Here is a 70,038-nt window from a genome sequence, read left to right on the forward strand (position 1 = left end):
TCGTTTTGTTCCTATTTTGTAGAATCTCGAGTCTCATGTGTTTGGTTATGTTGCTTTTGTATATGTTCATCGGCAACACTAACCTGAGTTGGATTCTTGCGTAGTTAGATGCGTCTTTGTTGAGGATAATGTTATTCTCCTAGTCGTAAGTACTTTGTCTCTAAGGATGTCACTTTTCATGAAAATGTGTTTTACTTCACTTGTCCTTAACCTCATGGGGAGAATATAAATGAAAATGACTTTGAGTTTTAGTTCTTGATCATGCGTCACAACTTCAATGAAACACTAGTCTCAGTACCTAATCCTCATAATCCCTAGTTTGCTCATAGTCTTATTCCCGAATCTACTCTCAGTCCTAGTCTTTATTCTACTCCTAGTCTTAATCATGAGTCTGTCTCTATTTTGGTTCATCTATTGTCTTCTGTTTCGCAAGAACCAACACCTTCAACACCAATTATAATGTATTAGATAAGAAATAAACCTGACTTGCTCCATAAACAACTCCAATTGCTTGAACATGAGGTATGTACTGAAAATTATTCATCTATTGGTGGTTCTTAAATTTCTGATACTTATGATATTGTTCTAGTTGATCTACCCATTACTTTGAGAAAGAATACAATATCTCGTCCCTCTATATATAGACATCCTATTTCTCAATATGTCTCCATTAAGCATCTTTCAACACAGTATCGTAGCTTAATTGCAGTTATTGATTATGTGAGAATTCCATCATGTGTTAAAGAAGCGTTGAAGGATAGAAATTGGGTTGGAGTTATGAATGAGGAAATGATTGCACTTAAGAAAAATGGTACTTGAGAGATTATTGAGAGGCAAGGAGGCAAGAAACTAGTTGGATGCAAATGGATATATACTGTAAAGCACAAATCATATGGAACTCTTGATTGTTACAAGACAAGACTTATGGTGAAAAGTTATACTCAGATATATGGCATTGATTATGAGGAGACATTTGCACCTGTGGCAAAGATGAATATTGTGACAATGGTGTGTTTAGGCTACAAGCAAAGCCAAATAGAACACACTTTGTTTTTCAAACATTCACAAGGGGGGAACTGATTGTACTTCTTGTGTATGTTGATGATATTATTGTTACAGAAGATGATTTAACCGAGATACAGCTGCTCAAAAAGAAATCATCAACAAAGTTTGAGATGAGAGACCTTCGACAACTCAATTATTTCTTGGAAATCGAGGTGACCTACTCATAACAAGGTATTATTACCTCTCAAAGATATTATGTACTTAATATTTTGCAGAAAACAGACAAAATAGGATGCAAACCTGCAAGTGTTTCCACTGGGTAGAATCAAAGGATAAGTTTTGAGGAGGAAAACTCCAGAGTTGACTAGGGTTTGTATTAGATATTAGTTGAAAAGTTGATTTATTTGGCACACACACTAGGCCAGATTTGGCATATACAGCGAGTGTAGTTAGCCAATTCATGCATGATCTGGGAGTGAGACACATGCAAGTTGTATGTCGTGGGAGAGGACTCTTGTTTAAAAGAAGTGGAAGTCTAACTATGGAGACTTACACTGATGATGATTATGCAGGTTTATTGAGTAATAGAAGATCTACTTCAGGCTATTGTACTTTCTTTTGTGGAAACCTTGTTGCTTAGTTAACTTACTTGCAAGCTGTGAATGATAGATATCCATTCACCAACTTGAAAGGGGGTGTTGTAAATAATAGTGTAAATTATAATATGTTTAGTTACTTTCATATGTGACCTGTTAAGCTTAAATTATTATCTATTTAAACTTAGCTCTCGTATCATTTTGAATGATTGTTATTGAAATACATTTATAAGTTAGGAAGGTACCCCGAAGAGGAATTGAAATTGGCATTGGCAGATACGGGATACCGCTATTGGAGTGGGAACTAGAACAAGTTCTAATGCTAGAAAATTTGTTAGGCACCTCATGTTCGTACTTCGTAGGTTGGTGCAACAAATTCATGGTGATGACTTCCTAATAATGTTGGATACTTGGACGATATCTAGTGGCGGAGTGACATGGGTGGCCTATAGAGGTCATTGTCCCCCCGCATTTTTAATATTTTTTTTATATAGTACATAGCTAAACTACTACTACCTCCGTCCCTAATTATAAAACAAAAAAATAAAGAGCAAATTAAAACCTAAAATAAAAATAGGGGATAAAAAGGGGGTCATAGTGATATGAAGTTTGACCGAGAGATAGGAGATAAAAATGGGTCATAGTGATATAAAGTTCGACAGATAGATAAGTAAAGTATGAGGAAAACTTTAAATTATATACCTTTTGCATTTTTTGTTTAAACAATACCTTTTGTATTTGAAAAGTTATTATTTTAATCAAATTATGGTTTTTGTTCGTTCAAAAACAATGTTTCTTATAAGAACAGAAATGGTTATGAACTGCTGCAGTAAGCCAAAATCCATTCATTTTTGTTCGTATAAGAACAGAAAGCATATAATGTTTTAAAAAGGTTTAAAAAACGTCTTAAATATCATATCATGTATAGGTTAAACCAAGATCACTGTATCAGAAAAATCTTATTTATTTCCATGAGTTTTGCACTTTTATTGTATAGAATTAGTATAATCTAATGTGTTTGGTAAATTCTTTTTAGAAAATTGCATCATATTTTATGACGAGGAGTAGTCATTGCTAAACGAAATTGGATACTCCATACCTACAACATGGTTGTAAAAAAAAAAAGTAACGGAAAACCGAATTTCAAATTTTCTAAGTTTTCCAAAATTGTTTTTGTGCTGCAATAGAACTTTTTGGATACATTATTAATCTGCTATGTGAGTGAGACTCGTGTCATGCATGCGAAAGCAAGTATTCCTCCCTGGGTGAAATGATTTAACTGGCATGCTTGCTAGAACCGTAGCCGTAGGCCCACTCGAATCGAGCTTCAAACCAAATGTGTCAATTGTTCTCCTCTTTCAAACCAAATGCTTAACAGAACTTACACAACTTTAGTGTAAGCTATGTTAAGCGTCAAACGGAAAGTGTGATTCATTTTCTTGCAAAGTTTTGATTATTAACATTGAATTCTAAAATAGGCATGAAAGCTTCATAGCATGCATTGAAAGTGACCTTAATGCCAAACATAATGCAGATAAAAAATACCAAAACATCAACAACAAAATGCAGAATATAATAAAACTATGGACCACTTTCATTCATTCTTAAAATGTTATAATTAATAACTATTTCATAAAAGTACAAATTTCATTATGAAATTCAAATTCAACAGGGAAAGAAAAGCCATAACGAGAAAATTATGTATAATAGAAAAGCTTCCCCAAAACGGTACTTTCTTAATCTTAATTTTCAGATTTTGTTTGTATAGTATTTGTTTGTGAACAAGCTGAACCAGGACTCTGAAGCACTTCAGATTCATCTCTAACAGATTCAGATTCAGATACCGACTCAACCATTTCCTCTGTTTTCACCTTCTGAACAACAACAACAACAAAAACAAAGGTACATTTCTCAATTTTCAATTCACAGTCTCAAATCTTAATTAATCGAATAATTAACGCAAAACTGCTTCAAAATCTGAGAAATTAGCACATAATTTCATACCTCTGACGTCGATGGTGCTGTTTCGTTGATAATCTTTTCATGTTCCTTTTCTCTAAGGGTTCGAATAGGAGAAACTCTCTGTTACAATCGAAAAAGTAAAAAACAAAATTAGAAACAAAACGAAACTGAATGGTGAAAACTTGAAATGTTAATTTAATTGTTCGCACCATGCATCGATATTTGAGTTCCTTCAAACGGAACAATCTATCGACTTGAATTTCGAGATTCTTCTGAATCTCGCTTTTCTCTTCCATCTCCTTCATCTTCGCGTCAAGCAACGCTTCTCTCTCTTTCAGCATTTTCTCTGTCTTTTCTTTGTCGATTCTTAGTCTCTCCAGCTTCTTCTTCATCGCAGTCAGCTCCTCTGCAAGCGACGTCTCCAGTGGAGAAGTGGTGATCGGACAGTTTTCCTTCTGGATCGGTGTGATTTCGAAACATAATTGATCGAGCTTGGGTTTGTGCTTTGTGGAAAGATGGTGAGTGAGATCGGCGGGAGTGTTTATGGGCTGAAGTGGTGTCCGGCCAGAGCGTGGCCGGACTTTCGGTGTTCCGGTGGCGGGTGTTTGCATAAGTTGTGCCATGTTTGGTTTGGTGTGGTTGAGAAATGAGAAGTGAAAGAATTGGAGAATGGTGAATAAAAAGGTGGTGTGGAAGATGATGATGTAATAAGTTTCGAATTTGAAACTAGACAGGCGCTAACGGCTAGTGCTTTTTTTTAATACAGTTTTTTTGACTTATTACATCATCATCTCTTAGCGTAATGATTTTTGCTTTAAAAAAAGATCACATTGGATTCTTGGACAATTTATTTTATAAAATAGATTATTAGTGGAGATTCTTAGCTAACTTAACTTTAAATTAAATCCATATTTGAATTTATCATTTTTATATTATGAAAATGTTTTGTGTACACTCGTTGAAGGTGTATACACCTTAAAATAAAGAGAGAAAAAGAGAGCAACGATGAGATATATATGATAGTTTGATGATGTGATAAGATAAGAAAGATAAAAAGAAAATCAATTATGTCTGTTTATGAGTTGTTTGAGAGGATGCAACTCTATTGCAATCGATCACATCTAAGCATGTGTTTGGCCTAGCGACTACCTGGACATTTTTTTTTAACAAGCCGCGGTTACCTCGACATTGTCGTGCGTTTTTCCAAACTCTACGATCAACAACTTTTCAAAAACCACGACAAATTTACATAATGACGCGACATTTTCCTTGTTGCCGTCAAACCAAACACACTTTAACAATTTGATTAAGATTGGACATATCAAATTTTAAGCTAGAATTTTAAATTTAAAAACACTTACAATTCAAAGTTGAATTAAAACCATCTAATAGCTAATTGCATGTTGTTAAACTACACCCAATTCATATCCTAATGGTTGATGTAATAGACCAACAAATCACACGACTATCCAATTCACCGTCACATTTGATATTTAGTTTGTGTATGAACTAAAAATAGGACCGACATTGATGTTGTTGGGGGCTCCAACTCTTCTTTTCTTGGGAGAGTTCCTCCTACGTCTACATCAATGAGATAAATTCTTTTTCCCTTTAGGCTGGTTTTTCTCTTTATAGTGACTTTTTTTCCCGCCTCTTTGAGAGCCCTTTTTTGCACAATATTGCTTTATTTAGGTTTTGATTTTGATTTTATTTTTTTGAAAGTGTATTTGCCGTGTATTACTCCTATCTTAACACCCTATCTATGTAGTAACTGTCGTTGGACATTATCTAATTCATCAACTATCCTTTGAATAAAAATTTGTTTATGAGAATTGACACACTACAGAATTTCATCAAATTCTAAGATATTCATCAAGATCCACATTGTTACTCCATAGAGAAGCATATATTTATAAAAATAAAAATAAACAAACAAATACCACCCATCTCAAACTATGGGAAATTTTATATTACAAAATACATACCAAACATTTATTCATCGTGGAATAGGCGATACGTGTAAAGGACATTTTTTTATATATAAAAAAAAAAAAAAGGTAAAGGACATTGGTAAAATAAATTAAAAAAATCTAATCTAAATAGAATAAACTATAAACTATACAAAAGAAAGCTTGTTACCATATATCAAACAAAATAAAAGAAAAGACTACTAACATTTCTTATATATAGGCTTATTTAAACTTCATTTTTTCCAATAAAATGTGTTTTCTATGAAACTTATGAGCAGGGAACCGTTCTATTTTTTCTCAAAAGAAAGTGAGGACTCCATTGCCGTAGTTTTAGGAGTATAGAGGCAGAAAACTGTGAGATTAGAGGTAATCCATAGGAAGCTCCCAGTTATCTTCATTATTATCCCACTCTCTTGGATTGGGTTTCTTTCTTCCAAAACCTTTCCTTCTCCTTGAAGCACGACCATATGTTGCAGATTGTTCGGATTCATAATCTTCGACATCATCCACCGAGATTCCCACATTCTGGTTGCCCAAAAAGCCCTGGTGAAGGAAAATAGGAAGTTTTATGATCAAATAGACAATAAACAATTTGTCACCAAAACGCTAAAAGGATGCCTGGAATTATTTATCTATTTGCAATGGGATACCACACTGCTCAATAAGTTTTCCCCACTGAATTCCAAATCATATTCCAGAATGAACAGGGAAAGGAATGATTCTAGAAAGATGGTATCAACTATTTCAGATGAAAAGGAAGAAATCCGACTAGGAATATAATTAGATGACTAAATAAAAACATGGAGTCGGTATGCCATAAGCAGGGGGAATGAAAATAAGGTATCCTAAATTTCCATGCATAAAAACTATTAAAAAGCATGATCTTATGTTGTTATATTTGTGTATCTATCATGACAATTGGAAATAATGGGTGTGAAATAATGTATAACTGGTCATTTCAGCCAATTTTAGCTTATTTGATTTTTATTAGCACGCTTGACAAAAGTCGAGGTAAGTAGTGTGAACATGTTCTTTTATATAAGAAATTATAGCTTATATAAATCAACCAAAATATAAGAAACTTTTAACCTATATAAATCAACTAAAATATAAAGCTTATATAAATCAACTAAAACATTAAAAAAAAAAAAGTACAAGCATGTTCTTTTATATCATTTTCCATTAATCAATCATGGGAACAGTTAATCTTACGAAACACTTCTTATTCAATACGCTATTTTAACACTGTCTAGCTTTTGGCCAAAAATGATTCAACTAGCTTATCAGCTGCTTTTTACCTGGGCGAACCTAATCTGGAGAAAGGAATTCATAGACAAAAAATTTCAGCAGCTAAAAAAATAATAAAAGCAACCGACCAAGAAAACCTGTCACTTGGCCGTTTTACTCTTGAACTAAAGTTACCTTAGAAAGCCTTTGTATTCGTAAAGCTGCAGCTTCATGTACAACAACAGCATCAGACACCACTTCAAGTACATCCTCAACCATCAAAGAGTAGGTACTCACCTAAAATAATTAAATAGAAAATTAATATTGAAGAATGAAAGTAGCAAGTTGAATTACTTCAAATTTGGTTTTTATCCATGAAACAGATATATTCTGCAAGTCATACAACAGCCCCTAGTTTTTTCAGCTGCAACTACAGGTGCAGGTTTCGTATGAACAGTTATACATATTTAATATTTTTAACAGTGACACATACACATTGTCTTTTTTATTTTTTTTGGTATTTCACATTTGATCTTTTTAACAAACAGTGAGTTAACACAGATGGATTGAACTGCGGCTACTTTTGATTAAAAGGGACCAAATTGGAAAATTTCACCCGCAAGGGACTAAATGGAGAGTGAGACCAAAATAGGAGTTTCGCCTAATTTCTATTAGTTAGCTTTCGTTGAGTGAGATTTAGCAGTGGTAAGAATTTCCATTTATTAAAGGGCCATATTAGAATTGTACTATTTTTTTGAGAGATCACCCCTTTCCTCCAATAATGCATGAATCGGATACATATTTCCAATTACATTGACAAAACTTGCATGGAATATGTACAAATAATGACCTTACAAAGAAACAACCACTTACCAAACTTGATGGAATGATGGATAATCCAAATGAGTCTATCTCAAGTTCTTCAACAGCGCCTGAATTGATGCTGAAATTGTATCCACGCACCTAAGAGTTAAGATTTTCATAATTATATGATTAGATTATAGATAAATAAACCAGTAAATATCTGTACACAACATGGTGCAAGAAACAAATATTCACCTTTCCGATATTTCGTAGAGAGGGCGTTACAACTTTGTATCCAACCTAGCAAATGCAAGCAAATTAAGATTTCTAGTAATTTGTATAAATTTGAGAGAAGTGGTAATGAAGCCAAGATTGACACCGAAAATCCACGGAGTTACTTCCTATGATGATTAATTGAAAAGAGTGAAAGAAATGGTTGCTGTGAAAAATCATATAAAGTACTTGAAATCTGGATAAAAGTGTGGAAAATCATAATTTCTACAAGTGACCACTTTCCGATTTTCATATGGATAGAATTTAACTGGTCACAACTCACAACTAGTCATGTATCTTAAGCAGAAATAAGATGCCTTCAGTTTACTCATTCTAAGTACTTGAATCAACTATCATTTACAACATGACTATTTGTTATAACGACTCGCTAAAATCTGGAAGTAGTTCCACCAACATTTCTTTTGTTTGTGATATACCTACTGATTTCTATACTTAACCAATGACCAACAAATATTTCTTGTATAATTTTGTAACAATTTACTGCAACTTCTTTGGTTAATAATATTATTTTTAACCTCCCTCCGCCACTATCCTCTCTGGCTCTGTCTACAGTAATTATATACCTTACAGCATTAAGGCTGAGACTGTGTACTTGCTAAAATCCATATGCCAGTTTAATGGCTCGATGGCTTCCCTCTTCACCAGGAAAGAAAATCATAATTTCAAGCTAATCATAATTTCAAGCTACCTAACAGGAAAGTCAAATGAAAAATTCATTCAAATTTCCCAGTGTAGGGAAGCACTCTAATTCCTAGGTACCGCCTTAGGGCCTAAACCCAACATTCGGACTGCACAAAGAAGTTAGAGGGTGAAAGTGAGTTATTAGTTAGTTATGTTGTAAGGAGACATGTCTCGTGAATGATGTTTATAAACATTCGGACTGCACAAAGAAGTTAGAGGGTGAAAGTGAGTTATTAGTTAGTTATGTTGTAAGGAGACATGTCTCGTGAATGATGTTTATATAGAAAGGTAGTGCCATGAGGAGGTTATCGTACTTTTGGCACTCAGTTTTACAGTTTTCACTAGGCTGAGGGTGTTCATCCTCTGTAGGAGCTTTGCTCTTGGGATTATAGGGGAGAACTCTTGTGATTAATGATCATTCTCATTTAGTAAATAATACACTCATTTTATATCATTCTGTTCTTGGGTTTCTATCAACTCCACTATCCACTCCTTGTGTTTTCTATAAAATAAAATCCTATGCTGCTACAGGAATAGGATAACTGATGTGAGAAAGTAAGAGTATATTGAACACATTCAAATAAGATATTTACATCCAGTCTTAAATATTCAAATGGAGAAGTTACTCTTCAGCAAGATGAAAAAAGCATCCAGAAGAGTGGAGATCACTTTCTAATTATGAAATCCATAAATAAACAACAAACAGCATCAGATCATGTTACGGATGCTGGTCCAACCAGGTGTCAAGTGTTATAGCTATAAGTATCCGAAAAGGAATTACTGTTATGCAACTTTTTTTTTTTTTTTGACAAGTTATGCCACTTTCTTTGCTACCTTATTTTTGTCACTAGTTTTTCCAGAGGTTACCTTTTTCTAGTTTAAAGGGAAACAATTGTAATTGTTCAATCAAGGCAGGGTTAAATTTTGCTCTCACATTCCTACAGAGGGCAACTAGGTTCGATAAAACTCCTACCATGGTGGGGTCTAGAAAAGAGTTGAACCCACTGCATATCACGCTCCTACTGAGGAAAAAAATAATAATGTTGAGTATCAGGGTCTTGTCATAGATATCTTAGGGTTCTCTCTACCCCAAACAAGTCTAATTCTATTCAAGCAAAAATGTGAAGGTAGGAAAAAGAAGCATTTAGACATTTTCTTTGAGAATGATTAAGATATTGCATTGCCTGTGACATGATCCATTACAAGGGTACAGTCCCAGATCATATCGGATGTTATGTTCACATAATTTACAAACCATATGAAGACAATATGTGGGTATAAGCCCTGATACTTTGAGCAATATTAAGTTTCCTTCTAAGGCATGATTTAACTCTTGCATAAAACATGACTATCTTACATTGTTTCAGCAACAAATCAGAGTTTTGAGTGTAACATAAAGAAGTCATTTCATCCATATTCTGCCAGACTATATGAAACTCCTCCCATAAATCATATAAAAAGTTAATTCACAAGAAACAGTAAATCATACCAGAGTCTCCAATCCAATCATATTGTATTCGTTGTCTATTGCACTTTCATCTGGAACAAGGACAACATCCCCAACCTAACAATTTAACATGCAAAAAACTCAATACTGTGAAAAACTCAAGAAGTTACTTCCTGTCAAACCATTTGTATTACTAGGAGTTCCATGCAACCACAAGAGTAAGTTTGTTTGGATTAGCTTATTTGAGTTTGTATTACTAGGAGTTCCGTGCAACCACAAGAGTAAGTTTGTTTGGATTAGCTTATTTGAGTTTATCTACTGATATAAGCACTTGTGATATTGTTTGGGAGAGCTTATAGCAACAACTTATGATATGCCTGTAAACTGTTTTGGATTTATTTCTATAAGCTCTCCATGATAGCTTATATGAAAACAGTTTGACTTCGTTTTATCCATTATTATAGAAATAGCTTATACATAAGCACTTATATAATAAACATTTATGCTGTAAGCACCTAATTAAGTTGTTTATCCAAACAGGGTCAAGCCAAGTTGCATGCAAATTTTCCATCAGAAGTCATAATGCATTGGAAGTTTCAAGCAAAAGGATTTACAACTCTCCTCCCACAACAAACAGCATCTATAATTAACATTAACTGGTTTCTGACCTAAGTGATTATCCTTGATATTGCAGTCAAAAGAACTACCAAAAAGTATTATAAACTGAAGCAAGCATGTAGACATTATCTGTCTTAATTTAGTAAAAAAACTAGTCTTTCCTAATTCCATACTTGTTATACCTGATTGATATCCTCAAGAAGGAATTTTTCTGAATCCCCAGAAAGCAAGTTTGATCTCACCTCTACAAACAAGACCATCCACTGAAAATGAAATTCAACCAATCATAAAAAGCAAACAAAACAATACAAATAAATTCCAAAAAACAAAACTTTAACAAACAAACAAACAAAGTGCAATTATCTTACAGAGGTAGTGTCCACCCAAAGCTGTGAGACAAATCCCAAACTAAGAGCAGATTGAATACTAATCACTTGCTTCGCCAACAAATTTGACCTTCTAATCACTTGTTTACCTCTTCTTAATCTCAAATTACCACCAAATTTCTCAACTTTATCATCTTTTCTCAAATCAACACCATCATCATTTCCATCTCCATCACCACGAACCGGAATCAAATCATCTTCTCCCAATTCATTCGCACTGTTTCCACTTTCCTTGTCATCATTTTCATCTATTTCAACAGATGAGTTAGACCCATCAGTTTCATTGGACAAACCCTCCAACTCTAACCCGAAATTGTTCTCCTTTGAGTCCTCAAATTGAAGTTCGTTGTAAAAGCTATGACCCCTTGATGGTGGACCCGGATTTCCATTGGACCTTGAGCTCAACGCTGCGGAAACACTGTTGTTGCCACTGGTTTTGGAGAGTTTGGGTGAAAAGGGGGAAAAGGAAATTGGGTTGAATTGGGTTCTGGTTGATGAGGTTGTGTATGAATTGAGAAAGGGGAACAATGGAGATTCTGCAGCTGAAATGGAAAGTGGGTTTATAGCGAGAAAATCAGTCATAGTGAAGGAGAGCTGAACACCAGGTGGTGCAGAGGTAGATTACTACCTTGCTGCATGAAACTCTACTGCGTAATAATGAAGTGATTTTGGAGCTTTTTATTTTGAGCTTAAAAATGCAATGAGATTTTTTTTTTTCTTCAAAAATAATAAATTATATCAGTTCTTTTATCTTATACTACCACTGTTTTAATTTATGGCTCTGTTTTGGTAAGTAGGGGTGTTCAAAATCGAACAAATCCAATAGAAAAACCGCAAACCGAACCAACCTAAATCGAAACTGCAAAAAACCGCATTTGGTTTGGATGTATTCGGATCACTTTTTTACTCAACCGCGTGGTTTGGTTTGGTTTGCGGTTTTCATTTTACCAACCGAACCAAACCAATCGCAACATAGAAAAACACTAATTGAAATTCATGTCACCTAGACCAATACTCATAGAAACTCAATGGAAACTTTTATAAAATAACATAGTTTTCTCTTATTAAGTTTCTTCTTTGCTTTTTATTTCAAACATGTATCTATGTGCTACTTGAACTTTTAGAGAATGATAAAATCTAAATATTTTACATTTCTTGCATAATAGAATTGATTTTTATCCAGGTTTTTAATTTAGTTTATGTTGTTTGGTGAAAATGTAAATGTAACGTGGAATGAAATAAAAAACATTGTCGAAACCTACCTAAAAATATGTTGTGTTTTAACTTTTTAACTCGATTTTAATGTTGGAGACAAAAAATGGTATTGTCTCAAAAAAAACCGCATCAACCGATCCAACCCAAACCGCATTTGTTTGGTTTGGTTTGGTTCGGATTGTGCTTTAAAAGTCAACCGAACCAAACCAAACCGCATGCTTTTTTATCTTGCAGTTTGGATGACTTTTAGCCCTAAAACCGAACCGAACCAAACCGCACCGCAAACACCCCTATTAGTAAGACTAAAAATAAACTTATAGCTTATAAGCTCATTCAATCAATTTTACATAAATTAAGAAATGTAATTAATTATGATTAGAAAATAGTAATTATATGTTATTTTATGAAAAATATCATTTATTAATGGTATAAAAGATATAAATTGAAAGAATTGAAATAAAATAAAGTAATAAATAGTAAACGATAAAGTGAAAAAATAAGCACTCATGATTAATTGATAAAATGACATATAATTAAAGACAAACAAATTTTATTAGAATGATGTATAATTTGGGACGGAAATATTGATTTTATTAAAGAAGGTCTATCAATAAATGGGCAAATAATCATCTTGGTCTTCAACGGGTATTAAGTAGACACAATAGTCATTCGATTTAAAATAGTCGCTGACCGTGGAGTGGGTTAGTCAAAGATAGTTATTGATGTTAAAAAATTTCGTTAATAATGTTACATCAATCTTTCATTATACTCACTGTCACATTAGTCAACGTAAGTATTTATTTATTGTCATGTCAATCCTTGTAAGAAAAGAGTTATTGTGCGTAATAAACTCAAAAAAATAAATTATTTTACTGTCATATACTATTTTAATTAACAGAATGCACAATCAGATATTATTTTGAATTTTCAATGTATTGAAGGATTACGGTGGCTACTCCTTATACATTCATAGATGAATATGACTAGTTGTCCACCAATAAATAAAAAATGCAATGGATTGAAGTATCTTCAATCCGTATGCAATATGATTATGAAGAATATGTTTAGTTAAATAATAAACAATTGTTTGGTTCCGCGCTTAACATGCAAAAAAAATTAAAATATAAAAAAATATAAATTAAAACTAATACAGTTTCCGATAATATATATGACATAGGCGAGAGATTGTTGATAAGTGCTCAATGCCAAGACCACATTAGAAAAGACCACTTGTTGATATGACATAGTCTAATGGAATATATTAACACCAATAAGATGGTCTCTTTAACACAAGGCGTACCAAAAAAATACCACTAAAGCTTACAATAAGTCATTCACAAAAAGAGACAAAAAATGGGACTTATCTAATGCCCAAACAAGTAAACGAACTCGAGTGCCAACAATGACATCCAAAGACAAAATTTGCATTCTTTGTCTTCATCCACCATAAGAATAATGTTCTACTTTCTCCAGCAACTGAGGTATGGATTTCGCTGAATCTAGTGATGAAAATTTTGCTACAAGTAGAAGCGACGATGATACCTTCGTTGTCTCTCCTCGTAACACCAATATCCAACTTACCCCCCCCCCCCCCCCCATTAGACTTGGTGCATCAACATTAAGCTTATAAAAGCCACTAAAAGGGGAGTGAACATCGAATATGACAAAATTGGACTCCACTTAGCGTCTTTGGCAACATCGTAGTATCACTCGTACAATTATCAATAAATCTTTGAACAATGAGAATCACATCAACATCAATCCCCTCAAAACATTTATTTTTTATTTTTAGAACACCATATTTCATAACAAAAGGCCAAATATATGGACTACAATATTCCCGTTTACATCAATAATATTTTTTTTCTACCATTCCCGAAAAGGTATGTATTTCGAATCATGCGAATTTAATACCACACCCACAGATGAAGCAAGTCACGTCAATCTGACCGATGACACTCTATAGAGAGGCGGGAAATCGCTTCATCATGTTGTCTATGAAAAACACACAATGGATCACAATTGATTCCTTTTTTTAAAAGATCATTTTTGCGTAGTAGTTTTGCACATAGAATCCTCGAAGCCAATTGGATGTGTCTTGAAATGCTCTTATTTTCTACATTTTTCCCACACCTGTTGATCAATATTCTACACTGAGCCATGAGAGACAGCTATTTCGCGCCTAACCTTTAAGAAACAATATAAACTCTTCATAGAAAAAAATGCAAACCTTGACGCTCATCACAAAAATTCATCTTGTAATTTAGAGAAATAAATTAGTGACATAAGAATTTGTTGAATGGGGGAAAATTTCATTGCTTAAACGAGGGTTTCGCTCAAGAAATACTCGTGTGGTTGGTAAAAAGTACATTTATTCTATGAAAACTAGTCCTTGCACCCGTGCTGCCGCACGGGTCATACAAATTGCATATGTGTAAATCCTAAAAGCAAATTTTAATAGTAAGTATCAAACCTTGAAAGTACATCTTAGTGATCACACCTCTCTCTGTTGTTATGGATAAAATATGAAAATAAAACTGTATTAGTCTAAGAAAATAATGTGTTCTCTATGTATAATCTTATATGCTGTATGTGTGGGATATATGAACTTCTTTTTGAGAAAACATATCAACCAATTTACGGACCTTCCTTAAAAAAAAACCAATTTATGGACCGAAAATGTATACCCAAACACAAAAAATAAGGAAAGGAAAGTAAAAGGAGAACCACATCACCTTAACAAAGCACAAAAGCATAAATGATCATGGTAGCAGAGTTGGGCAATCATGCATATATAAGATAAGTTGGGGCAAGATTTTATTGAAAAAATTAAAACGTTCGTTTTTAGAGTTTCCAATCTAATGAATGGAACTTTTTTTGGATATCATAATCATTTTAATCTTCTTATCATGTTAGGACTGACTTTTCCTAAATTTTCTGACAATTTGATTAGTGTATACGTTTTTTTATTTATTTTATGTGGACATATGGATTTAATTATTTAATAATTGTAGCATACATATTTTTCTTTGAGGTATATAGTACTAACTGTCAAGTAAGTCTTTGTTTTCTCCTTTCATTTTGTGTGACATGCAAAATGGGAAGTTCCTTTTTTTTTTCAATAGTGGAGGAAACTATTCAATTTGATAATTAATTAATTCTTTAATTCTTCAAAGATAATTGGAAAGTCAAGTTGTTAATTAATAGTGTAAATTTTTTTTAGATGTACAAATTCAAAGATATATAAATATATAGAAGATAGAGAGATAGATGTGTAACTTGGATCATATCCTTTAACCTTCTCTATATATTGTTTTTAGAGGCACTATTCTTTATTCATCTCAATTTTATCTATCTTTATCTTAATTACACATACACAATGTTTATCTCTATCATTATACTTGGAGTAATATGTTTATTATTATTTTTATACGAAAAAATGGTAGACACTTGTCTTCACCTTTATAAAAAAACAGTATTATTTATAAATACACCCCTTATTTATATTACCAATTTGTATTAATTAATAGCCAAAAAATAAAGAGTAAAAAAGAGAAGAAAAACTATAACACCAAATTGAAGAGGAATCATCCAATAGTTTCATGGAGAAAGTGACAATAAACAACCATTTTTAATAAGCTTCTTCCTCACCATCAATGATGCAACAAAATAAAAAATAGAAGCATCATTTATCCTAATTCACAAAAAAATCAAAAATCCACATACACATTAAGGAATAAAAAAATATATAAAAGAAAGTTCGAAAAATAGACTAATAAACATTTGAAGCTTAACTATTTGATCAATCTAAGAGTAACTTGACTCCCTATCAATTATCATATCATAGAAACCAGTTAATAATCAAGAGATAAGAGAAAAATTGTACATACACTAATGAATAAATCGTCATATAATTAATACCAAGAAATATTGAAAAATGGATTCAAATCCAAATCCAACACCAAAACTCACTGGTTTCTAGCTTTCATCTTTTGCAGCGAATCAAGACTACTACCACCACATAGTATTATTAGAATTGTGAATATTGTTATTTCCTTTCATATTTGAAGCTCTATGTCTCCTCATGTAGCCACCTAAAGCTTGTCCTATTGCAAACTCCAATCCACAAATAGAACACTCTTGTTTTAGACTTTGATAATCAAAAGATGAAGAGTAAAAGTGAGTGGAAAAACAACAATACAAAATTGAAGATAAACTATCCAATTGTTACTTGAAAGTGATGATGAACAAAACCCAAAATATGATGCACAAAATCACATATTTATACACAATGTTTTCAATGTAGAAACTAAAAATATTGAGATCATATTAGTGGTTGTATATATAATGAGTGAGTGTATGGTCATAATTAAAAAATGAGTTACGGAATAAAAAAAAAGCAGTTCAAAGGTTGTGATAGAAATGAATCCATCCATCCATAATCCATAATAAACATGTAAAGAATGTGTGAAGGAGGTATAACGTAAAATGAAACAAAAAGCATAACGTCAAATTAAAAGTTAATTGTGCCTTGTATTACTTGACCTTGTGTATTCTTTTTAATTGTTGATATCAACTGATAATAACATCATGCTCAATATATTACTCCAAGTCTAGACACTCACCGATAGTCTTTTCCTCCCTCTCTGCTTCCAATATTTCATTGAAAGGCATAAAATCGAAATGATTTAAAGGAATGGTACTTGCATCAATTTTAAAGAACTTTGTCCTGTCTATAAGGTTTAGCTTGAACTTATGTTGGGTAACTTGATACTTAGGATCATTTTTAGTCACCAAAACATTCTCAATGTCGTATGCAGATCCCTCTTCCACGTTTGACCTTATCTTTGGCACCAAATGTTTTTTAGCAGATGCTTGTATCTTTCCAAGCTGTTTTTTTAAATTAAACAAAGGTGAAATATAACACAACCTGAGCCAAATATAATTTTCAAAATATAAGACCACATTATATAATTTCAAAAAACCAACCTTGTCATCAAGCAATAGCATGTGAATAGAGTTATCCTCATTTGGGTTGTTGAACTCAGACACGGTCCAAACATGGACGACACGAACTCGAAGTTTGATGTTGATCTTTCCAGCAACAATGGCGGCAACAGGAGTGATGAATGGAGCCATGGTGATATCAAGCACACGAAGGAAGAGTTTCACCTAGAACTTTGATTTCAATGTTTAGTGAATAATAGAGTGATGATCCATGGTCCATATATACACCAGAATTTGTGGTATCTCATTAAAATCCCACTATCAGTTTTTTTTTTCCAGTTTTGGGCGCAGCCTTGCCATGAATGAGAAACGGTTTTCATACAAAATTGATATTCCATCAAAATTGAGAGTGAAAAGTCTCCATAATTAGATATAACAGCACTTACATCAACTGATATTCCATCAAAATTGAGAGTGAAAAGTCCCAATAATTAGAATTAGCAATAGTTATAGCAATTGATATTCCATCAAAATAACTGCCAAGTCCATTGATATCTTTTCAATCAATCATATTCCAACTCACACAAAATAACATGATTACCCAACTTTTATAAATAACATTAAAATTAATTTTTTTGTTAAACACCAAAAATAAACTTTCATGAACAAAAATTCACTTTTATTAAACTTTCAAAATCCACTTTTATATCATATGGGAGAAATAATTATTTTAATTAAAAACCAACATTAAAAACCAACATTCTTTAACAGAAGACAATATATAATGCTAGGGCAAATGGTCCCAGCCCTATCCATCATACATGCACAATATATTAAGATTTTTTTGTTAAACACCAAAAATAAACTTTCATCAACTAAAATCCACTTTTATTAAACTTTCAAAATCCATTTTAATTAAAAACCAACATTTTTTAAGAGAAGACAATTTCCACATATACCAACCGACCCTCATTTTTGTTTTCATTTGCTAAATAACTATATACTTTACAGTAGTAATGTTTTTTTGGTGTAGACTCTATAGTAATAATGTGCCAAAATTTTCCTAGATATCGATTATTAAAATTCATAGGCCTTGGTAGTAATAGTTTATCTTCCATGAATTCAAGAATCCATAAGGTTAACAATACCAGCTTTTATTATATGTATGCCAATTGATATACTGTCCAAACTTTAAAATGTTATATAAAGCTTTTTCACAAAGTGCACTATAAACAAAAGTGCTTATGTTATGGGTGAATTTTAGTAACACAACCTTTGGCACTGTTAACAAAACATTATTGATGTAGGAAACTAAAATATAATTAAACATCTTTTTCTATTTACACATGCAGAAACTAAAAATATGTTTTGAATGAATTTAAGCTTCCAAAATTGCTGATGCCAAATGATATTAATTCATTGTTGGTTTGTTCATGATATGCTATTCATTCATTTCAATCATAATGTATTAGTGGAAGCGATATTATAACACCAAAATAGCTACTGGTCAAGTGGTTAAAGTGCTTGGATGGAGGCTATGGGAGGCTATGGGTTGTGAGTTCAACTCCCTGTAGAGACTTTTTTCTCAAAAAAGGCACGATTAGGTTTAGGTTTAGGGTTTCACATTGAGCATGCATTGTGAACCTTAGTATTATATATTAAGATGTGTGAGTTGAACTTCTCCATTTGTATTGTAATGTGATATATATGTCTGCATATCAACATTCTTTGTACTATTATTATAGGAAATGTTGTTTAAATGTATAATCGGGATCGTGAAAAAGTCAGTCTAAAATCTCATATTTTCTTTACATATATGAATTTACTCTTATCTATTTGTTACATGTGCTATTTGTATTGAAAATTGAAGGTAATTTTGGAAGGAGAAAAAACCAACCCAAACAAGTCGAAAAAATTATTTTGTTTACAAATAGTATAGACATCGTTTGTAATTTACAGGCAATTTTTTTTATAAAATGTCATTGATAATTTACACGTGTTAACCTAATAAAAAAACGGAAATACAATCACAATATATAGATAATACAAATTCCTTAATTTCAATATTAAAAAAACAAAATTCTCCACATTTTGTTTTTGAAGGAATTTTCCATCCACATTTATTTAGTCAATCATTTGTGTCAATATTCTCCCCCTCAAATTGATGTAAACAAAATCCAAAGTACACCGCTAAGCAACTAGAAAGAAAACAAACAGCATATTCGCATCATCTATTCGAAAGTGAAGGAGAGTCCACGAAATCAAGTGGAGCCAACTCACACCCATTCATATCACGCCACGTATCAGAGAAAAAGATAACCATCAAAATAGAACAGAACATGTTTTACTTTATTTAAGTGGCGACGCGATTTATTTTCCCACAAAACCACATTCCTTAAAATACTCGAAGCGTTCTCTTCCCCGCAACCTTCCCTGGTAACGTCGCAACCCCTCTTTCTCTCTTTCTTCTAAATTTTATTTTTTTCATTGTCCTTATATCAAAGTTTCGATTTTTATTCGATTCATATAGGTTTGTTTCTTTAACTTCAATTTGGTTTCTCTCAATTCTCTGTTTCATTCACAACAAACAAACCCTTGATTTGTTTTTGTGCTTTCCGATCTGTAATTCTGTTTTTTTTTTTGGATTCTTTCTGTTATATGATGTATATTGTTTGTAGATTATTGTTTTTGATTCCTTTGTTGTCAAATTACTTTTTTTTAACTGTTTTATTAAGAATTAGAATTTGAATGAATTATGAACCTCTTTTTCTGTTGGTGTTTTGTTTTCTTCATGGTAATTATTTTATGTATGTCATTCGTGGTTTCATGATCGAATTGCAAATGCATCCCTAGTACCCAATTTGTTGTAGTTTTGTGAACTAAATTGACCAACAAACAATAGATTCAATGATTAAATAGACTACCTAAAAACAGATTCGAGGACTAAATTGACACTTGTCGATGTGTTTGCAATTTCAATGTATTCAGCGTGCCACTTGTTCATTAACCGAAATGGTTATTTACTCAACATCTGTTTTTTGGTAGTCTATTTAATCCTCGAATCTATTTTTTGTTGGTTAATCTAGTTCACAAAACTAATAACATATTAGGTATTAGGGATGTGTTTGCAATTTTGATACATTTGGAGACTATAGTGATGGCGCCGCACAAATTCAGGGGCCACTGGTTGTTTGCTTGGCTTTGATTTTTGTTGTTGTTGTGAGCTATTAAGTGTTTGTGATGTTTTATGTTTTATTTATGACAGTGCTATTATGGTATTATACATGATGAATAGATTGTATTTGAGTTCTCTTTGTTTTGTTTTTTCATTTTCTTTCCTTTTTTTTTGGTTGAATTGAAATGCAGATTGTCAATTCGGATCTTCATGAGTTCAACAACCACTGGAGCATACTTGGTTTCCTGCTATTCGGGAAACAAGAACAACGGCCTCTTCTGCTGGATTTTGATCTGCCTGCTACCAAAATTCCTTGGAACTGCATTTGCCTTCATCAACTTCCTCCTCATTCAAGCCATTGACAGGAGTCCATCAGCAGTGAGGGTGCTCTTCGGTCCGATTAACCTATAGTTATTTATTAGTCTGGTCATCAGCATCGTTAGAGATTAGATCCTTTTTTCGTTGAGTGGTGAAAGATGGTTTCCTCTCAGTTTTCTGGCATGTATAAACCATTGCTCTTTCCCGTAAACGATCCTGGCACCACAACCACCGATCACGTTGAGCTAGATTTCTCTGATGTCTTTGGTCCACTTACCGTAGAAGTCAATAACATAGATTCGACTTCTTTTGAGTCAAATGATGAATCGAGCGAGCTGGTTTACGAGGACCCAGAAGTCATTATCACCCGCTCACATTCTTTGGTTGGCCCTTCTAGTTGTATCAGCCAATCACTTAAACTCGGTAAGCTCACCATACACGAGTCCGACTCTGACAATTCTTTGGAACTAGTGGAGCGTGTCACTGAAGAGACCATTGAAGACATCAAAGAATCTTCCGTTGAGAATGTTATCATTGAGGAATCTTTGAATGATGAAGAGGAGAATCTCACGGAGATCCAAAGAGTTGGCATTGAAGATTTTGAGGTTTTGAAGGTTGTGGGGCAGGGTGCATTTGCAAAAGTGTACCAGGTGAGGAAAAAGGGAACTTCAGAAATATATGCTATGAAGGTTATGCGAAAGGACAAGATTATGGAGAAAAACCACGCTGAATACATGAAAGCTGAGAGGGAGATTTTGACAAAGATAGAGCACCCCTTTGTTGTACAACTCAGATACTCTTTTCAGGTATTTGTTTTCAAATTTGAAATAAGGTTTTGCAGCATCCTTTATATTTTGTTAAAGGTTCATCTTAATTATGAATTTAAACTGTAAAATACAAATTGAAAGTAATATGTTCTGTGTATGTTGTTTCAGACAAAATACAGATTGTATCTTGTGCTGGATTTTGTAAATGGGGGCCATCTATTTTTTCAGCTTTATCACCAGGGCCTTTTCAGGTAAGTTTAGCTTTGAGTTCTTGTGTCTAATCTTCAGTTTTTAATTTGCAGTATTAATGTCTGGTTCTAATCTTCAACTATGTGTATTCAGAGAGGATCTAGCACGCATATACGCAGCCGAGATTGTTTCTGCAGTTTCCCATCTCCACTCAAAGGGAATAATGCACAGGGATCTAAAACCTGAGAATATCCTAATGGATGCTGATGGCCATGTACTCTACTGTCCTCCTTCCCTCATGTTTTTCATACTGATTTTCAATCCTGCTTTGCGCATGTCATAACTGACCTGAATATTTTTTTTATTCATCTACTAGGTTATGTTGACTGATTTTGGATTAGCAAAAAAATTTGAAGAAAGCACAAGATCTAATTCGTTGTGTGGTACAACGGAGTACATGGCACCTGAAATTATTCTTGGAAAGGGCCATGACAAGGCTGCCGATTGGTGGAGTGTAGGCATCTTACTGTTTGAGATGCTCACTGGGAAGGTTTGTATCTTGTTTCTTGTAAATTTTATTGGATCTTCATAGTTGGATTATTCTATGTTGTGGGTAGGAACAAGGAGGGTCTGTGTGTGTACACGTTTAAGAAAAAGATGGCTGTATGATGTTTGTTCCTTTTAATGGTAAAAGGCTAAAATTCCTTTTTATTCAATAATATTACAATGTCTTTATATTTGAAGTTTAACTATATAAATATTCAATTTAATTAAATGTACTCAACCTTCAAAGCTGCAACTTCTGAAATTCAGGGGCAGCTGGCTTATTGTATGACTATGAGCTTAAAATGCACTCATGTTTGGCTCATCTGTATAGCTAAATCAGTCAGTTTGAACTTAGAAGCTATTAGTCTCTTGGCTAATTGACAATATTAGTAAATATCTACAACTTGACCACTTGTGTAATTTAGTTAATTGGTTCATTTTGTTTAGTTATAAGAATACTATATGCTTTTGTACGAATACTATATGCTTTTGTACCAAAAAAAAAAAAAAAAGAATACTACATGCTTGTAAAATGAATGGCCTGTTAATTGAATAACTGCTAGGTCCTTCTAGAGTTGCTAAATGATTGTTTTTGTTGTTTCACCTTCTTTGCAGCCGCCTTTCTGTGGTGGGAACTGTCAAAAGATTCAGCAGAAGATAATAAAAGATAAGATTAAACTGCCAGGATTTTTGTCAAGTGATGCGCATGCACTGTTGAAAGGGGTAATCTCTAGTCCACCGAATATTTTTCCTTTAATTATCCTAGATCAAATTCATCATCATCTGAAAGTTATATTATTATTTGCAACATAAATAAGTTTTGCCTGACTTTTTGTCTTCAAAATTTAGCTATTAAGTTAGGCATTCCTAGGAGAGTTTCAATTGCATCAAAAAAAGGAGTTTCTGTTATGCAATGTTGAAGGGTCCCAGTATAATTAAGTGCTTATTCAACAAATGCGGATCGTGAAAGAGTTTATGTATAAACTATTTTTACAATACAAAGAAAGAGCTGAAAACAGCTTACGATGATGAGCTCTGTGGAGTAGTTTATGAAAATATGCTAACAATAATTTAGACATATCATAAGTTGATATCATTAACTCTTGCATAAACTTATAGAAGTGCTTATGTAATATAAACGCAAATAAGTTTTTCCAAATGCCCACTTATATAACATTTCTTGAAATGCTGTAGAATGTTTTTCTACACAAGAGTGATCATTTTCTAGATTCAAATTTAATTTAGCTTTCTTCTTCTTATCATATTAATAATTTGCTACGGTGTTACAGCTGCTAAATAAGGATGCACCAAAGCGGTTGGGTTGCGGAGCTAAGGGGATTGAAGAAATTAAAGGACACAAGTGGTTCAAACCAATCAATTGGAAGAAGTTGGATGCACGTGAAATCCAACCAAGTTTTCGGCCAGATGTAGCTGGGAAGCACTGTGTTGCAAACTTTGACAAGCGCTGGACTGATATGCCTCTTGTTGATTCACCAGCCGGGAGTCCAAATGGTGGAAACCCCTTCAAGGACTTCTCTTATGTGAGACCTGCAGCCTCTTTTCTTCAAAATAACAGCCCTGCTTGCTGAACTTCACACCATGCAATTGGCATTGGCTTAATATATAAACACTCTTTCTTAGTAGTTACTTGTATTTGTATTTGTGAACAGTGATACACTGTCACATGAATTGGTATCAACAAACATTTTCGTCGTTCCCTTTCATTTAGTAGTCATGTTAACTTTGCAGTCTGTGGCTTGCAGCTCTACAATTGTTGAGCCGACTTTGCTAGAACTTGTGTTTGGAGAAAATAAATTGCATTATTTCTGTTAATCAAATTTACAAAGCATCTTCTATTAGGGATCAAATGTTGAGTTCAATTATCCAAAAAAAATTGTCGAGTTCGTCTGAATTTTCCAAATTCATAGGAATTAAGTTTGCTGGAACCAATTGTTCAACCTAACCTACTTTTAATCTGGTTATGAGAGCTCATGAGATGATTATGATTGCTTTTGAATTTGGACTTGTTTTTATTGTGTTCTCTTATTATCCATTATCAATAGGACAATATTTGTTTAGTCATTTAGATGATTAATTTTGTCTTTTGAAAATAAAATAATTTTGAGCTATTATCATATAGGAGAATTAACTTAGTATTCAGTCTCTTTTTTTATCTTGTAAATTATGTTCTACAAAATTAGACTCTTTTTTTCTTTTCAAATTACATTTAGTGATGTTAATTTTTTATAAGTTATACAATAATTTATTTTATCATTCAAAAAAGAAAACTCATGTACCAACCAAATCCGTTAAGTCCAAAAAAGAAAACTCAATATCTACGTTATTAAATTTTGAAAAAATGATTGTTAAGTTTCTAAAATGTCTATCAGGGGTCTTCAATTTGGATTTGTTATCAAAGGCATTCTAACACTATTCACTTGGTTTTAAGTGCATCCATGATATTACCAATTTTTAATGAAGTCTTTATTTTATTTCTCAAGAAATGTCCTAAAATATTCACATTTATTTATTTTTATCATGAACAATTTAATTGTTTGGAATATTTGGATGAGGTTTCAAGTGATTTAGAACCAAGAAAATATATAGAAAAAAGGGTGGATAAAGTAATGAGAAACAAAAATGTTTCAAGTACATGAGAAACAAGCTGAGAGACACAGATAACATTGTCTTGTCTTAAAAAGTAACATTCATGGCTTCCTTACTATCTACAACAGCTACACCTACACTTCAACATACTCATAATAAAATCTGTTTCTCTCCTCTAAAACTCACCACTCCATTTAACAATTCTTTCTTAACAACAAACCTTTTCAACAAGAATCATTCTACAAGGTGCAATGCATTTTTTGACATCGTCCCCAAAGACTTGTTATTGAACAATACATTTTATTTGGATAAGTTTCAGAGTGTGAGTGAGGATTTATCAGACATGCAGAGGTTGGAGATTTTACTTTTTGTTGGACTGGCATGGTTTTACTTAACTGCAAGACCAGGTGTTCTTATTGGTGCTATTGATGCATATCTTTTGGCTCCAATGCAATTTGTTGTGGATAGTTTATCTGGAAGGAGAGATTTGAAGAGGAGTGATTTCTTGATTGGTGGTAAGATAGGAGAAGGGTCATTTGGTGTTGTTTATTCTGCTGTTTTGGTAACAAAGGATGTGAAAGAGATGATGCTTAAGAGTGGAAAAGGTAAGTTGGATGCTAAATCTAAGGATAAAGTCATTCTTAAAAAGGTATTATTGAAATGTTCTTTTATTCTTCATTGCTTCTTAATTTAATGGTTTTATTGTTGGAATAGTTATGGCTTTCACTTCATTTGAACTAAATTGATACTATTTGCTGAGCTTGTTTCCGTACTTGAATCTGCTATTAGATTAATCCTCGAGTTGGCAGCAGAACATCCGATTTTTTCATGGGATTTGACTGCCTTCCAAATGAGTGACTCCAGGAAACAAACTCGTATTCTTTGCCTGAGGGAGAGTCACGTTATCAACTCTCCTAATACTTTGTTACTGAAATGTATAAATTTTTTGTAATGACTTAAATTAGATACATAGGATGTATGTATTTCACTATCTTTTCTTGTTATAATTCGAAAGCAAAAATAGGAGCTGATCGATGGAAAATGCAGGTGAAGGTTGGAATTGAAGGGGCTACAGAATTTGGTGATTGTGAAGAGTGGTTCAATTATAGACTCTCAAGAGCAGCTCCTGAAACATGTGCCAAGTTCCTTGGAAGTTTTGTAGCTGATAAAACCAATTCACAATTCACAAAAGGTGGAAAATGGCTTGTTTGGAAATTTGAGGTGCTCTACCCAGTAGTCTTACTAGATAATTTGTATCCATAGGTTTCCTATGCATCATCATGAGTTCTGAACATTTTCAGTGTTGGTTTTAACTTTATCCTTGGAGTCTAGTACCATACTATACTCCTTCATTTACTCAAGAACTAATAACTTTGCACAAACAAGATAAAAATGTTTTTACATAAGTGTCCAATCACATTTCACCTACTGTTGTCAAATAGCGGCACTATAACAATATAGAGCGGATTTTGATAAATCCCCTATGAAAAAATGCGACGCTAGCCTAGTTTCACTCTATTAGCGTAATTGCGACTGCTATTCCAGATTTTGCTAGCCGATGTGGCGGCATTAGCAGAAAAAGAGAGTTTTAGGTTTTTAAATCTTTATTTGAGTGAATTGCACATATGCTATGTAAGATATACGCATCTTAGGAAGTACATTACCAACTGTTCTTTATACTAATTGCAGGGTTGTCCATATCACAGGGAGACCGCACTCTTGCTGATTACATGACAGATAAAAACTTCCCTTCAAACTTAGAATCTGTCATGTTTCGAAATGCGTTGCAAGGTGTAGACTCTTCTAAAAGAAATGCACTGATCATCAAGCAAATAATGCACCAAATCATTACATCTCTTAAGAAAATTCACGATACTGGCATTGTTCACAGGGATGTAAAGCCTTCCAACTTGGTTGTTACGAAAAAAGGGCAGATTAAACTCATTGATTTTGGTGCAGCAACAGACCTTAGAATAGGAAAGAATTATGTGCCTAATTATACACCTTTGGATCCTGATTACTGTCCTCCTGAACTATATGTTCTACCACAAGAAACACAAAGTCTTCCTCCAGAACCAATTGCAGCTTTGCTCTCACCAATCTTGTGGCAGGTTTTATTTCTGTTATCCTATTCATATAGGCCCTGTTTGGATAAACAGCCTAATTAAGCCTTTATAACATCAGCGCATATCATATAAGTGCTTATGTATAAACCATTTTCATAACAAAAGTTAAAACAAAATCAAACTGTTTTCATATAAGCTATAAGTTGAAAAAAACTTATGAACATGTGATAAAGCTGATATCAGCAAAAGAAGTATATAGGCCAAGATATTGATAGAAGAATCACACATAATTTTTAAGAATGCATTAGTAGTATTTTGGCTAATGTTCCATAGAAATATCTTAAGTAGAATTTATATTATTTTTACTATTGTGTTTGCATCAGGAAGGATATTCAGATTGTGGCATCATAATCATTTAATAATTAGGTCTATTATGAATAAGCTTCTAGTTTATGAAAGCATCAACATCAAAATAAGTTTATGTTTCTTTACTTATGCAAAAATGTTTATAAGCTTATAGATGTTTATTGAGAAATTTAATAAGATAGCTTCTGAAAAACTGAACTGTAGAAGCAAATTTCAGCATATATGAGAAGTCTTGCTTAAAAAATGCTTAGTAATTATAAGATTATTTTGATGTTTCCTTTCTCTTCAGAATTTCTAGAGAGTTTTATCAAAATGACTCTTAATCTGTATACAGTCATTTCCCTCAAGCAAACAGACTGTGTATGCAACATTCATTAATACTTTTCCTTGTCTGTTTGAAATATAAATTATGTAATAAAGTGGAGATATGTGATAACTGTTGCAGTTAAACAGTCCTGATCTTTTTGATATGTATTCTGCTGGAATTGTACTCTTGCAAATGGCAATACCAACCTTAAGGTCTCAAGCTGCTTTGAAGAATTTCAATTTGGAAATGAGGACATATGGATATGATTTGAACAAATGGAGGGACTCTACTCGCATGAAGTCTAACTTCCAAATCCTTGATAGTGATTCTGGTAGAGGTTGGGACTTAGCATCAAAGCTTATCTCCAAAAGAAGTTCCGAAAGAAGAAAGCGTTTATCTGCTGCTTCTGCTTTGAGGCATCCTTATTTTCTTCTAGGTGGTGATCAGGCAGCTGCAGTTCTTTCAAAATTCAGCTTTAGCACAAAGTGAGCTGCTTATAAATTTTTGGTCTGTTTGGATAAGTTTATATACCGGCATAAACACGGGTGAGACTGCTTGAGAAAGCTTATGGAAAGAGCCTATACATGCCATAAGCTGTTTCCAGCTTATTTTCGTAAGCTCTCTTGGATGGCATATTGAAACAGCTTACAGCTTGTATATAAGTAGCTTGACTTAATTTTATCTTTTGTTATACACATAGCTTATAAGAGCTTATACTATAAACACTTGACTATAAATTGTTTATCCAAATGTAAGTATATTTATCTCATTTTATGATTCTTTTTTATATGTTTTAAAAACAACTGGCATTCCAACATACTTGTGCATCCATCCATGATTATACAATTGGGATTTGTGTATTAATAATTTGTGGTGAAACTTTTAAAGTAAGAAAATTGACCGAGTTAGAAACTGTTGTAATATAACTCAGCAAAAAACTAATATTCATGTTAAGTGTTAGCTTAAATAATATTCATGTTAAGTGTTAGAAACTGTGTATTACTAATATTCATGTTAAGTGTTAGCTTAAATAACTCAGCAATCTGGTTTTAGTCCTTCCAAAGTAGTTTTTTAAGTTACAGTCTTTGTAACATTAAAAAAAAATTGGTTTTGGACCTTTTTATTTTAGTTCCAATAAATATTTGTGTAATTTGGAATTAGGTGAATATATTGATATTAGTCCCTAAACTAATTACAACATGACCAAGTATTATAGGGGATAAAAAAAAAGGACCAAAACAATGTTTCCATATCTCTTAGGATTTAGAGGGACTAAAAGTAGAAAATGCGTATATTACAAGGACCAAAAAGTTAGGAAGCAATAGTGTTTACAACAGACTAGACAAGTGCGACTCTCATGAAAATTGCATAAATGGTTAGCTTAAATGCATACATGTGAGCAGAAGCAAAGTCTACACCAAGAACTTGGTGGTTCCATTAATGGAATGAACTTCAGACTCTTAGAAGAGCTCCTTGCACATCAAATGTGGACAAAGTGAACAATGGCCAAGCAGAGTTATGATTACGTACCAAATAAAAATGAAAATATATCGATCAAATCTTGATAAACATTTAACACTCCATATAAAAATTTCTCAAAATTGTAACCCTACAATCTAGAACCCTACAACGTTTCTTTTTCTTTGATCAGAAACAATTCATAAATAATTACCCTTCTCTTTAATCATGTACAGATTCTTCTTTACGGTCGTGTGTATTTAACGTTGTGTTTGAGGATGTTCCTCAGTATTATGTAACCCAAGAAGATTATTAATCAAGGAAATTACGGTTGGTATACAAAAAATAAATCTTTGACTAGAACACGCAAAACACAAAGCTACTGGCATAATTACTTGTGAGACTGTTTGAGAGAGTTTATGGAAACCACTCATAACATGTCCATAAGCTCTCCAGGATAACTTATGAAAACAGTTTGTAGCTTATACAAAAATAATTGCACTATACTTTTTCTTTTGTGTGCAACATGCATTTATGCTCTTCTTTGTCTGTTTGGAATATGAATGTTAAGTACTAAAATGGAGCTCTGTAATTACTGTTGCAGTTAAACAGTCCTGGAATTGTTCTCCTTCAAATGGCAATGCCAACCTTAAGGTCTACAGTTGCTATGATTTGAACAAATGGAGAGACTCTTACTCACATGAAGTCTATAACTTCCAAACCCTTGATGGCGATTCCGGTAGAGGCTGAGACTTAGCACCAAAGCTTATCACCAAAATAAGAAATCATTTATCCGCTGCTTCTGCTTTGAGGCATCTTTCTTTATTTTCTTCATGGTGGTGATCAGGCAGGGGCGCAGTTCTTTCAAAGTGAGCTGCTTATAAATTTTTCTGTTTGGATTGGTTTATTTAAGCTTGTCTGCTGTCATAAATACTTGTGAGACCGGGAGAGCTTAAGAAAAAACTTATGACATGTCCATAAGCTATTTTCAGCTTATTTCCATAAACTCTGGAAGGCAGCTCATCAAAACAGTATATAGTTTGTATAAAAACAATTTGATTTTTTTTTTTTTATAGAAATAGGCTTATACATAAACACTTATATGATAAGCACTTAACTAAGTTGTCTATCCAAACACGACCTTTATGTAAGTATACTTGTCATTTTCAATAATATTACTCACAAGATGAGATGATATATTCAATGACATTTTGCACTTTTATTTGACTATCACTGGCAAGTATGCATAACTGGTAAATGTAATCAGTGAAGAATACTATAACATGCTTCTATCTTAAGATGGCGAGCTTGCATGACTACACAAATTCAACGTGCATGGTTCTATATGGCTATAGCTTTACAATGGGAAACTTTACATAAGTTAGAGTTCATCATGATAGAGTATCTTCTCCAACATTTTCTTCTTCTTACAACTCCAATTGCATCTGGTAGAACACAGAGTGTTGAACAAAGCAAGCCTCGTGGATTGAAGGGTTACGATACTTGAAGTGGAAGGAGATTTTGAGAAAACAATAGCATAGCCATCATCCATATTATCTGTTCCTTCAGGAAATACCTGCCACAAGAGGCTTCCAGCTCCACTCCCTCCTTTCTTTGTGGAGTTTAGGATTGAACTGTAAACAGTGCTTATTAGTGTGTCTCTATATGTTGAGTTGTAGCCAGGATCCTTGGATGATACACCAAACTCAGAAAAAACAACTGGCATTCCAAGATACTTTTCAGCATCCTCAATGTGTGCATCCATCCATGATTTTACAAATGAGATATGTGTATCAGCAATTTGTGGTGAAACCCTTAAAACAAGAAAATTGATATAGTTAGAATCTGTTGTACTATTCATGTCAAAAGCTGTGCATTTTAGTAAAGAACCAAACACATCATTAAGTAGACGAAAAGTGTTGGCTTAAATAACTCTGCAGTCTGGTTTCAGTCCCTCCAAAGTAGTTTTTGAAGTTTTAGTCTCTGAAACATTGGAAAAATTGCTTTTGAACCTTGTTGTTTTAGTTTTAGTTTTAGTTTCTATACATATTTTTGCATTTTGGAATTAGTGCCTGTAACAGGTGGATGTATTGAGACTACTCCCTAAAATATGGATTATATGGGGACTAATTACAATTTACAACATGAACAAATACCACAAAGGATAAAACCAAAACAATGTTTCCGATGTTTAAGGACTCAAACTAGCAAAGAAATATTTAGATAGACTAAAAGAAGAAAATGTATATATTATAGGGACCAAAAAGTTAATAAATAAATAAATAGTGTTTATCACAGACTAGCAAATAGTAGAAAAACTTCAGATACTTACCAAGAGTCAGCATACATGTGAACAGAAGCAAAGTCTACACCGAGAACTTGGTGGTTCCTGATAAAGTCAGTTCCAACTTGTTGAGCATATGCATTTGGATTGAACTGAAGTCTCTGAGGTGTTGAAGGGCCATAAAATCCTTCTAGTCCAATCTCCACTAGGTGTTTTGGATCAATTTTCTTCACATGAAATGCCATTTCTTGTATCCAATCCTATGTTATATATTCACAAGTGAAGTTAAGTTGAGTGTAACTACATGATATCATGGAAAGAACTATCCAGAAGAAGTTTACTATGGGCAAACCTGTAACTTGTCACCTGAGGGATCTGAGTTGCATCTAGGCTCATTCATCAGTTCCCATGCAAAAATGGTAGGATCTTCCTTATAAGTGATATTTGTGAATGTGTTAACTCTATTGAGCACAGTCTACACAGTGAAATTTAACTTAGTCATTGCAGTATATACCAAACAAGCTTTAAAGTAAGCAATGTTTGTTTTGAGTTGTTGCATTTAACAAAGGAACTTGCCTTAACATGGGACTTGTAGTAGCTTCTAAGAGTTGAATGTGAGTAGAAGTCATCATCAGAGGTCAAGTTAAGGCCAGCATCTTTGCCCCATTTCACATATTGTGCTTTCCCACCATATGCCTCCCAATTGTTGGCCAATGATAATATTAGCCTGATTTTGTATTTCTTTGCTTCACTTACCACAAAGTCCAAGGCCTGCAGATCAATCATAACCATAACCGTCGAATAATTCAAACGTTTGATTTTATTCATAACAACTTTTAAAATCATTCATTTGATTGATTGTGATGTGATTTGGCGACAATGCAAAACTTTTTACCGACGGTGTATACAAATTAAACTCATTAAGTTAAGGAGTACCTTGAAGACTTCTTCATCATAAACCGAAGGGGATTTCTGTAGGGCCCGCCCTTGGCCATCATTGAAAGCCCAAGTCCTACAAACTGTCATACCTAGTGAGGATGCTTGTTTGAAAACCTCAGTGACTTTTCCTCTGGTGGAGTTATCTGCAGCAAACATCATCAACCAGTATGTGTTGAATCCATTTATATAGAAAGGCTGACCATTCACCACAAATTGGTTTCCTTTCTTCCCTACCATTTGCCATTCATCATCTTCCATGTCCCACGTTATTTCACTCCTTAACACCATTACAAAAAATCAATATTTAATCCCATTTAAAAATAATGAAAAATCCATACTTTAATAAGCAACATTTTAGAGAAACATCGTACAAAAAAGTTGGTCTGGTTGGCTAGTATATAGTAAAATATGACAGCTAGAGGGTGCATGATCATACCCATAATTTGTGATAGGTTTATGTACATGATCTTGGCCTTCCTTTTGTGCCTCTTCATCCACCCTACTAAAAGCATTAGAACTTAGAATCAAAACAAGGAATAAAAAAATAATACGTATTCCCATTATTTTCTTCATTGAAATTGGTTACTTAGCTACAATATAATGTCCATGCTCTATTAGGGCATGTTATTATATATCTGAACATCTTAAGTCATCTTTCCATAGAAATTCATCAAACTCAGAAGATTAGCGGGCAAGTATAAATTACATTCTATATCTAACTTTAAAGTGAAGAAAATATTTTCTATGTTCCATTTTTGAGCAATGGTTTATACAAGTGAAGGAGTAAAGTTGCAAAAACATCACCTTTGTTTCCTAAGGCACTTTCAAGTGGGTTCCACAATATAGACTTATAGAGAGAAGCTTATGTTAGACATATATATGAAGCTACACTACTTGTCGTTAGTATTATTATGGGAATCATATCATATAAATATGAAGTTGAATAAATATTAATGTAATGATGAAATGTAATAATCTCAAAGGGTATCTTACTCTTCCCTTATCTAGTACAAAGTCTTAATCAACTCTAGGTATGATATCAACATCACATCACATATATAAAGTTAAAAGAATACAAGAGTTACTTAGAAGAGTCAAGAGGAAAAGTGAATTTGAAGAATAATGTGCTAGGAATTTCCAAAACTAATAAGAATCCAAGAACACTAAAGATTAAAGACAAACTTTGGAATGAATGTTGCAACCTTGCACCCCTGACCACGGCAGGGTCCATCCTAAGCATGTTGATAAAGTTTTTTTTAATTTAGTAATGTGATTTTAAAAAAATTATTCTGTTTTGAAGTACTTAGTGTCATTCTCATATAAAAATTTGGAATTGTGTCACAAACTTAAGGAAAAACTTATGGGCGTATTATAATTTATCTAACAAAAATATTGATTCAAATCAAACATTACAATATTGATGGTAACATTATATTTGAATAATTAAAAGTTATTGACGAGGTTTTAACAGTTGATTCAAATATAATTTTATATGATGGATTGCTAATTTCCATCATAATTTTATGGGATACTTTTCTACTTTCCTCTTTGTTTGGATTGCTAATTTCCTTCTTTTATAGGATGTTATTCCTTAGTTCTTTCAAATATTTGGTTATGTTGAAAATTCTACCTTTCATTGTGACTTCCTTAGTTCTCTATTATTTCTACCTCCTGTCATAGTGAAATGAACTTGGTGATGGTAACTTATATGTGTAGGCATAAAAATAATGAATTTCACTTGCAAATGTTGGTAAATAAAATTATTTGATATTCATTTTAGAGACTTTTGTTCAATTTTTTAAAGCAATTTTCTCTATTATTCATATAATATTCCTATATTTGAATGATTCATTAACTAAATCTATGTCCTCATCCATTAACGGTATAATGTGTGACGATTCCGGTTTGAAACGCCACAAAAATGCAGTGGTAAAGTTTCCCAAGTAGCTTTAGGATGACGTTCAGACCACCATACCCACCAATATAAAGCACTTTCACACAAATTCGGCACTGCTTCTTGCAATTGCACCGCCACTTGTACGTTGTTCATCCGAAAGTGTTGCTCGTTGCAAAAGACCCACCAATAAGCATCTTCGTTAGTACCGTCGAAAATCGAAATGGTCATATCCATTCTTGAATTAGCGAGAACGAGAACGATAATGAAATCACCAAATGATACAACCTGATTCGAGTAGAATCAGACTCCATAATTTATAGGGAAAAACTAGAGAGAATTTAGAAAGGAGAAATGATTTTATTTTCATTCATGTCAACAATGAGGCAATACATTAATTATATACTAATACATACATACACATTATAAGATAACTACAACAATTAGACAATAACTACTTGGTAACCAACTAATATAATATACCTAAAATCCCCTTCTAAAATAAATTACCTAAACTACCATAATCATTATTCTATCATTATTAAATATCTTATCAGCTATTAGACAAAACATCTTTCATTGGAGATGCTCGAATGAGTTCAACTTAAAAGGATTCGTTCGTAAAAATTGAATTTGATTTATATATAGATAAAATAATTGTTGGTCAGACTTTATGGTTCGAGAATAATATGTAGACTCATGTGTAGGTAAAGTCAAACCAAATAAATTTGCTTCAAGCAAATTGCAAGCTCCGTTTACCGTGCACAACCTTAGTAGGTCTCGCATGGTGCGAGACATGTATATATTTTTTTTACAAGATTTGAGACATATTATATTGTTACTTATAATTGTACGTTACTGTGCTATCAATTTACTTATAATTGTGGTGGATATAAGAAGTATTTTTTGGTTACAGGATAAGAAGTATTATAATTACAATTATATTCACATATTTAGTGGAAAGGTCAGTTTAGGTAGTTTATATTTGGTAGAATATCATATTTTTCTCCTAAATTAGTAAAAGACTCGTGCATTCGCATGGGTCGCGTAACAATGTGGTAATTATATACAAAATAATAATATTGATAATATTATAAATTTTTTAAAGATAATAAATAAATTATTCAAAAAGAAGAGTAAATGAAAGTTATAAGCATTAATGTAATGTTTCTATTAAAAAAATTATATACAAAAACTGTTATAATTTTAAAATTCATGACTATTTTCAAAATATCAACATTAATATATAGTATTTCTATTAAATATTTTGCTATTTTATATGAAAAGCATTGTTAAATATTTGCATCGTGCTCGTTGCGTATTTTATATGCTTAAATATTTTGTAATTTATATAAAAAAAATTATCATATCGACTTTCTCATATTTTTACATAAAAATTTCTTTCAAAAATAAAATAAAAATTTGTCTATATAACCACGTCAATAACAGACTTTGTTCAAAAGTCAAGTTTTGTGAATTAGATTCCACAAGAATAATTCATAGATCATAAATTCATGAATTATTCATTCATGGGAGTACAATTGAAGTTAATTAAAATGAAATTTAATTTTAAGGGTTTAATGATAATTTATAAAAAAAAAATCCAATTCAGGACAATACCCAAAACACCCTTTGTTAAATGTTATTCCAAATTCAATTGCATTTTTAAAAAACAATATATATGTTTAAATAATGATATATTAGTGGGCCACATATCTCCAAATCACAACCATTCAATACCTTCTAAAATAGATCCAATGATACACATCCATTTTACAAAAAAAAATAAAATTCAAGTCTCCTTCGGTAGGAGACCTAATGAGGTCATGCACCGTAGCCTAAGCCCAAATTAGCAATGCTACTTGTCTTTGGTCATAAATGCATGCTGCATTTTTTCTTCAACAACCAAACTGTGTTAAAGCCTTTCGGTCAATAGACGTAGTTGATGGTGCAAGAAGCTTGGAGAATAGACACATGATGTAGGTTTCACACTATATGGGCAGTGAGAGATTGCGACTGTAGAGAAATTTTGCGTACTTTTTTAACATTTACTTAACTCATGATCGAACTTCAAGTTACTAAAACTCTCGTGTCGGAGGGTTAACAAAAAGAAAATGACGTGGTTTGAATTGTAGTTGGATTTTTTCATGCAACGTAATTGATAAGTCTATCAATCAATATTCAGACATTGACGTCCCAGTCAACACGCAGCACAGTTAAAAACACTGACTTTGGACAAAGGAGGAACATCTTTGTTTGTGTGTGTTTTTTTGCTATAAAAAGATACGGGACCATATCTCTCACTCTCACTGCAACTGGAGTTAAGTGTAGTGGTTTGCTAAAGGGTACAGAATGGAAAGAAAAAATGTTTGTGAGATGGTGGTTTTGGTGACCCTCTTGCATATTTGGTTGGTTTGTGTCACTGCTTCATCATTAGGGAACAACTATGATGGAGAGCATCTCAGAAGAAACCTTCTTGCTAATGGCCTTGGTAAAACTCCTCCTATGGGGTATATCACTAAATTCCTTCTCTTAATTTGTTGGATTCACTTCAGTGCTTTTTAGAATAGCAATACTTTAATTAGCAAGGAATACTAAGAAATTAAAACAATTTTTTGTTTTATTTTTTTCATTTTATTTACTTTCTATTATGAATTATGGAATCATAGAGAAGAAAATCATAATGATCAGCAAGAAAACAAGCATAAGAGTATTCATGACAAAGATATTCATAGAGATTGATGAGAATGAATATAGATTGATAAAAGATAATGAATGAGTACAATCATTGCTCCTATATATAAGAGATTAGTTCGAGTAACTCACTTTAAGTAACTCTAAATCATGCTTCTAACTCTAGTTAACCTATCAACTAATTATAGCTGATTAAATATAGTGTAATACTTTCCATTGATATTTTACATGCATCTAAAGATTTATGATACTAAGGTTTTTATAACATTTTTTTTCTATCATACAGGTGGAACAGTTGGAATCATTTCAGTTGTCAAATTGATGAAAAAATCATCCGGCAAACTGGTATTTGCTCGGTTATTTATAGTTTATGTGATTTATTTGTGTATATATGATAATTAATTTATTAAAAAAATTAGTTACAATGATTATAAATTTATATAAAAATTTATAGACATCTGAGAAACTGGCATTTGATATTTGTTATGCATGTGTGCTAAATTAAGAATTCAGACTGATTGTAAATTTTGTGTACTCCTTACAGCTGATGCCCTTGTTTCAACTGGTCTATATAAGCTTGGATACACATATGTCAACATAGGTACATAAAAATCACTAAATAGTCTTTTATATTTATTTCAGTGTTTTTACTTTGTAAGGTATCATAAGCAACTTACAATTAACCTTTATCCATAATTTTTTGTTGCTGCAGATGATTGTTGGGCCGAACTTAATCGCGATAATAAGGTATAGATCATGTGATTTTCACATGCTTCATTCTGTTTTATTACTTTATTTCTGAAAGTTCTTGCTTTTAATTAAACTGATTCTTCCAAATACTGTTATGTTTTAGGGTAATCTGGTGGGAAAGAAATCAACATTTCCTTCTGGCATTAAAGCTCTTGCAGATTATGTTCATAGCAAGGGTCTTAAGCTTGGAATTTATTCAGATGCAGGGTACATAAACAAAAATTACCCCCTTGTATTTTATTTTTTATTCATTACTTTCTAACTAATCTTTATGCTGACCTTTCACAGGTATCTTACATGTAGCAATAAAATGCCTGGTTCCCTAGGTCATGAGTTTCAAGATGCCAAAACTTTTGCATCATGGGTACTTAAATATTTGTTATTTTTTTAGTCTTGTTTCTTAGCATCTACTAATCAAGTGCTATGTAACCAATGGTTATTTTACTTGATTATAGGGCATTGATTATTTGAAGTATGATAACTGTAACAATGATGGAACAAATGCCACTGTGAGGTAGTCAAAAATATATTTGCAATTTCTCTTACTACTAGTGTTGTATAGTTTTCCTAATAGACTTTTATCTTATCATACGTAATTTTGAACTTTGGTTTTGTAACTCCTTTAATCTTCAACTCAAATCAGTTGAACTCAAACCATGACATTCTTATATATAGGTATCCTGTTATGACTCGGGCATTAGCGAAAGCAGGTCGTCCAATCTTCTTTTCGCTATGTGAATGGTAATTCTTGCATAATTTTAGCATCTTATTGCTCTTCCAATGTTACGTACTCCTCTCCAATGAAACTTTATTTGTTTGTTAGGCGAGAAGTGTATCCAGCTTTATGGGGTGCTAAAGTGGGAAATAGTTGGAGAACTACTGATGACATAAATGATTCATGGGAAAGGTAAAAACCATGCACTCAATTTGTTGGTACTAGTAGTTTCTTGAAATGCAAACAATTTGTTACTAAAGTTGAACAATTGTGTATCCTACTATCCTTAGCTACTAGCTAATAAAACTTACTTGTTTTATGCAGTATGATTTCAAGGGCTGACATGAATGAAGTTTATGCTGAGCATGCAAGACCTGGTGGCTGGAATGGTAAAATTTTATTAGCATAATAACATTTATGAAATACTTTGAGTTTGCATCTTGATTTCATGATATAATTTATGACTCAAGATATTCATTAAACATTTTAACTCAACAGATCCTGATATGCTTGAGGTTGGAAATGGAGGGATGACAAGAAATGAATATATTGTTCACTTCAGTTTGTGGGCTATTTCAAAGGTTCTATCATTCTCTTGTCTTCATGTATCTTGAGCCCCGTTTGGCTAAACAACTTAATTAGGCACTTATAGCAAAAACACTTGTGTAGAAACTAATTCAAATAGGCCTTTGATTTATGTGAAATCATGTATTGTACCTGGCTTCTTTTTTTCACCTATGAAGGTTTATTGCAGGCTCCTCTTCTTCTAGGTTGCGATGTTAGAAATGTGACTAAAGAGACCATGGAGATAGTCTCTAATAAGGAAGTTATTGCAGTTAATCAAGGTGATGCATAATTTGAGTCATTTTGTGATTTCCTAATCATTGTAATATGTTACTGATATTAAATTCTATCTCTTACCACGATAGATTCGCTTGGCGTACAAGCTAAGAAAGTTAGGATGGAAGGTGATGCTGAGGTAATTTCATTTCGAATACAACATACGATTTCGTCTCTAGTATTATTTGTACGGAATTGGATTCTCTGCTGTTCGGTAAAGATCGTTGAACTACTCATATTTTGAGTTACATTTAAAAAAAATAATATTGTGAAGTCAAAATATAAGGCGTACAATCTTAATCCAACGGCCAAGATCCCTTGAATGCCTTACAGTTTTAATAATTTGCCACTATGTTTATTAAAGATTTTTGTTCTTATCTGCATGTTTTTTTGGTTAGATATGGGCAGGTCCTCTTTTAGGAGATAGGGTAGCTGTTGTGTTCCTTAATAGAGGCCTTCAGAAGCATATTGATATAACAGCTAATTGGGATGACATTGGCATTCCTCCAAAAACTGTTGTCCAAGCAAGAGACCTTTGGGAGGTAATTCATTGTACTTTTGTATACATTCAATTTATGTTTTGTATTTCTCTATATATACTATGTTTTACTACGTTTTGTTGGATACTAAGGTTACAAATAAGGTTTTTGTCTTGATTGTTATGAATGCAGCACAAGACATTGAAGACACATTTTGTGAACAAGTTGAGTGCAACAGTAGAATCACATGCGTGTAAAATGTATGTGCTGAAACCAGTAGCATGAGTTCTAAAAGACTAGAACACAGTTACATAGATTGGAGCTTTTGGAAGCATTGTTGTTAATTGGAAATAGGTGTTTATTTCTGAATAAAATAAATGTCAACTTGTATATCATCAGCTTCAGTCTATTTAATAAACATTGTTCATCTGCTTCTATTGATATAACTTTGCTAGCTACCTTATTTTGTGTACCAGTTCAAATGATTTGGTTGATGTGTACCTTGGTTATTTAGAAAATGCGCAATTATTTGGAAGAAGCGCAATCCTTCTGCGATATATAAAAAACGATCACTTTAAAAGTCGTACGAGATGAAAATTCACAATTTTTTCCCATATATGTCAAAGTGATGGAAAAGAACGGATATATTTCACGTATCCTCCTGATTTATCTAGTTTTCTGAAAATCATGGAAAAAACTGGATCTCTTCACAAGAGATAAAATCTCCTATAATGATGATGAATTGTCTAATTATTGGAGTTCCACTAATAAAGAAAAAAGAAATAAACTAAGCAATGAATTTTTTTTAAAAGGGCAAAAGTTCTAGATAAGAAATATAAGAAATTTATTCCTATATGGATGTATTTGAAAACCGAATTAGATTGTCTAATGATAAGAGGAAAAGAAAATATTTAACTAAAATATATATGATCTTTTTTGAATGGTCCTTTTCACCATCATTTTAAAATGAAACTTACACAACAAATTCCATTTTGATAAATAAGATTCATGGTCTCCTTCTTTATATTAATAGTAATTATCTAGCATTTGAAAAGAAAATATATCAATTTGATAGAAAATTATTATTAACTGATTTTTTTTAACTTAATCAGTAAATTTTTGGAAAAATCCGTATCAAGTTTTAATTTTGATGGACTTTATTTATTTCCAGAAATTAGAATTGATCGGAACAACCAAACCATTTAATAGAAAGAAATGTAGTGTAATAAACGAAATCAGTAAATAAGTTCCTTGATGGTCATACAACATAATCGACAAATTGGAGCTAGTGACGGAAAGAATAACAAAAGAGGCTCATATTCGTTGTAACGCCCGTCTTAATTATTTAATTAATTCAATGAAGTTTAGAATATATTTATAAATATATGCTTATATGATTTATGATCTAAGTGATTTACATGATTTATATGTGTGAATTATATGATTTATGAAGTTGAGTGGTTTATATGATTTATAAATAAATTATGTGAAGTATATGATTTTGTGAAGTTATTATGTTGGTGTGACTTATTTTATTATAAAATAAAATAAGATATGAAAAGTAAAATAAAAATATTAGAAGTTGGGATGTGAGGTGAGATGAGTAAGTTTAGAGGTGAGTAGAGTAATGTGGAAAGATAAATAGTGCAGACATAAGTTAGAAACACGGTACGTATGTTTTTGGAGAAAAAGGGAGAAAAGTCAGAACAAGAGGAGAACAAGGGGAGGGCTGCGATTTTCTGCAATAACCAGGTAAGGGTGAGACTAACCTTCAATATTATTATGGGTATGATTCTGAAAAATGAATTTAGCATGATTAGGTTGAGGTTTGGTGAGAATTGAGAATTAGGGTTATTGACCAATTTGAGGATTGAACCATGAAAAGATGTTAGATTGATGCAAAATTAGTGTACAGACCTTAGATATTACCTAGGGTGTTAATTAGATGCTAATTGGATGAAAGAACCATGAGGTTAGATGAAAAGTTGTGATTTTTAGGTTTCTGGCCGTACTAACATTCATCGCTCGCAACTGCGAGCTGCAACCCATCGCTCGCCACTGCGAGCAACATCACTCGCAACTGCGAGCTAGGCCATTGAGCTCGCCACTGCGAGTAGAACCACTCGCCAATGCGAGTTGACCTGTAGTTGCCCAGAACAGTTTTGGTTTGCAATCCCTTCGCACGTGTAGTCATGAATTAATTTTAGGAGTATGAAGGAGGGTTGTTTAGGATGATTCCAGATGTTACAGAAGTCTGTTTATAGGACTGAGATTATTAGTAATGATGTATGAGTATTATTATGATGTTCTAAGATGATTATGTTGTTGTAATTCATTTCCCAATTAATGTTAATGCATTCTAGCACTATTATATGTTGTATCTTGCTGTTGTTTAATGTTGTGGACAGTTCATGTCTTGAAGTTGCAAGAGTCGGTCTAAGTTGTAATGAGTTAAGAAGCTGTCCATTTAATGGAATTTATAAGATGTTTACGTTGTTGTCCAAGTTGTAGGAAGATTGAGTCCATTGCATACTCATTAAAGATGGGGGCTTTAGGCCCGGCAGCTTTATGCTCAAACTATGTTGGGGGCTTTAGGCCCGGCAGCTTTATGCTCAAATACGTTGGGGGCTTTAAGCCCGGCAGCTTTATGCTCACTTGTTGAAGAGCCTAATTACGCTCATATGTGTTGTTGAATGGTACCACATGCATTTGCATATCAAGAAGTTTCACGATGATTTAAGTTGTTAAGTTGTTAAGAGTTGCATTGTCAAGTTGAGTCGTGTTGTCGAGTCAAGTGTTAAGTTGAACATGATATATGTTGGTGATTTAAAAGATGATGAGTTGAACATGATTTAATGATAGTATTTGATGATGATATTGATTATGATTGATACGACGCTAAAATGATAAATGTTTAATATGTTATTGATGTTTTATGTTGTTAAATGCATTTTGATGAATTATATGCTTAATTTATTGACTGTGAAATCTCACCCCTTCTGCTTGAAAATGTTGCCCTTCATATGGGTAACTTGCAGGTAATAAAGACTAGACGTGTTCGTGAGAGGACTCCTCACTTGTGTCTAGGTGCTCTGATACGTAACGGGATGGGGCTTGTTTTCTTATCTATTCCTTACGTGTCTTTTATGAACTTTTTTATGAATAAGTATTGAACCAAATTATGAGATTTTCTGATAAGGCCTGCGTGCCAAGACTTTGTTCATGTTGAACTATTTCCGCTGCGTATTTCCAGACTTTTATGATGTTGAACTTGGAAGGATATTTATTAATATCTATTTTATGACTTTCAAGTAGTATGTGACATTCCGTTTATGATTTAAATACTCTGATTTAATATGAAATTTTTATGTTGGGAAAACGGGGTGTTACATTCGTTCCCCAGGAATCGAACTTATAGTAATTTTTAATGGGAATACAGATTCACTGAATTTGAATCTTGGTCCTAGAAATTACTTATGGCAATGAGGCTATTCCTCAACTAAACCTAAATCACAAAATTTTTCCACTAAGTTATTCACGCGAACCAGATTATGCCCGAGAAATAATTAAGGGATCTATGCGCTATAAAACAAGCTCTTATTTTATCTTTGTTACCTTTTGTTAATAATGAAGAAAAAAAATATGAAAAATGTGAGTCGATCACTGGAACTCTTACTACTGTTCTAAAATAAAATACAATAAAATAAAATAAATAGAGTTACTCTTTAAGTAAATTTCATTTTGAATCGAAACTCAAATTTAATGCGGATTGATATTTTTTATCGAAAATTACGACAATCCTATTGAGGATGTTGCATTGTAATTGTAAGAAAAAAATAATAGGTGAAGAAGAAGAATTTTTCTGATCAACACAATGAACGAAAACGCAACCACACAAGTGAGTTTTGACCACACTTTTTCACATGAAATCTTAAGACTTTGTGTATTATAGGTATGTCACTTATATGTTGCTCAATATCATTTCTTCTATCTAATTTGAGACTTTAACTCTTGACCATCAAAATCATATGGTCATGTCAAATCTAACAAGTCCATAAAGCACTTTAAAATCTTAAAATTATATGTTAGAAATCCATTAAAATTTAAACTTAAATCCTGATAGTAAAAAATTCTTTTAAAAAAATCTTTATAAAGATCATGATCAAGAACAAATTGAATCTCAGGATGAGGATGAAATAATACCCGAATCAAAATTATTAGGATGAGGATGAAACATGGTTTTATGATACACAAATCTATAAGAAATAAATATAGGACTGCAAATCTACACGTGAAAGGATTCATGGTTACTGAATACGACATTCACTCAGGACTAGTATATAGTATGTACTACAAACTTAAACATACACCTTAATTTTGTTCTTATCAAATTTTAATACTCCTATTATTAAGGCTATAGATCAAAGTAAATAACAAACAATACATTGGATTTGGATTTTTCTTGAAGTATCATGCAACTTCATTTTCAAAATTCAAAAAAAACGACTAATAGATTAACATCATAGTCAAATACGTATATAACAGTTAAAATCATAAACAGTGACCTTTGACTAGCTAAGGATCATATACTTACTTACTAGTCTTGTCTATTTTTTTTGGAGTAAATAGGCAATTTCCCCCCGAAATTGCAAGGTTTGTCAAATATCCCCCGTAGTTAACGAAACATCAATTACCCCCCTAAAATTGCATAACGTTAATCAATTTACCCCCTCCGTCAATTTTTCTGTTAACTGTTTACGGTTATGATCAATTACCCCCCTGAAATTTTACACTTATATGCAAAATGCCCCCTGAACTTGAAAAATTAAAAAAAAATTGAAAAAATTCTGGAAAAATATTAAAAAAAAAAATTTAAAATTCTGGAAAAATGAAAAATCAATAAAAAAAAGATTAAAAAATTCTGGAAAATTGAAAAATTAATAAAAATGAAAAAAAACGGAAAAAATTATAAAAGTCTGGAAAAATTAATAAAAATAAAAAAATCTGAAAAAATTTAAAAATTCTGGAAAAATAAAAAAAAATCTGAAAAAATTTAAAAAATCTGAAAAAATTAATAAAAATAAAAAATGATTAAAAAAATAAAATAATCTAATAAAATGAAAAATAATGAAAAAATTCTGGAAAATAAAAAATATTATGATTAGTATATATGTCGAAATTTCGAAATTCTGGAAAAAATGTATTTTTCGAAATTCCAAAATTTTGATTAGTATATATGTCGAGCTTAGGTTTTTTCAGTGTATTTTTTTCCTTATTCTCGGTTTATAAATACACAAAAAGTTCCCGGTTTATAAATACACAAAAATTCCCAGAAAAAATACTAATGAAAATTTTGAAATTTCGAAAAATACATAAAAAAACCTAAGCTCGGTTTATAAATACACATATTTTTTCCCTTATTCTCGGTTTATAAATACACAAAAATTCCCGGAAAATTTTTGAGAAATACTAATGAAAATTTCAAAAAATTTTCATTAAAATTTCTTTTTTCCAGAATTTCATTTTTATTTTCGAAAATTTAAAATTACATTAAAATTTATTTTCCAGAATTTTTATTTTCGAGAATTTCCAGAATTTTTATTTTCCAGAATTTCATTAAAATTTAAAATTTCGAAAATTTCATTTTTCCATAATTTTAATTTTTTTAGAAATTTTGAAATTTTATTTTTTTCCATAATTTTTTAATCTTTTTTATTTTTTTCAGAATTTTTTCATTATTTTTCATTTTATTAGATTATTTTATTTTTATTAATTTTTCCAGATTTTTAAAAAAAATTCAGATTTTTTTTTTTATTAATTTTTCCAGATTTTTTTCATTTTTATTAATTTTTCAATTTTCCAGAATTTTTTAATATTTTTTTTCAATTTTTTTTATTGATTTTTCATTTTTCCAGAATTTATTTATTTATTTTTTAATATTTTTCTAGAATTTTTTCAATTTTTTTTAATTTTTCAAGTTCAGGGGGCATTTTGCACATAAGTGTAAAATTTCAGGGGGGTAATTGATCATAACCGTAAACAATTAACAGAAAAATTGACGGAGGGGGTAAATTGATTAACGTTATGCAATTTTAGGGGAGTAATTGATGTTTCGTTAACTACAGAGGGTGTTTGACAAACCTTGCAATTTCGGGAGGAAATTGCCTATTTACTCATTTTTTTTGCTATAAATAAAGATAAGGGACCCTCTCTCTCATTTCAACTGAAGTAAAGTAAAGTGAAGTGAAGTGGAGTACACAATGAGGAGTAGGATTGGATTTGAGATGGTGGTGGTTTTGGTGACCCTTTTGCATGTTTGGTTGGTTTGTGTCACTGCTTCATCATTAGGGAACAACTATGATGGAGAGCATCTCAGAAGAAACCTTCTTGCTAATGGCCTTGGTAAAACTCCTCCTATGGGGTATGTCACTGAATTCCTTCTCTTAATTTTGTTGGATTAAGTGCTTTTTAGAATAGTAATACTTTAATTAGCAAGGAATACTAAGAAATTAAAACAATTTTTTATTTTATTTTATTTACTTTTCATTCATATTTTACATGCATCTAAAGATTTATGATACTGAGGTTTTTATAACATTTTTTTGTTATACAGGTGGAATAGTTGGAATCATTTCAGCTGTCAAATTAATGAAAAAATGATCCGAGAAACTGGTATTTTCTCATTAATTTATAGTTTATGATTTTTTTTTTTCTTTCTGAGAGATATAGTTTATGATTTATATATTATATAGTATACAAGATAATGAATTTATGAATTTATATAAGACTATGTGTGCATATGATAAACTAGCATTTGATTTTTGTGTACTCCTTACAGCTGATGCCCTTGTTTCAACTGGTCTATCTAAGCTTGGATACACCTATGTCAACATAGGTACATAAAAATAACTTAATTTTGAAGTCTTCTATATTTATTTGTTTCAATTTTTTTACTTTGTAAGGGATCATAATTACCACGTACAATTAATCTTTATCCACAATTTTTTGTTGCTGCAGATGATTGTTGGGCCGAACTTAATCGCGATAATAAGGTATAAATCATGCAATTTTCACATGCTTCATTCTGTTTTATTACTAAATTTCTGAAAGTTCTTGCTTTTAATTAAACTGATTATTCCAAATACTGTTATGTTTTAGGGTAATCTGGTGGGAAAAAAATCAACATTTCCTTCTGGCATCAAAGCTCTTGCAGATTATGTTCATAGCAAGGGTCTTAAGCTTGGAATTTATTCAGATGCAGGGTACATTAACAAAAAATTATCCCTTTGTATTTATTTATTTTTCATTACTTTCTAACTAATCTTTATTCTGACCTTTCACAGGTATTTTACATGTAGCAAACAAATGCCTGGTTCACTAGGTCATGAGTTCCAAGATGCCAAAACTTTTGCATCATGGGTACTTCAAATATTTGTTATTTTTTTAATCTTGTTTCTTAGCACTTACCTAGTAATATCTATGTAACCAATGCTTATTTTGCTTGATTACAGGGCATTGATTATTTGAAGTATGATAACTGTTACAATGATGAATCAAAGCCCACTGTGAGGTAGGTAGTCAAAAATATATTTGCAATTTTGCATACTACTAGTGTTGTGTTGTAGTTTCCCTAATAGAACTGCATCTTATAATATTTCAAACATGATTTTGAAAAACATGGCCTTCTTATGTATAGGTATCCTGTTATGACTCGGGCTTTAATGAAGGCAGGTCGTCCAATCTTCTTTTCGCTATGTGAATGGTAATTATTCTATTTTAGTATCTTATTTATCTTTTGATCTACGTAGCACATATTGAAGGTGTATCCGGTATCTGACATGTGCGGTTGTTTGACATCAACACATTTGATTACATTTAATCACTTTCATTTTTTCAAATTATTATTGGTGCATATGTCAGTATCGGATCTGATGTACATATGTGCCGGTGCTTTATAGCATCCAATTTTAAGTACTCCTCTCTAATCAAACTTTCTTTGTTTGTTAGGGGAGATATGCATCCAGCTAAATGGGGTGCTAAAGTGGGAAATAGTTGGAGAACTACTGGTGACATAACCGATAATTGGGAAAGGTAAAAACCATGCACTCAATTTTGGTTGGTACTAGTAGTTTTTTGAAATGTAAACAAGTTCGATATTTACTAAAGTTGAACAATCGTGTATCCTACTATCCTTAGCTACTAGCTAATAAAATTAACTTGTTTTATGCAGTATGATTTCAAGGGCTGACATGAATGAAGTTTATGCTGAGCTTGCAAGACCTGGTGGTTGGAATGGTTAGAATTTCATTTGTTTAACAACTTTTTGTGAAGGATATCGAGTTTGCATGTCGATTTCATGATACAATTTATGAGTCAAGATATTCATTAAGCATTCTAACTCAACAGATCCTGATATGCTTGAGGTTGGAAATGGAGGGATGACAAAAAATGAGTATATCGTTCACTTCAGTTTGTGGGCTATTTCAAAGGTTTTATGATTCTCTTGTCTCCAAACATCCTTATTTATGTGAAAGCATGTATTGTACGGACCTGAATTCACTGGCAGTATTCAATCTCGACCATTGATTTGAGATCAAACAATTACACAATCAGTCAATTAATTTTAAATGATCTCGGTTGCTGATTTGCAATTGGACAACCCAGATCTCTAACTGCGTCACAGCAGATCTATTTCCGTATTGTACTGTGCTTCATTTTTCACTGGTTCACCGGTGAAGGTTTATTGCAGGCTCCTCTTCTTCTAGGCTGTGATCTTAGAAATGTGACTAAAGAGACCTTGGAGATAGTCTCTAATAAGGAAGTTATTACAGTTAACCAAGGTGACACATAATTTGTCATTTGTCATTTTGCGATTTTCTAATCATTGTAATATATGCTACTGATATTATGCTATATCTTTTATCACACGATAGATTCGCTTGGCGTACAAGCTAAAAAGGTCAGGATGGAAGGTGATGCTGAGGTAATTTTCATTCCGAATACAACATACGATTTCGTCTCGAGCGTTAATTACTTGTATAGAATTGGATTGTCTTCTGTGAAATGAAGATCATTAAACTACTCATATTTTGAGTTGCATTTTAAAGAAAATTTAATGAATTCAAAATAAAAGGCGTACAATCTTAATCCAACGGCCGAGACAGTGTGCTTTTAGAATGATTGTGCCTAATAATTTGGCACTATGTTTATTAAAGATTTTTGTTCTTATATGCATGTTTTGTTGGATAGATATGGGCAGGTCCTCTTTCAGGATATAGGGTAGCTGTTGTGTTGCTTAATAAAGGACCTCAGAAGATTAATGTAACAGCTAATTGGGATGACATTGGCATTCCTCCAAAAACTGTTGTTCAAGCAAGAGACCTTTGGGAGGTAATTCATTGTACTTTTGTTTACATACAATTTATGTTGTTTTCTATGATATATTTATTAATTGCATTGCATGCTTTTGTATTTTTATATACTATGTTTAATTGCACTTTGTTGGATACTGCTGAGGTTATAAGTAAGGTTTTTGTCTTGATTGTTATGAATGCAGCACAAAACATTGAAGACACATTTTGTGAATAAGTTGAGGGCAACCGTAGAATCACATGCGTGTAAGATGTTCGTGTTGAAACCAGTAGCATGAGTTCTAAAAGACTAGAACACAGTTACATAGATTGGAGCTTTTGGAAGCATTGTTGATAATTGGAAATAATTAGTTTGTTTATTTTTGAGTAAAATAAATGCCAACTTGTACATTGGCTTCACTTTATTTAATAAATATTTTTCATCTGCTTCTGTTTTGATTGAAGATTGCCAAGTCATTTTGTGCATCAACTCAAGACAAAAGTGCTTTATCCTTTCTTATCCCTTCAGAGTTCTACCTCAACCAGTTGAGATACTTAAACGATTCATGGTTTTCTATTACATGACAACAACAACAAAAATCAAATTTAATATTAAAACTTACATTTTACACTCTTCAATTGATAACTTGATTGCATATTTACTATAAAAAATTAATAATCAAAGTTAACATTAGAACTTACATATTAATATTATACATTCTAGTTTCCACATTAGTTTTGCAAATGAACAATAAAATCAACTGTTAAGTTTGTTGAAATGAAAATGAAAAAAAATTCGCATCTTAATCAAGTAAGCATACTCACATATTAATTACTTTTTTCGTTTTCTATCCATATTTTTCCCTAGATAACAATTTGATTTGCAAATAATTCATGGGCCACTTTACTTTTTCTACAAAGGATGAGATTGATACACTATAATTATAGAAATTGTTGACATTCGTAATCCATACGGTTTTAAATATAAGTAAAATCAAACTGTATTAAATCCAAATTAAGACCAAACACACTTTTGTTTATATTTAAAACTGGAGTAGTATGATATGATAGGAGACTTAAATCATATTTTTTTACACAATAACAAGCTTTGATCTGTTCGAGCCAAACTTTGCATTTTGACAAGAATCATGCACTTCCGCTACATGTGATGTGTTGTCAAATACCCCAACGAAACTTACCCTTTTTTTAAAACCCTGGCGTCCTACTGCTGTATAAACTATAAACTCTCACTGACTGTCATAATTTTATTTGTATCTTCTAGAATTCAATTCTTTTTAAGAAAGTTAGTTATAATCCATTGTACTTTGATGGTAACATAACTCCTTATATCAATTTCCTAACATAATAAGATGATAGATCCAAAGTTGTTACGTCGGGCGCCGATCAAAGATCCAACATCACCTACGTCGGGCGCCGATCAAAGATCCAACATCACCTCCTTCATTTATGTGTGTAAGTTTTAATAGTTATTTGTCATTTCTACTCCCTCCGGTCCTATTTACAAGAGAAAGTTGGGTCAACAAAAGTTGATGGATCTGGACTGAATTGTTAACCAGATACATCAACTTTTGTTGACCAATATTTCTCTTATAAATAGGACCGGAGGGAGTATCTAAAAAAAAATATGATTTTTTTTTTGACGTTAAAGACAATATCATTAAAGAAAGTCTGGCAATCAATCAAATGTCAGACTGCAGAAATACAAGGCGGAGTTTCTTCGATCCATATGCAATCTAAATTCTTAAGAGCATATTTAGCTAAATAATGAGCAGCTTGATTGGCTTCACGCCTAACATGCAAAAAATTTAAACTACGAAAACTACCCTTAAAACTAATACAATCTCGAATAATAGATCCAACATAGTTGGGAGATTGTTGATGAGCATTCAACGCTAAAACCACATTAGAAGCATCTGATTCTGCTATAAGATTCAGAAAAGACATGTCTTTCGCAAATTCCAAACCCTTCCGCATAGCTAACGCTTCTGCAACCTCTGAATCTGGTAATGAAAAGACTTGCCACGAACTAGCAGCAACGACAACACCTTCATTATCTCTCACCACAACACCAATGCCCCACTTATCACCCTCTACTGGGCCTGCTGCATCAACATTAAGCTTATAGAAACCACTAAAAGGAGGTGTCCAATGAACATCGGATATTGGCAAAATTGGACCTCCACTTAGTCTTTCCACCAACACCGAACTAACACTCTTAAAATTCACAATAGATCTTTGTGCCTTTTGAACAGTGACAACAACATCAACATCAGTCCCCTCAAAACATTTTTTATTTCTAGCACCACATATCTCATAACACAAGGCCAAAACATGGACTATAATATCCTCATCGACATCAATAATATTTTTCTCCAACCACTTATGAAAAGGTGCGTACCTCGAATCATGCGAATTAAATACCACACCTAAAGACGAAGCAAACCGTATTTGTTTTGACCAATGGCACTCCATAAAGAGGTGTGAAATTGTCTCATTATGTTGCCCACAAAGAACACACAATGGATCGTTACTAATTCCTTTTTTAAAAAGATCATATTTTACTGGAAGTTTTTTGTAATACCCCGTTTTCCCAACGTAAAAATTTCATAATTAAAAATCAGAGTAATTCCACTTTAAACGGAATGCTACACTTCTTAAAAATTCATAAACTGAATAAATAACAATTTATTCTTCAAAATCATTTAACATAAGTAATTCAAAACTTCGCAGCGGAATTAGTTCATTCAACATAAAAAGTCTTTGCCACGCAGGCCTCATCAGAAAATCTCATAAGTCTTAGTTCAATATTTATTCATAAAAGTTCATAAACAATACGTAAGGAATAGAAGTAAAGTCAAGTCCCATCCCGTTACGTATCAGAGCACCTAGACACACATGTGAGGAGTCCACTCACGACGCCTCTAATCTTGATTACCTGCAAGTTACCCATCCGAAGAGCAACATTTCCAAGCAGAGGGGTGAGATTTCTCAAACAATAATATAAAGCATATAAATCATGTAAAGTACATTCAACAACTTAAACATCCTATAATTCATTAATCATATCTAGCAACTTAAACTTCCTTAACTAGTATCATTATTCTTCCTACAATAGTCATATACTTCATATTATATCATCATATAAATATCATCACATATCTACAAATATTAGTCATAAGCATTATCATATTTTCCTTTTAATCATAGCATCTTAATCATAGACATAAACATCATCATATAACATCAAGTACTAATCATAACCATAATCATCAACTCATAAACAAACATCATCATCAAAACAATCATGAACATCAACAACAATAATCATTTAGCATCTTATAATCATCATAACAGCTTCTTAATCAAACTCATAATCGACTTCATAATCATAGTCATAAACAACTTCATGATCGACTCGACTCTTGACTTGACAATGCGACTCAACTCGACTATGCAACTCTTATCATCTTAAATCATCTTGAGTCATCATGAAAATGCAAATGCATGTGGTACCAATCTAGGGCATAAGCCCTCGTCGCTTGTGAGCATAAATATACTCCTAGGGCATAAGCCCTCGTCGCTATTGAGCATAAATATACTCCTAGGGCATAAGCCCTCGTCGTTATTTGAGCAAAAGCTCCTAGGGCATGAGCCCTCGTCTCTGGTTGAGCATAAGCTCCATCGTCGTGGTTGAGCAAAAGCTCCAGGGCATGAGCCCTCATCTTTAAATGAGTATGCATGGACTCAACATCTGACGTCTTAGAAACTTCATGAACATCTATGACATCTTAACAACTTGACGACTTCATAACGACTCGACGACTTAACAACTTCATATCATCTTAACATCTTAGCATCATGACAACATATGATCACATAAATAATTCATGTCATATCATAATATAACAATATCAAATGATAATAAACAACATCTTAAAACATCATATTCATCAATCATAAACAACATCATATTTAAACATCAACAATAATTCACTATGTATCTTTGTAAAAACATAATAAATTATCCACAACATATTTTCATGTCAAACCAAAGCTACTGGAAAGGTATCACAAATATCAACAACTTTCATGTTTACAACAAAGATCAATTCAAAACAGAAACATATGAACAAAACGCAAAAACATGAAACAGAGAATGCTGTCACCGTACAATTTTGCTATGACCTCCCTGTAGTATTTTCATCATACCTCATAGACCAAACATCATTTTCACGTCAAACCAAAGCCACTAGAAAGCTAACAAAATTATCTAAAACGTTCATGTTTTCACCTAAGACCAATTTGTTGGAACAAAATATGTTTAACAATGAACCTTAAAGAGTTTTGATGATAACAAGGTATTAAAAATTGTAAATTGGACTAGCTAATATTTGTTCAAGTGTACAGGACCACAGTTAAAAAGTTACATCTTTAATTGGTTCTGAATGAGCAAATAAAGAGCAAAAGAAATGAAGCTTAGATGATTCTGAAGGCAAAGCGCTCCTGAAGTCAAGCTGCTCCTGAAGAAATAGCGCTCCTGAAGTCAAGCTGCTCCTGAAGAAATAGCGCTCCTGAAGAAAAGCTGCTCCTGAAGAATAGTGCTCCTGAAGACAAGAGGTCCAGAAGCCACATCATCAGAAGCTGCATCATCAGAAGTTGGAGAAGCTGCACCATCAGAAGCTGCAGAAGCTGTTTCATCAGAAGCTGTATCATCAGAAGCTGCCTCATCAGAAGTCACTTCACCAGAAGCTGAAGATCAACTGGATTTGCAAAAGATTCAAAGATTGAAGAATCTACATTGCAAAAGCTGTCTATTGGATTCGAAAACATAGCAGAAAATTAGTGGAACATTGCAACGGTCATTTCAAAGGTGTTTGAAGGCATGTGCTTGCAATTTGGACGAAAGCGTTGACATTGTACTTTGTACGAATTGTACAACCACGTTCTCCACTACTCTGTTTTGTGTCCACGCTACAAGACAAGAAAACAGCTCCAGAATACGGCTTCGCCTGCATAGATGTTCCTTTGGATAAGGAATGGATTTCAAATTGGTTCTTCATAGGACAACAACCAAATCAGGCAAAATATCATTGGTGAAAGATCAAGCTTCAACAACGACTCTTTGGTGTGCTGGCAATTTCACAACGTCTCTTTCACACCTCTATATAAAGGAGTGAAGACCTAGAAATTTGGTAATGCAAGAACGCTGAACGAAAGACTCACAACATTTTTACAAGTGCCAAACCTCTGCTGAAATTGTTCTGCATTCACTTAGAATTTCTGTGTCTTAAAGTCATATCTTAGAAATTCTTAAGTCCATTGAGTCTGTATCTGATTTGTATTGTGAGCACCTCTGATTGTATATCAAGTGTTCAACCTTAAACAATTTTCTGTGTAATTTTGTTTAGTTAGGAAGTCTCTTGCAATTGTGCTTGAGCAGGAAGTCTCTTGATTGTGTTCTTGAGCAAAGGAAGTCTCTAGCTTGTGTGCTTGAGCAAAGGAAGTCTCTTGCTTGTGTGCTTGAGCAATTGTAATCAGATATTACTCTTAGTGAAATCTCCTTGGAAGTGCAAGGGGGACTGGACTACTTCCGGATTGTGGAAGGAATCAGTATAATTGCTTTGTGTCGTTCTTCTTCTCTCTCTGTTTTATTCCGCTGCATTTAGATTCTGATTATCACTTCAGAAGCTGTCTTGCTTAACTTCTGATCAGTGCGTTCAGTTTTTAGGAGAAACGAAGAATTTTTCTAAAACACAATTCAACCCCCCTTCTTGTGTTTTTCTCAAGAAGAACAGAAAGTTTCTCTCCAGAAGGGGTAACTCCAGAAGCTCAAAGAAAGAAGATCAGAAGGGATGCTTCAACTGTAAGAAGCCGGGACACTTCATTGCTGAATGCCCTGATCTTCAAAGAGAAAAGTCAAAGGACAAGTCAAAGAGGTCTACATTCAAACCAAGCAAATTCAAGAAGCAGATTAAGCAGAGTTTAATGGCAACATGGGATGATTTGGGTAGTGAATCTGGATCTGATAAAGAGGAAGCTGATGAAGATGCAAAGGTAGCTGTTGGGTTGGTAGCAACAGCAACTTCAGAAGCTGGATCAGATTCAGACTCAGAAGATGAAAACGAGGTATATTCCAAAATTCCCAGAGATGAACTTGTTGAGTCACTTAAAGAACTTCTTACACATTTTGAAGTAAGAACCAATGAGTTGAAGGATTTAAAAGAAAAATATGTTGATTTGGTACAACAGCAAAAATCAACTCTATTGGATCTGAAAGCTTCTGAACAAGGACTTAGGGGCTTTGACTTCATGTGTAAAACATATGAAGATCAGCTTAAGTTCTTATGTCAGAAGCTACAAGAAAAGTGTAATGAAAAACCTTTAAGTAATCATGAAATTGCTCTTGAAGATTTTATTATATCTGGCATTGACAGAAGCAGAGTAGCTTCTATGATTTATAGCATTTACAAGAACAATGGCAGAGGAATTGGTTTTCCAGAAGTGAAACTTGAGAAAACCAATCTAAAGTCTTGTTATGAATGCATCAAGGAAGGTCTGAAAACATTCTTTGTACCAGAAGGGGCTGAGTTGGAAACTGTTGTTCAATCAGAACCTGAAGCTTCTAGTTCTAAGGCTAAGATTACTTCAAAGCCAAAGAACTCTAAGTCAAAGGCTATGATCAAATCTGATTCCAAGATTTCAAAGGTTAGGATCCTGAAAAGATCAGAACCTATTCCTCAGAGTCTGGTGAAACAAAAATCTGGGGTTCTGAAGTCTAAATTTCAGAAGAAGTCAGTTACTGCTTCTGAAGTATCAAAACCTAAGGTGGTGGTTAATCAGAAGCAACCCAACTCACAGCACAAGGTACAAGAAGTGAAGAGTAAAGCCTTAAGTACTAACCTTCCAGGACCCATAGAACAATGGGTACCTAAATCTAAAAATGTCAATGATGCAGGTATGTCTAAGAGCAGTGCCAAAGCAAAGATCATGGTACCTAGACAGCGGTTGCTCAAGACACATGACAAGAGACAAGTCCATGTTCCTCAGCCTAACAATGAAAGAGGGAGGAAATGTGAAATTTGGAGGCAACCAGTCAGGCAAGATCATAGGTACAGGAACTATTGGTAATTCCTCTACCTCAATTAATAATGTATGGTTGGTAGATGGTCTTGAACATAACCTTTTGAGCATTAGTCAATTTTGTGATAATGGTTATGATGTGCTTTTTGAGAAACCCAACTGTACAGTAATCAACAAGGAAGACAAATCCATTGTGTTCAAGGGAAAGAGAGTTGACAATGTCTATAAAATCAATTTTTCTGAACTGGCTGATCAGAAGGTGATTTGCCTACTATCAGTGAATGATAAGAAATGGATGTGGCACAGAAGGTTGGGACATGCTAACTGGAGGTTAATCTCTAAGCTTAGTAAGTTACAACTTGTGAAAGGGCTACCAGACATTGACTATCATTCAGATGCACTCTGTGGTGCATGTCAGAGAGGGAAAATTGTGAAATCATCTTTTAAAACCAAAGACATTGTTTCAACCTCAAGACATTTAGAATTACTCCATATTGATTTATTTGGACCAGTGAGTACTGCATCCTTATATGGAAGTAAATATGGATTAGTCATTGTTGATGATTACAGCAGATGGACTTGGGTGAAATTCATAAAGAGTAAAGATGTTGCATGTGATGTATTCAGTAGCTTCTGCACTCAAATTCAATCTGAAAAAGAATCAAAAATTTTGAAAGTCAGAAGTGATCATGGTGGAGAATTTGAAAATGAGCCATTTGAAGCTTTTTGTGAAAAACATGGAATTTTCCATGAATTCTCTTCTCCTAGAACACCACAACAAAATGGGGTTGTAGAGAGAAAGAATAGAACTTTACAAGAAATGGCCAGAACCATGATTCATGAAAACAATTTACCAAAACATTTTTGGGCAGAAGCAGTGAATACAGCATGCTATGTTCAAAACAGGATCTATATTAGACCTATTTTGGAGAAAACAGCATATGAACTCTTTAAAGGAAGAAAACCCAATATCTCTTACTTTCATCAATTTGGATGTACATGTTACATTCTGAACAACAAGCTCTACCTAAAGAAATTTGATGCCAAGGCCCAAAGAGGAATCTTTTTAGGTTACTCTGAAAGGTCAAAGGCATACAGAGTGTATAATTCAGAAACACTCTGTGTTGAAGAATCTATGCACGTTAAATTTGATGACAAGGAGCTTGAAGATAAAACTTCAAAGCAAGGTGAAAGTTTTGCAGAGATACAGGTTCCTGAAGCTACTCCAGAACCTGATCAGATAGCTGAGTCTGAAGATAGTCCAGAAGCTGAACCCACATCAGAAGCGCAAGATGAAGCTGCTTCTGATGAAGCACAAGATGGCTCACATCAAGCAGATCCTCCCAGAAACACATTCAAACACAAGTCTTCACATCCTGAGGAGCTAATCATTGGAAACAAAGATAGTCCAAGAAGAACAAGATCACATTTCAGACAAGTGGAGTCAATGATTGGACTAATCTCAATGATTGAACCTACAACAGTTGATGAAGCACTTTCAGATGATGGATGGATCCTAGCTATGCAAGAAGAGTTGAATCAATTTCAAAGAAATGATGTGTGGGATCTGGTACCCAAACCTCAGCACAAGAACATTATTGGAACAAAATGGGTATTCAGAAACAAGCTGAATGAGCAAGGTGAAGTAACAAGAAACAAAGCCAGGCTTGTTGCACAAGGGTATAGTCAACAAGAAGGCATTGATTACACTGAAACGTTTGCTCCAGTTGCAAGATTGGAAGCAATCAGGTTACTTCTTTCCTATGCAGTTAATCATGGCATAATATTATATCAAATGGATGTCAAGAGTGCATTTCTAAATGGTGTCATAGAAGAAGAAGTGTATGTCAAGCAACCTCCTGGATTTGAGGATATTAAATATCCTGACCATGTTTTTAAACTGAAGAAATCACTATATGGCTTGAAACAAGCTCCCAGAGCTTGGTATGATAGACTAAGTAATTTCTTAATCAAGAATGATTTTAAAAGAGGACAGGTTGATACTACACTCTTCAGAAGGACCCTTGGGAAAGATATTCTTGTTGTGCAAATATATGTTGATGATATAATATTTGGTTCTACTAATTCATCTCTTTGCAAGGAATTTTCTGAGTTAATGCAGGATGAATTTGAAATGAGCATGATGGGAGAGCTGAAGTTCTTCCTTGGCATTCAAATCAATCAATGCAAAGAAGGAGTCTATGTTCATCAATCAAAGTACACAAAGGAGCTTCTGAAGAAGTTCAAACTTGAAGATTGTAAAGTGATGAACACTCCAATGCACCCTACGTGCACCTTAAGCAAAGAAGATGAAGGAGCTAAAGTAGATCAGAAGCTGTATAGAGGTATGATTGGTTCTTTGTTATACCTCACTGCATCTAGGCCAGATATTTTATTCAGTGTATGCTTGTGTGCAAGATTCCAATCAGATCCTAGATAATCTCATATGACTGTTGTCAAGAGAATCTTCAGGTATTTGAAAGGAACAACTAATCTTGGACTCCTTTATAGGAAATCCTTAGATTATAAGCTAGTTGGATTCTGTGATGCTGATTATGCTGGTGATAGGATTGAAAGAAAGTCAACCAGTGGCAATTGTCAATTTCTGGGTGATAATCTTATATCCTGGGCTAGCAAAAGACAAACAACTATTGCTATGTCTACAGCAGAAGCAGAATACATTTCAGCTGCAAGTTGTTGTACACAACTACTTTGGATGAAACATCAGTTGGAAGACTATCAGATAACTGCTAACAGTATTCCCATTTATTGTGATAATACTGCTGCTATTTGTTTGTCTAAAAATCCAATTTTGCATTCAAGAGCTAAGCACATTGAAATCAAACACCATTTTATCAGAGATTATGTTCAAAAAGGAATTTTAGATATACAATTCATTGATACTGAAAATCAATGGGCTGATATATTTACTAAGCCTTTAACTGTTGAAAGATTTGATTTTATAAAGAAAAATTTGAACATGCATTACGTGTCTGATTAGATGTTTGCTTGCTCCTGAAAAGGATTTTAGGTTCTGAAGTTAGTTCAGAAGCAGTAGTCCATCAGAAGCTCTTTATTGAGGTTCTGAGGAAAACTCGCTTCTGATGATGACGTCAGCATCTGAAGTCCAGAAGCTGGATTTATTGCTTTCGAATAGTTGAATTAGTGGAAACGTTGGGAGTTACTTTTTAAAAGTAACTTCTGGCCCACTAACTTGGTAGTTACTCTGTGAACTTCTTACGTGGCCTGTATGTGTTGGTGTATAACTAAAAGGGCAATGATGATTTAATAGCTTTGAAAGTACTTTTCACGCGCCCCCAATTTTGTCATTAATGTTATGTTTGTTTGTCTCTTTTGAATTGCAAACGTTTTACTTTTAACACTTTGTCAATTCACACACCACTCACTCACAACAAACACATTTTGCTCTCAAACCTCTTGCGAAGTAAGCGCAAAAACCTTAGAACCCTAAATTCTCTAAATCTTCTTCAATCATCATCAAATGGCATCATCAAGCTCGCAACAAGAAAGTTCAGTATCTACTTCACGGATGGTCCCTGAATATGACTACAAAGGAAGAAGCATGAAATTGGAAGAATGGGAACTACAAGTTCAGATAGAGAATCCAGTGGATTTCAATTCTCTGACTTTTCATAAGTGTTGGATCAGGAATTTCTATGAAGAGCAAGGACTCATGGATTACTTCAAAATGTTGAATGGACCAACATATGAAGCATTGGTCAGGCACTTCTGGGTTAGAGCAAAAATTTATAACAAAGCTGCATCCATAGCTGAAGAAAGTCATATGGTTCTGCTCTATCCAGAACTGGAAGGAAAATCAAGAGAAGAAATGGGTCTTGCGCCGTTTGTTGAAGATGAAATCAGATCAAGCATCTGCGATATTCCAGTGAGAATTGCACAATGGCACATAGAGTCTGTTCTTAAGGCTGAAGCTTCTGGATATTACTCTGGAATTGATCTTTCAGGTGCTGCTGAAAAACGCATTTGGAAAAAGCAAGCCAATTTGGTGATATACAATTCTGAGAAGGAGAAGAAATATGCTGAATTGAGCATGGAAACTAAGATGCTTCTGAAGATTCAGAATGAGAACCTGTTTCCATGTGGTGACAGTGTGAAACCAAATTTAGCTCAGAAGGTCCTTCTCCAGCACTTCATAAAGAAGGAAAAAGTGAACGTGCCCAAATATATGTTCAAGTACCTCATAGAGTGTCTAAAACAGAGTCAGCTACTGGATAAACCCTTGGTTCCTTATGGAAGACTCTTATCAGAGATTTTCTATCAAGGAGGTGTCTTGGATTGTTTAAACAGAACTCAAGGCTACACAGATCAGCTGCTGGATACAAAGACTGGAGCATTCATAAATGCTCAAACTCTCAAGAATATGAAGCTGATCACCAAGGTCACCAAGCTTAAAACTGATCTAAGTGAATCTCTTGTTGTATCTGATCTTATGAGAGATTTTCCACCCATCTGCAAACAGGACCCTATTGAAGTGCAGATGAGGTACATCAAAGAACACTATGAGGCAACCAACAAGATCATCAGGTTGGATGAAGTACCTGAAGAAATGTTTGGTGGTGCAGTACCTCTAGCAAAAGGCAGAAGGACTAAAAGGAAGATAACTGCAGAAGAATATCTGGAGGTTGAAAGGACTGTTAAGAAGGCAAGAGTTGCTTCTGACAAGCTCAAGATTGGTGGATCATCAGTACCATCAATTGAAGAAGCTATTAAAGACATGGATTCCAGGATGATCATGGATGTTGGCATTACTCTTGATCAACCTGCAATACCAAAGAAGAAAAGGAAGCAAGCAGTAAGGAGAACCAAGGACTTTCCTCATGTTTCTAAGAAGACTGAAGCTGCTCCTCATGTGTCAGAAGCTATTGGAAAAGCTATGGAGATTGCTTCTGAGCTTCAAGAGAGGGTAATAACAGAAGCATCACAACTTCTTCAAATTCCTGACACTGCTAAGGATGATCAAATGAAGTCAGCTGATTGTTCAGAACCCTCTTCTACAGGTAATATTTTCACACACTCAGAACCTGTAGTACATGAGATATCCAGTGACTCTCCTTCACCTTCTTCAAAATCCTCATCATCATCTTCAGATTCTGATGATGATATACCCATAGCTCAACTTGTTAGAAAACCAGTAAAACGCCAGTCAACATCAACCAATACCAACACAAAGCCATCTCAGTCAAACACTTATGAACCAGCTGGTCATATAATCAATGAGAAGTTGACTGAATTGGCTGTGCAGAGAGATAGAGTCATCAATAATATCTTTCACCTTAACCCTCAACCTCTTAACATTCAACCCCTCAACATGATTATACCAGAAAATGTTGAGACAACCTCACAAAAAGCCTCTGGAATGACTTCAGAAGCAACCGCTTCTGATAACGTTGTTTCAGAAGACCCCCCACAACAAAAACCTTCATCAGACAAAGCCTTTTCACCCCCTCAATCCTCACCCCCTACAACTTCATCACCCCCACAACAACAACCAATTGTTCCTGAACTATCTGTTCCTGAACAAGTCACTCCTCAAAAGACCGTTCCTGAACATTCTGTTCCTGAACTATCTGTTCCTGAACAAGTCACTCCTCAAAAGACCGTTCCTGAACATTCTGTTCCTGAACAACCAGTCACTAAACCCACTCCTGAACCTGAACCTGAAACTGCCGCTCCTGAACACATTGTTCCTGAGCTAACCTCTGAGGATGATCAAAATGATCATGCCTCTGATATGGTAGTTGACCCCACTCCTGACCAACCATCAACCAGCCAATCCATAACTACAAATGACCAATCTTCACCAAACCTACCAATTATTCCCTTAGCCCCTCCAAAACCCTTTAAACAACCTTCACCTCCCACCATATACCTGGATTCTCAAGTTCTAAAGGATGTGTGGGAAGATATTGCTTCTGAAGTTCTCAGACTGATAGCAAGTAGAAATGACCTGGGTCATACAATAAGCTATCAGAAGCAATGGAGAAGGATCAAGGAAAGGGTCGTCAACCTAATTTCAGCGCTGCATGATTCCTGTATTGAGGCTCAAGAGCAAGCCAGGCAGAAGCTGGAAGATTGGTTGAATGGCATAGAAGAGAATACTAGAGATGTTGAAATTCTTGGTACTTGGGTGAAGAATCCACTCAGTATCAGAGGCAGAGCACCTGATGAATTCCTGCCTAAGGAGCTGCATCTGAGTATTCCTTCTGAGATCCTAGAGAAGCTTGATGCACCTAACCTGGCTCTAGCTCAGGAGAACAAAGTGCTCAAAGAAGAAAATGAGAAGCTGGAAACAGAGCTACTAGAGCAGAAACTGAAGATATCACAGTTGGAAGCTGACATGCAAGAAGCCAAGATCAGAGAAGACAACTACAGAAGATATATGGACAAGAAGTATGCTGATGTTCAAGAGCTTCTGAAGAAGATTTTAGAGAAATAAGCCAAACCCATAGTTGCACACTTTTAGCTTATTTTTTTGTCTTTTTAGGCTTTTGATACTCTTTGTTCATTTCTGCTTCTGATTTCTTTCGCTTCTGATATTAGATGCTTCTGAATTTTTCCTGCTTCTGAAAATCTTTAACTGTTTATACCTTGTATGTTATTATTCGCTATGTCTGTTTATTTATTCCTTGAAGATGGTCAATGTGCTTTAAAATGATTTGAATTATGCTCTGAACCTTTAATCTTATGTTTTTCTCATCTCTTCTTTTTGTTTATATCTTTTTGCTAATGACAAAAGGGGGAGTATATGTGATAGTATTTAAAGGCTCTGAGCCCCATTAATTAATATTTGAAAATTTTGAATATTTCTATCTCTTTTTATCGGTGTATCAAAAAGGGGGAGTATCAAATTTCAAATAAAAATTAATTGAACCATTCTTCTTATCTATAAGTCATTTCTTTCAATTTTTTTTTTAAGCTCTGATATTATTGTGCGAAAAATGAATTTAATTAACCTGGATAGAACTTAGGGGGAGCTTACAAACCTCACCTTAAAAACTATCAGACTCAGGGGGAGTTAGAGCTTACAAACCTCAGACTCTGAGCTTACAAACCTCAGAACCCCAAGGTCAACTTGTTAATTAGATTAACAACAATTGATCAATTTTAAATACTATTGTTTGTCATCATCAAAAAGGGGGAGATTGTTGGAACAAAATATGTTTAACAATGAACCTTAAAGAGTTTTGATGATAACAAGGTATTAAAAATTGTAAATTGGACTAGCTAATATTTGTTCAAGTGTACAGGACCACAGTTAAAAAGTTACATCTTTAATTGGTTCTGAATGAGCAAATAAAGAGCAAAAGAAATGAAGCTTAGATGATTCTGAAGGCAAAGCGCTCCTGAAGTCAAGCTGCTCCTGAAGAAATAGCGCTCCTGAAGTCAAGCTGCTCCTGAAGAAATAGCGCTCCTGAAGAAAAGCTGCTCCTGAAGAATAGTGCTCCTGAAGACAAGAGGTCCAGAAGCCACATCATCAGAAGCTGCATCATCAGAAGTTGGAGAAGCTGCACCATCAGAAGCTGCAGAAGCTGTTTCATCAGAAGCTGTATCATCAGAAGCTGCCTCATCAGAAGTCACTTCACCAGAAGCTGAAGATCAACTGGATTTGCAAAAGATTCAAAGATTGAAGAATCTACATTGCAAAAGCTGTCTATTGGATTCGAAAACATAGCAGAAAATTAGTGGAACATTGCAACGGTCATTTCAAAGGTGTTTGAAGGCATGTGCTTGCAATTTGGACGAAAGCGTTGACATTGTACTTTGTACGAATTGTACAACCACGTTCTCCACTACTCTGTTTTGTGTCCACGCTACAAGACAAGAAAACAGCTCCAGAATACGGCTTCGCCTGCATAGATGTTCCTTTGGATAAGGAATGGATTTCAAATTGGTTCTTCATAGGACAACAACCAAATCAGGCAAAATATCATTGGTGAAAGATCAAGCTTCAACAACGACTCTTTGGTGTGCTGGCAATTTCACAACGTCTCTTTCACACCTCTATATAAAGGAGTGAAGACCTAGAAATTTGGTAATGCAAGAACGCTGAACGAAAGACTCACAACATTTTTACAAGTGCCAAACCTCTGCTGAAATTGTTCTGCATTCACTTAGAATTTCTGTGTCTTAAAGTCATATCTTAGAAATTCTTAAGTCCATTGAGTCTGTATCTGATTTGTATTGTGAGCACCTCTGATTGTATATCAAGTGTTCAACCTTAAACAATTTTCTGTGTAATTTTGTTTAGTTAGGAAGTCTCTTGCAATTGTGCTTGAGCAGGAAGTCTCTTGATTGTGTTCTTGAGCAAAGGAAGTCTCTAGCTTGTGTGCTTGAGCAAAGGAAGTCTCTTGCTTGTGTGCTTGAGCAATTGTAATCAGATATTACTCTTAGTGAAATCTCCTTGGAAGTGCAAGGGGGACTGGACTACTTCCGGATTGTGGAAGGAACCAGTATAATTGCTTTGTGTCGTTCTTCTTCTCTCTCTCTGTTTTATTCCGCTGCATTTAGATTCTGATTATCACTTCAGAAGCTGTCTCGCTTAGCTTCTGATCAGTATGTTCAGTTTTTAGGAGAAACGAAGAATTTTTCTAAAACACAATTCAACCCCCCTTCTTGTGTTTTTCTCACCTTCACAATTTTGTACCGATCAATACCAGTTTTCATTTTAAATTCAGAAAAGTTGTGCTGAAAGTCCATAAAAATTCACTGTGACCTACGTGCAGTAATTTGACCATAACTCAAGTTCTATATATCGTTTTGACGTGAGACCAACGATATTAGAAAGCTAACATCCATACCTACAACTTTCGTGTTTAGACCTAAGACCAATTCCGCACCGATCAATACAGGTTTTAATATCAAAATTCGAGCAGAATGCAGATTTTCTCCAAGTTTCACCTAATCTCATGGTTCTAACCTCAAAACTACTTCCAATAATCATCCTATAGATTATCTAAGGTCTGTACACAATTTCTACATCAATTCAACAAGTTTTCATCATCTAATCATCAAAACTCTCTCAAAACCCTAATTCTCAAATTCTCACAAACTCTCCCCCAACTTGTTAGATGTAATCTAATGATTTAACAACTTAATATTAATGCAAGATAGTCTCACCCTCACCTTAGATTAATTCCTGAATCATCAGCAGCGTTCTTCTTTCTTAAGGTATTCTCCTCTTCTCTTGACTTTTCTCTTCTCTTCTCTTCTTTCTTGTTCTCCTCTTTTCCAAAAAGCGGTTTCCGGTAAACTCTTTCTAACCCAAGCTTCTCTATTTATAATACTAAAATATTCTTCCCAAATCTATTTAGGCCCAACAACTTATTCTTCTTTCTATTCTAACCGCCAATTCCACTCACACTAATAATCCTCATATTCTAATAAATAATATTTCTCTACTAAATATATATCTCTCCCACTAAATATATAATAATACATCATATAACAAATAATAGCATATTTCATCAAAATATATATGTATATAATATTTTAACACCAAATAACAAATGTATCTCTTCATCAAATAACAAATATATTTCTACACAAAATAACCCCACAACTTAATATCTATTTTATTTTCGAATCTTATTTTATTAAACAATAAAATAAGTCACAACGTCTCATAAATTTCTCTAAAATCATATCAATCACATAAATCTTATAAATCACACTAATCATATAAATATATTCTAAAACTCATTTAAAATAATTAAATAAAAAGGAGGGCGTTACATTTTTCATGTAGAATCCTCCAAGAAAAGTGGATGTGTCTTGGAATACTTTTTATTTTCCATAATTTTTTCCACACTTGGTGATTATTGTCTTGCATATGTGAGCCCTCTGCTTCACGCCTTGCCTATAAGAAATGGTATGAACTTTTCACAGAAAAAGTAGCTGGTCGTGAAGCACCCCACACAAATTCTTCTTGCAATTGAGAGAAAGAAATTGGCAATTGAAGAATTTGTTGTGCCTCAAAAGGGAGAAAAATTTCATTAATTAAAGGAGCATTCAAACATCGAATATCATGGTGAATGAGATCTGAGACAAACATAATATCACAGTTAGGTGTTTAGGGGACCAAATCTTGTGCCCATTTTGATAAGGAAGCCAGTTATCCTCCCAAACATTAATTAGACGTCTGTCTCCTACTCTCCAAATTCCAGCTTTCTCAATAACATCCATTCGTGCTTGCAAAATACTTCTCCATGTATAACTTGGGCAGTAACCAGCTGAAGCTTTCAAGAAATTGCTTCTAGGAAAATACCTTGCTTTCAAACATTGTGAGATCAATAAGTCATCGTTGTGCATAATACGCCAACCTTGTTTAGATAACATTGCAAGGTTAAACTCATGAAATGTTCGAAAACCTATTCCACCTTTTTTTTTTTTCTTACATAATGTATCTCATTTAATCCAGTGAATTTTACGCTCACCTTGTTTGCTACCCCACCAGAACTTACTAATCATACTTTCAATATGCTCACATAAACCCAACGGAAGTAGAAAACAACTCATCACATACGTAGGAATTGTTTGAACCACTGATTTGATCAAAACTTCTCTCCCGGCAGTTGATAGAAATTTTTCTTTCCAACCTTTCAGCTTCTTCCACACTCTATCTTGGACAAAATTGAAAACTTGTTTCTTAGACCTACCAACAAAAGCAGGCAGCCCCAGATACTTTGAATGATACTCAACAGCCTTAATTTGCATCCAACCTTGGAACAAGATTTTACGATCATCAGGTACATTTCGGCTAAAAGAGATTTCAGATTTATCCAAATTAATAGGTTGACCAGAAGCGGATTGGTAAGTATTAAGAATTTCTTGAATGGTCTAAGAATCTTGAAAAGAACTACAAAAAATGAGGCTATCGTCTGCAAAAAATAAATGATTAATTTTTGGAGCTCCTCTAGCAATTTGAATTCCATGAAGGCCCTTTTCTGCTTGTGCCTTATTTAGAAGCCCAGAAAAAACCTTAGCTCATAAGATAAATAGGTAAGGAGACAAGGGGTCCCCTTGACGGAGGCCTCATTGAGGATAAAACTTCTGACAAGGACTTCCATTCAACAAAACAGAGAAAGAAACAGTGGAAATACAATTGAAAATCAAGTTCTGCCATTTTTGAGAAAAACCATCGACTGAAGCATCTTAATCAAAAAAATCCATTCGATACGATCATATGCTTTTGACATATCTAGTTTTAGTGCCACACACCCCTTCTTGCCTTTTCTTTTTTTTTTTCTCATATAATGAAAAGATTCAAAAGCTAGTAAGGCTTTATCAGTAATTAAACGTCCCGGTACAAAAGCACTTTGGAATTTTCCAATGATATCCGGAAGAATAAATTTCAACCTATTTGCAATTGTTTTTGTAATTATTTTAAAAATGACATTGCAAAGAGAAATAGGTCGAAAATCACCTGGCACATTCGGCTTCTTCTTTTTTGGAATGAGACAAATATATGTATGATTAATGCTGCTTGGATTTCCACCACCATTGAGAATCTTCAAAGCAAAAGAAGTCACATCCTTGCCAACTACACTCCAAAATTGTTGATAAAATAAAGCAGGCATTCCGTCCAGTCCCGGGGCAGCATGAGGCTTTAAATTTTTAGCGGCTAAGAAAACCTCATTTTCTGTGAACTCAGCTTCCAATATGTTACGCATAGCATCTGACAATCTATCTTTGACCACTTGCACAACTTCAGTAATTCTTTCTGGGTGACTTGTAGAGAAAAGATCTAGAAAGAAATTATTAAAAACTATGGCAATGTCTTCCTCATCATCAAAATTTTCCCCATGATAGTCACATATAGAATCCACCCAATTTCTAGATTTTCTCTGAGAAGCTTTTTGATGAATTTTTTTTGTATTTTTATCTCCATGCTTTAGCCACAAAGAACGAGACCTCTGAGCCCACCAAATTTCTTCACTCTCTACCAAGTCATTCAATCTAGCCTCAACTCGTCTAATTTCTAACATCATCCCCTCATGTTGAGTTTACTTATTAAGATCATCCAATTTCTTTTGAACAATTTTTATCTGATTGGGAACATTACCAAAACGATCCTTACTCCAGTTAGTAAATCTACAGTAGTATAAAGTTGTAGACCATATCTTTAAAAAAAAAAAGTTGTAGACCATAGGGTTGTATCCCTTGACTATAGCTCAAAATGAAACAAAAACTTTGGGAGAAATTTTCTGCACCTCCCAACATGACTTATGTATTTAAACATTTGTAAAAACATATATATTTTGTTATTTAGAAATTTATAGTGCATAAAGTTTAGCTCAATTAATAGGATCAACGTTTGACTGTACACCTTTATTTAGATTTGAACATCAACATTGTGCGTGTATGTTTTTAACGGTCACTCCATCTACCGACAAATAACTTTTAAAGAACTGTAAATAGATGAAATGACAAATAACATCTAAATTATACTTTTTTTTTGGTTACAGGAGGTAAGAAAAAAAAAAAGGAAAAAACAGGGAACAGAAAAACAAAAAGCAACTAGGATCTCAGGAACATAGTCCCTAAGGCATCATTCCTCAACAAAGGGCGGAGATCGTCTGGAGGCGACTGGTGAATAAGCATGTCAATGTCTGAGTTTGCTCCAAGCTTAGCCAAATAGTCAGCGCTTTGATTTCCTTCACGGAGAGTGTGGTGGAGCGTAAAGTTCGCAAGAGAAAGCTTATCTCTGATGTCTTGGATGAGGACCGCATGAATATGAAACTTCGAGCTGTTACCAGTGATGAGATTAATAGAAAGAAGGGAATCTGAATAAACAGCCATATCTGAGATGCCCATATCAATTGCGATGGAGATTCCATGATAAATAGCAGTCAGTTCTGCTTGTAGAATGTCAGAAGAAGAAGGAAGGAAGCCCGAAAATCCTGACAGATAGTAACCGGCACTGTTACGAATTAAACCACCAAAGCCTGCCCGCGTCGGTGACCCAATACAACTCCCGTCAACGTTCAAAATAGTACAGTTGAGATTGCCGTTATTCCATCTGACATATCTGTCCGAATCCGTCACCGGCAAGGGCTGATAGAAGCATAATTTGATGTCCTCAACAGAATAGTTAATGTTGGCTGCCAACCTTTGAAGCGACATGGATTCGTTGCTCAAACACTTTGCATTGCGGCTCCGCCAAATCCACCAAAAGCCTGCTGCAAACAAACTGGCGCTGCTGCCTTTTAAACTGGTCTTGAACCAGTCCTCAACACTTGTTGTCACAAAGAAAGAGGGGTCCGTAAAACCGATGTGATGCCAAATAACCTTCGAGTATGTACAATCACGGATACAATGGAAAACAGATTCATCAAAGTTACCACACCGAGAACAGGTTGCAGAAGCAGCAATCTGCCTGTGATGAAGCAGAGACAAGGTAGGGAGAGAGTCATGACAAGCCAGCCAAATGAAAAATTTATATTTCTCCGGGATTTTTTGCCTCCAAATCCAAGACCAGGAGTGGGTGTCGGCGTCAGTTCCGGTGAGGGAGAGCAGCCACTGGTAACCACTTTTGGCAGAATAGGTACCATTTTTATTATGAGACCAAATGAAAGTGTCGTCAATGGCATCGTTGAACCTGAAATTGATGTTGTTAATGCAATCGGTCACTGCTTGAGGAAGAGGAGTGTACAACATAAGGGACCTCTGATTGTTACTAATAACATCTTTGACCGTCAGGTGAAGGTCATGAATGTCGATGATGGGGACAAGAGATCCTAGAGGACCGAATTCGCTCCAATGACTGAACCAAAAAGAAGAAGTGCCTGAACCCGGTCGCCACACATAACCACTGACGAGAACATTCTTTGCACGGATGATGGAAGACCAGGTGGGAGAGCTGCTACTCTTAATGGAAGCATTAAGCAGGTTCGGCCCTGCTGAGTACTTGGCAGAAAAAAGAGACACCCAAAGCTTATTTTTATTATGAAAAAGATCCCAAACCAGCTTCCCCAAAAGACAAGTATTCGCCTCCCTTGCT

At 33.7% G+C, this 70,038-nt stretch overlaps 8 protein-coding genes and 1 long non-coding RNA gene across 12 annotated transcripts; 4 read left to right on the forward strand and 5 right to left on the reverse strand.

The window, feature by feature from the left end:
• Positions 1–3,174: 3,174 nt before the first annotated feature.
• Positions 3,175–4,883, reverse strand: LOC146908390 (myelin transcription factor). 2 transcript variants are annotated; one of them, XM_085727186.1, is made up of 3 exons: positions 3,773–4,883; positions 3,606–3,683; positions 3,175–3,475 (listed from the first exon to the last, which is right to left on the reverse strand). In XM_085727186.1, the coding sequence occupies exons 1-3, from the start codon at positions 4,184–4,186 to the stop codon at positions 3,344–3,346; spliced, it is 624 nt and encodes a 207-aa protein (XP_085583312.1). In that variant the 5' UTR covers positions 4,187–4,883; the 3' UTR covers positions 3,175–3,343. The 2 variants fall into 2 exon arrangements, with proteins under 2 accessions (XP_085583312.1, XP_085583313.1); XM_085727187.1 differs by having other exon boundaries at positions 3,175–3,472; positions 3,773–4,290.
• Positions 4,884–5,526: 643 nt separating this feature from the next.
• LOC146908391 (uncharacterized) lies at positions 5,527–11,643 on the reverse strand. Its single transcript, XM_085723202.1, has 7 exons — positions 10,973–11,643; positions 10,787–10,867; positions 10,029–10,103; positions 7,820–7,864; positions 7,634–7,723; positions 6,956–7,057; positions 5,527–6,076 (listed from the first exon to the last, which is right to left on the reverse strand). The coding sequence occupies exons 1-7, from the start codon at positions 11,570–11,572 to the stop codon at positions 5,894–5,896; spliced, it is 1,176 nt and encodes a 391-aa protein (XP_085579328.1). The 5' UTR covers positions 11,573–11,643; the 3' UTR covers positions 5,527–5,893.
• Positions 11,644–15,769: 4,126 nt separating this feature from the next.
• LOC146908392 (uncharacterized) lies at positions 15,770–17,542 on the reverse strand. Its single transcript, XR_015019781.1, has 2 exons — positions 16,178–17,542; positions 15,770–15,899 (listed from the first exon to the last, which is right to left on the reverse strand). It is a non-coding gene; the product is annotated as an uncharacterized LOC146908392 (long non-coding RNA).
• A 1,990-nt stretch (positions 17,543–19,532) lies between these two features.
• On the forward strand, positions 19,533–23,985 carry LOC146908393 (serine/threonine-protein kinase AtPK2/AtPK19-like). Of its 2 annotated transcripts, none has more exons than XM_085723207.1 (7): positions 19,533–19,682; positions 20,519–21,451; positions 21,581–21,663; positions 21,755–21,875; positions 21,978–22,151; positions 22,763–22,870; positions 23,437–23,985. In XM_085723207.1, exons 2-7 carry the CDS (start codon positions 20,804–20,806, stop codon positions 23,734–23,736), a joined length of 1,434 nt encoding a protein of 477 aa, XP_085579333.1. In that variant the 5' UTR covers positions 19,533–19,682; positions 20,519–20,803; the 3' UTR covers positions 23,737–23,985. The 2 variants fall into 2 exon arrangements, with proteins under 2 accessions (XP_085579333.1, XP_085579332.1); XM_085723206.1 differs by having other exon boundaries at positions 19,533–19,588.
• An 838-nt stretch (positions 23,986–24,823) lies between these two features.
• On the forward strand, positions 24,824–28,293 carry LOC146908394 (serine/threonine-protein kinase STN8, chloroplastic-like). 2 transcript variants are annotated; one of them, XM_085723203.1, is made up of 4 exons: positions 24,824–25,403; positions 25,802–25,975; positions 26,461–26,865; positions 27,632–28,293. In XM_085723203.1, the coding sequence occupies exons 1-4, from the start codon at positions 24,858–24,860 to the stop codon at positions 27,980–27,982; spliced, it is 1,476 nt and encodes a 491-aa protein (XP_085579329.1). In that variant the 5' UTR covers positions 24,824–24,857; the 3' UTR covers positions 27,983–28,293. The 2 variants fall into 2 exon arrangements, with proteins under 2 accessions (XP_085579329.1, XP_085579330.1); XM_085723204.1 differs by having other exon boundaries at positions 25,802–25,946; positions 26,444–26,865.
• Positions 28,294–30,093: 1,800 nt separating this feature from the next.
• Positions 30,094–32,773, reverse strand: MAN6 (Glycosyl hydrolase superfamily protein). Its single transcript, XM_085723836.1, has 6 exons — positions 32,611–32,773; positions 32,172–32,451; positions 31,812–32,006; positions 31,588–31,710; positions 31,284–31,495; positions 30,094–30,765 (listed from the first exon to the last, which is right to left on the reverse strand). Exons 1-6 carry the CDS (start codon positions 32,745–32,747, stop codon positions 30,333–30,335), a joined length of 1,380 nt encoding a protein of 459 aa, XP_085579962.1. The 5' UTR covers positions 32,748–32,773; the 3' UTR covers positions 30,094–30,332.
• A 3,603-nt stretch (positions 32,774–36,376) lies between these two features.
• Positions 36,377–39,981, forward strand: LOC146908396 (alpha-galactosidase 1-like). The gene is made up of 15 exons (XM_085723208.1): positions 36,377–36,578; positions 37,049–37,107; positions 37,307–37,363; positions 37,475–37,509; positions 37,616–37,719; positions 37,801–37,876; positions 37,968–38,026; positions 38,188–38,253; positions 38,336–38,419; positions 38,552–38,616; positions 38,726–38,808; positions 38,982–39,072; positions 39,157–39,206; positions 39,466–39,609; positions 39,739–39,981. The coding sequence occupies exons 1-15, from the start codon at positions 36,421–36,423 to the stop codon at positions 39,829–39,831; spliced, it is 1,224 nt and encodes a 407-aa protein (XP_085579334.1). The 5' UTR covers positions 36,377–36,420; the 3' UTR covers positions 39,832–39,981.
• A 5,783-nt stretch (positions 39,982–45,764) lies between these two features.
• LOC146908397 (alpha-galactosidase 1-like) lies at positions 45,765–49,352 on the forward strand. The gene is made up of 15 exons (XM_085723209.1): positions 45,765–45,967; positions 46,160–46,218; positions 46,385–46,441; positions 46,564–46,598; positions 46,705–46,808; positions 46,890–46,965; positions 47,058–47,116; positions 47,243–47,308; positions 47,554–47,637; positions 47,777–47,841; positions 47,953–48,035; positions 48,296–48,386; positions 48,480–48,529; positions 48,796–48,936; positions 49,103–49,352. Exons 1-15 carry the CDS (start codon positions 45,807–45,809, stop codon positions 49,193–49,195), a joined length of 1,224 nt encoding a protein of 407 aa, XP_085579335.1. The 5' UTR covers positions 45,765–45,806; the 3' UTR covers positions 49,196–49,352.
• A 16,695-nt stretch (positions 49,353–66,047) lies between these two features.
• On the reverse strand, positions 66,048–68,023 carry LOC146908398 (uncharacterized). The gene is made up of 3 exons (XM_085729266.1): positions 67,462–68,023; positions 66,473–66,865; positions 66,048–66,358 (listed from the first exon to the last, which is right to left on the reverse strand). The coding sequence occupies exons 1-3, from the start codon at positions 68,021–68,023 to the stop codon at positions 66,048–66,050; spliced, it is 1,266 nt and encodes a 421-aa protein (XP_085585392.1).
• Positions 68,024–70,038: the final 2,015 nt, after the last annotated feature.

This window comes from Medicago sativa, chromosome 7 (assembly GCF_051527215.1).
Source record: "Medicago sativa cultivar Bolivia chromosome 7, Bolivia_mono, whole genome shotgun sequence".
Classification (NCBI taxonomy): domain Eukaryota; kingdom Viridiplantae; phylum Streptophyta; class Magnoliopsida; order Fabales; family Fabaceae; genus Medicago; species Medicago sativa.

Bases quoted from the DNA above. Each gene is read 5' to 3' on its own strand.
- LOC146908390 (XM_085727186.1), bottom strand. From the start codon at position 4,186: ATGGCACAACTTATGCAAACACCCGCCACCGGAACACCGAAAGTCCGG. The intron at 3,684-3,772 runs GTGCGAACAATT...CGATTGTAACAG, and splicing joins AACTCAAATATCGATGCATG to AGAGTTTCTCCTATTCGAAC. The intron at 3,476-3,605 runs GTATGAAATTAT...GTTGTTGTTCAG, and splicing joins CAGCACCATCGACGTCAGAG to AAGGTGAAAACAGAGGAAAT.
- LOC146908391 (XM_085723202.1), bottom strand. From the start codon at position 11,572: ATGACTGATTTTCTCGCTATAAACCCACTTTCCATTTCAGCTGCAGAA. The intron at 10,104-10,786 runs GTATAACAAGTA...TTAAATTGTTAG, and splicing joins TTCTTGAGGATATCAATCAG to GTTGGGGATGTTGTCCTTGT. The intron at 6,077-6,955 runs GTAACTTTAGTT...TTCCTTCACCAG, and splicing joins GAATACAAAGGCTTTCTAAG to GGCTTTTTGGGCAACCAGAA.
- LOC146908393 (XM_085723207.1), top strand. From the start codon at position 20,804: ATGGTTTCCTCTCAGTTTTCTGGCATGTATAAACCATTGCTCTTTCCC. The intron at 21,664-21,754 runs GTAAGTTTAGCT...ATGTGTATTCAG, and splicing joins TATCACCAGGGCCTTTTCAG to AGAGGATCTAGCACGCATAT. The intron at 22,871-23,436 runs GTAATCTCTAGT...ACGGTGTTACAG, and splicing joins CGCATGCACTGTTGAAAGGG to CTGCTAAATAAGGATGCACC.
- LOC146908394 (XM_085723203.1), top strand. From the start codon at position 24,858: ATGGCTTCCTTACTATCTACAACAGCTACACCTACACTTCAACATACT. The intron at 25,404-25,801 runs GTATTATTGAAA...TGGAAAATGCAG, and splicing joins ATAAAGTCATTCTTAAAAAG to GTGAAGGTTGGAATTGAAGG. The intron at 26,866-27,631 runs GTTTTATTTCTG...TAACTGTTGCAG, and splicing joins TCTCACCAATCTTGTGGCAG to TTAAACAGTCCTGATCTTTT.
- MAN6 (XM_085723836.1), bottom strand. From the start codon at position 32,747: ATGAAGAAAATAATGGGAATACGTATTATTTTTTTATTCCTTGTTTTG. The intron at 31,496-31,587 runs GTTTGCCCATAG...TATATAACATAG, and splicing joins CCTCAGGTGACAAGTTACAG to GATTGGATACAAGAAATGGC. The intron at 30,766-31,283 runs GTAAGTATCTGA...TCTTGTTTTAAG, and splicing joins CACATGTATGCTGACTCTTG to GGTTTCACCACAAATTGCTG.
- LOC146908396 (XM_085723208.1), top strand. From the start codon at position 36,421: ATGGAAAGAAAAAATGTTTGTGAGATGGTGGTTTTGGTGACCCTCTTG. The intron at 38,027-38,187 runs GTAGTCAAAAAT...TCTTATATATAG, and splicing joins GGAACAAATGCCACTGTGAG to GTATCCTGTTATGACTCGGG. The intron at 39,073-39,156 runs GTGATGCATAAT...TTACCACGATAG, and splicing joins AGTTATTGCAGTTAATCAAG to ATTCGCTTGGCGTACAAGCT.
- LOC146908397 (XM_085723209.1), top strand. From the start codon at position 45,807: ATGAGGAGTAGGATTGGATTTGAGATGGTGGTGGTTTTGGTGACCCTT. The intron at 45,968-46,159 runs GTATGTCACTGA...TTTGTTATACAG, and splicing joins GGTAAAACTCCTCCTATGGG to GTGGAATAGTTGGAATCATT. The intron at 47,309-47,553 runs GTAATTATTCTA...TTTGTTTGTTAG, and splicing joins TTCTTTTCGCTATGTGAATG to GGGAGATATGCATCCAGCTA.
- LOC146908398 (XM_085729266.1), bottom strand. From the start codon at position 68,023: ATGTTAGAAATTAGACGAGTTGAGGCTAGATTGAATGACTTGGTAGAG. The intron at 66,866-67,461 runs GTGATTTTCGAC...AGACCATTCAAG, and splicing joins GAAGAAGCCGAATGTGCCAG to AAATTCTTAATACTTACCAA. The intron at 66,359-66,472 runs GTGAGCGTAAAA...TATCTAAACAAG, and splicing joins CTGGTGGGGTAGCAAACAAG to GTTGGCGTATTATGCACAAC.